The following is a 72,089-nucleotide window of genomic DNA, read 5'->3' as shown; positions in this document are numbered from 1 at the left end:
CATCATTGTATCATATTGCACTGTAATTCTTTTCAAGTAACAACGTAATCGATATGATATTTATTGTGTTTATGATCTAATGTCATGAAACATATAATAAAATATTCGTAAACTCTTGAAACATATATTGAATATGCATTTTGTAAACAAAACAATAATCTTCAAAATTTGTCTTTTTTCCGAGTGTTTAGCTTTGCATTTCATTATAATGGGTCTTTACAATAATTTATTTGTATTGTCGTTTTATAAGAATTCTGCACTTTTCTGTTACATACTAGCGGTTTATGTATAAATCGTTAAAAGAAACATGAAATCCTTTTTTTATTAAAAAATATTCATAAAAAAAGTAAATTTCTTATGGTACTTTTAATTATAGATGTCATTTGTTGGCACACCTTATATGTTTTTGTTTGATATTTTATACGGAAAAGGTCACCACTCTCAAGCACATGAAATGATAAATTAATGCATTTTAACACCAAAATGTCCCCATTCACAATTTTGTAGACAGCTGATTGGCGTCTGCGCCGAAGCGCGGCGCCACTTATGGAATGAAATCAGATTTTGCGAAAGGGCGACAGCAACTTCTCGAACTTTTAAGTCGGACATAAGCCGATATTTTATCGGTATGAGGGTGTTTGATAATTAATAAAAAATTAAATGCCGCGATATATACATTGAATAGCGAACTGGAAAATTCCGCAATGCAAACATTTTCAAATGAAATAACCTTTTCCGTCAATAAATCGCGCTCTTCGGGGCATTTTTATTTATCATTTTGTAGTGCACAGTGGTTATTTAGGTATGTTATTGTTGTACATGTATCCGAAAGCTGAATAAAATGATAAGTTGATGGCCTAATATTCCGAAAATCTATTTATATATGTACTCCTACAGGTAATTCCCGGTCTCTCCTGGTCAATTTTGATCGGGATTTACTAGTGACCGGCGAATAGTACCACATGTTTATTGTCAGGTATCTGCCGGTTGTGGAGTAGATGTTTGATATCGTGACAGAACAGAAAAAAATATTTTACAGATAAATAAGCTTTTTTTCAAAATGAATTTTTGTCACTTAGTTTGGTTACAATAATTAACAATAAACACAGATCAACTCTCAAATTTATTGATTATTATTCTACATAAACATACAATTTGAAAAAAGCATGATTGTTTTATTTAACTATATGAGATAAAAACAATAAATATGTACAATAATTGAGAAAAAGGGTACACCTTTATAGTATTTAAATGACACTATCAACTTTGAAACATTTTATTTTATTATATATTGAAATATTAACGATCATTTACTGACTTTTTGCAGGTAAGTTTTGACTTATAATCGTCGGTCAATAAGTCAACTGAATTCTTAAAATAGTAGTATTGGTGTATCTGACCTTAGTAAGGACACTGTACTTAGAGAGATCAAAGAATTGTTTCATGGGATAGGGTTATTTCCTGGAACATGTTCATTGCATGTGAAGGAAAATGCTGTACCTGTTGTTTGTCCACCTGGAAAAGTACCGTTTGGGACTCAGAGATATAGCTTAAAGAAAGAGCTCGACTCAAAGGAGTCAAAACAAATTATTTGTAAGTTCTTACAGAACCTAAAAACTGGGTAAATTTACTAGTATAAGTTGAAAAACCTTCAATCGATAACTTTAGAATCTGTTTTGACCCCAAAGCATTGAATGAAAGGTATACAAAGGCCGTATTATTCATTAGTTCTATTGACGACATAACGTCAAAATTGCATGGGGCTAAATACTTCAGTGTATTTAACGCGACCAAAGGTCGCTGGTCAATTTAATTAGACGGCCACTCATCGTCACTCGCGACATTTAACACAGTATTTGGACGGTACAAATAAGACTTCCTATGAGCATAAGAAGTTCTCAAGAAATGTTACAACATAAAATTGAGGAGACATTTGAAAGTTTACAGGGTGTGACGTAAATAATGGATGACTTATTAGTGTATGGAACATGACAGAACCCTTAAGAACGTAGTCGATCGAGCAAAAACAGTCGGTTTACGATTTTACCCTGACAAACTGAAAATAAGTCTAACAGAAGTCAAATATTTCAGTCAGTGCTGATGGACTGAAACCTGATCCTGAGAAAATTAGCGCAATTGTCGAAATGAAAACTCCGACAAATCGTGCTAATCTTGAACCCTGGTATGATTACATACTTGACAAAATTCTCAAAAAATCTATCGGAGATAACTAGCCCGATGCAAGAGTTATTACGCAATGACGTAGAGTTCAGATGGGATTCAGCCCAATCTGACGCTTTTAACAAGGTTAAACAAGTGATTACACAAGCACCTGTACTCAGTTAGTATGATTCATCGAAGCATGTTAGAAAACAATTTGATGCTTCGTCCAAAGGGCTTGGTGTTTGTTGTTCACAAAATGGTAAACCAATTTCATACGCTTCAAAAACACTGACATTGACCAAGACAGGATACGCACAAATAGAAAAAGAGATGCTGGCAATATTACTTGGATGCACTAGATTTAAGCATTATATTTACGGACGGCGCACGATTGTTGAATCTGACTGTAAACCGAAAGTATCTATTATGAGAAAACCACTTTAATGTGCCCCGCCTAGGTTACAACGGGTGTTATTACAACTTCAAGATTTTGACCTCGATGTTATTCACTGGAGAGGTAAAGATATTCTGCTTGGAGATGCTCTCAGTTGGTATTTGGTAACTGACACTTTTCCTAATCTGATTGACGGATTAGAAACACATGTCCACGCTGTACTGAAATCACTACCGGTAAGTGATTTAAAATTGCAAGATATTCAAACAGCAACGCAAAATTATGCTCAGTTACAAACGCTTATTAGTGTCAATTCTAACGGATGGCCTGACAACAGACGAAATTGCCCTGCGACGATCTGAAAACTGGAATCATAGAGACGAATTGGCTTTTGAAGAAAATATTGTGTTCAAGGGTCAAAAAATAGTTATACCAAACTTTTTAAGACAGGACATGACTAACGCAGTTCATGTGTGTCATTTTGGTGTAGAAAAAACGACAAGACGGGCTGGGGATATAATGTTTTGGCTCTCTATGTCAAAACAATTTACAAATTATATACTTAAGTGCCAGATTTGTTGTAAATATAGAGACTCAATAAAAAGGAACCATTACACCCTCATGATATACCACAAAGACCATGGCAATATTTATCATGTGATTTATTTACGTAGAATGGTCAACACTTTATGGTTCTTGTTGACGCTTACAGACGATATTTTGAGTTCGACCTATTGATAAGCACTTCCAGTATTTGTATTATAAGAAAACTTAAGGTACATCTCAGCAGATTTGGTATCTGTGAGAAGTCAAAAACTGACAATGGGACATGCTTTACTAGCGAACAATTTCAGAACATCCTTTTACAATGGAACATTAAACACGAAACTTCAAGTCCAACGCATTCAATTTCAGTTGGGCTTATATGTAAAAATTGCAGACGCATTTTTAGAAAGCTAAGGATGACAATAAAGATCCTTATTTGCCCCTTTTAGAATAAAGGATGACACCACTTAAATGTGGATGATCACCCGCTCTCCTTTTAATTGGCAGACGCTTCAAGTCGCTTCTCCCAACAACTAACAAGCAGCTTTTTCCACAAACAGTAAATCATTGTAAAGCAAGAGAGAAAATGGAAAAATTACAATTAATTAGCAAGAATCATTACGTTTAAAATGCGCACAAAATGAAATCTTTAAAAATCGGAGAATTCGAAAAGATAACTACTGGGAACCAGCCAAGGTTATAACCCAGCATAATGTACACTCATTTCACGTGCTTACCCCTGACGGTGCTGTTTATCGTAGAAATCGCTGTTTCCTAAACAAAGCTCCAGAACCATCTGACCTGTCAAAACAAACACAGCAAACATCTAAAGTCGATGAACCGCAGGAATCTATTTTAAGTGAACAAACATGTCCAAATACCCCTACAGAGTCCCTTTCTGCTGCAAATGTGCCAGGTAAATCGAAACCATTAACAATCACTAGGTCAGGTAGAGAGGTGAAAACGAACAACAAACAAGCTCTACTGTGGAAAAGATTGGACAAAGTGTAAACATTTGTTGAAATAGCCATTAATTAGTGAAACTGTAAATCAGTGACATTTAGAGAGCATTAAAATTCCTTGATTATATTAATAATACATGTATATTTCAATTTCATCATTAAAAGATTATTAATTTTATTTGATATACTAAAAAATTTATTTTACAGATTAATTTGAAATATACTAAATGTGCTTATATTTTTTAAACAAGGGGAATTTCGTGTATTGTATACATATGTTTAATCTTAAAAATATTTTATACTGTTATGCGCATGTCCATAATTTTCCCGCCACTTATATACTTGGAACATTCAGGGTTTATTAAAAAGATAAAATTTGCAACACGTTTTTTATATATTACAAGTGCACAAATCGTGTATTATATAATAAAATACCCCTAATACAACAATTTGTAAACGTTAAAAAATCGGTATTTAAAAAAGCACATAAAAAACGAAAAAGAAAAAAAACAAAATTCAAAAATCTGTGTTTTTAATTTTAAAAAAAATTTACAAAATTTTTGTACAAAAAAAACAAATTTTGCTCAAAATGATCCCAAACCCCCGGGCATATTGTTAGTCAGTGTAAAAAACGGGCCTTTTAAAAGGGGGGTTCGCTTAAAAAGCCCGGAAAATAGTAAGGGGCCCAATTTCAAAGTTTAGGTTATCAGCGTTACACATATGGGTTTTTTAAAATTTGGGGTTTTATACATGTATAACCCTTTCTTCTAATAACCCCCGGACCATAAAAAAATAACAAAGTAATATTCTTATCTCTAGCATGCCAATCAAAGTTAATAATGAACAATGTCTCTCGTCCGTTCATTCATAAGAGATATACAATTCTGGCAAAAACCAATTAACCAGTGAAAAAACTTTAGAAGAATATCTTGTCATCTTATATCTTCTAGTTCCTCTTCACTTGCTGCATTTCTTGCTTGGGCTCCTTTTGATGCTTTGCATCAATGCTTTTCTTGTTAATTATATCAATTAAAAATATCTTTCTAAAAGTGTAAAAACTGTCACGTTCATGCTGAGTATTGAAAAATAGCTGTCCGGCTGCCGGAAATATTTTAAGATCATTACATGCCCTAATTATGCAGCGTTATGTATAAAGTTATCTATCAAATCATTTATAATAATTGATAATTAAAGAATTGCATTGATGGTCAATTTAATATTCTGTGTTTTGGCTGCCCAATATAGCTTTGTATTATTTTTTTCCTGAAAACAGGTTATAATCATAAAGATGTATACGTCCATTTTTCTGTTGTCCGAAGTCTTAAAATCAAACCACTTGCAACTCAACTCATAAGGTTCGAATACCAGCAAGGACCTTGAATTCAATCATTTTTGGAAACTATCAAGCTAGCTTACGTAACGTCGGTGGTTATACTGACTGACAAAATCCTGTACATTGTAAAGGTGTCCATAAATTATATTAGTTTACTTATTCAAGATCGATTGCGTAACAAGTTCGAGTCCCTTTTTTTGAACCAACCAGTACTGGTGTCATATGAAGAAACATGGTCCTGACCCATGTCGGGCTTGAACACATGATCATAGGGTTGTGAGGCAGATACCTTATGAATAGTATGAGTCATGTATTCTGGAAAAATTGTTGATTTTGTCTTATAATTCAATCTTAAATATTTGTCATATATTTTAAAGAATATTATTACCTCAGTACATTGAAATTATGCTATCATTCGGGGCGTCCGTGACAGAGTTGTTAATGTCGATGCCTGTCACCCCTAATGGTTAGAACGCCATCATGGTCTTTCGGATGTTTCCGTTTGAGGAAGCTAACCAGCTAGCTAATGATTCAATTGAACAGTCATTACAAAAAATAACTTCATTTAATCATATTTAAATGTGCAAAAGAAAACAAATCATCCATTTCAGTCGGGTTATTTTCACAACAATCCAGCGGTCACAATACTGTTGACCTCCACATGCGTTGACTAAGAGATAATACTATCTACATATAACTTACTTTTTCATTGTGATGTCAGCTTTGTTTCGTTCAAGAATAATCAATTCCATACCATTTTGTACCAATATTTTAAAATTTGGTGGAAAAAATGATTGAGTTATTGAGTTCCTGTAAAGATGAGTGCTAAGTAATGAACGGCGAGTTGCATACCTTTCTTTTTTGGTGAAATGACCAATCAACGCGCCGAACAACTGTAATACTAACCGCAGAATACCCGCTTTGTTATGTATATCCTGTACATTTAATGAGGACATGGTCACTTCGTTTTTGCTATGCTCTGGGTTACTGAGAAGTTACAAGTATTTTTTTTTTCAAATAGCAATCATTTGTTGGTCAGCATAAGATCAACAACAGATGTTTCAAATTGAGTTACATACGTGCAACATGTTTTCATAATCTTTGTTAACTTAACGTTGCGTAAAATCGTGCTTGTATAATTAAACAGCTTAGCATACGATCTACAACAGCCGTATCATTTTGAGTTACATAAGTGCAAAATGGTTTTCATAATCTGTGTTAACTATGCGAAAAATTGTGCTTGTACAATGGAACAGCTTAAGTCCTTTATGTTATTTCTGTTGCGTGACTTATCTTGTGAGGCCCGGCCAATAGTTTTACTTGGAATCGGTTAAATCGGGTTTTTTGGGGTTTTTTTTGTTGTTGTTGTTGTTGTTGTTTTTTCTTTTGTTGTTGTTTTTTTGTTTGTTTTGTTTTTATATCTTTTTATCAAATGAAATACCGTCTCAGTGGTCGAGGGGTTAGAGTCGATAACTTCTAATCCAGTTACCTCTATGGCGTGGGTTCGATTCCCGGGAGATGCTTTGGTAGTTTAGCGCGGAGGAAGGAAGTATAGTACTGGTGTAACTCTCCAGGAGCAATGGTTAGGAAACTATCCGCCTATAAGACTGAAATACTGTTTGAAAAAGGCGTTTAATGAATCAAACAAACAAACAATCAAATAAAAAAGTCACTCTTGATACTCCAAGTCTGTTGAAATCTTCAAAAAAGACATACCTCTATCAAAGAATTTAAATTGGTCTAAGATATGATTCATGAAATCAACGGCATATTTTGGCTTTAAACACTTATCAAACCATATTGTAAAGTTCATTGTTTCCATATGGCGATTGATAGGTTCACACGTAGATCAAATATGTGATGTTGTTGACCATTTGTTAATATAATTGTTACAAAAATTTAGGGCTATTTAGCTTGACTTTACCAAAGGGAGAATTTTGTGAATAACTTAAATGCCTGTTAAGATATTCGCGGTCAATATTGAAACATCAGATTAAATTTGCAATTAATTTATCAGATTTTCCTATTTTTACCTTGTAACACGATAAGTCACTAAGTAACGATAAGTAACTCAATAACTCAATTTGTGTATTGTGTAAATGAAAGAATAATCGAACCTAAAAAAAACTTTAACGAAATTATGTCGCTTTGACACGTGCCGTCCATCAAGTGTTTTGCTATAAAACTGATCTAATAACAATAGTCATCTTCTTCAGAAAATAGGGAAAACCTTTTGAGTCATTTAAATTTTAAACCAAAAATATATTCATGATCAGAGGATAATCTTAAGGTATTAGGACCCTAATGGGCACTATCAGGAACTAAAAAATTGACATCATAAGTCAGATGTATACCTTAAAGTACACCTGTATGCAAAATTTCAAAAAAATTTACCGTACGGAAATTAAGTTATGGCCACTTTTCTGAACTCAAGCCAGGATGTTGTTAAGGCCCTTTTTAAGAAAGTAGGAACCTTAAATAATCTGCAATTACATTCTTATGAAAAATGTTTTCCCATTACTTTTTGGTAAAAAGCAAAAAGTACCATTCAGCTAACAATCCAAATAAGCAAAATTATGGTTTCTACTTAAAATGTATGAAATCTGTATAAAAATGTTACGCTACCGCACCCATTTTTACCACGTGTCTGACCATTTTCTACTTAGGGAGCCTAATTTAAAAGATTCTTAAAATTTACCCAAATGAGTGCCTGTTTTCAAAGTTTCTCTAAATTTTTTAAAAAAATTTATTGGTTGATCTTGTAAAACATAAAATACTTTTACCGTCTAGTTTTGATTATATTACACTTTGGAAATATCATGTACATTTAGCATAATTTAGCCAATAAATACCTATATAAATTAAAAAATCAAAATTAAACACTTTTTTCCTTCCAAATAATACATGAGAGATACATAAATAATGTTAAAAGAAAAAAAGAAAGAAAAGAAAATTACCCTTCTGGGGATTGAACCCATGGACCTCATTTTCAATGTAGTTAACAGTAGTTCTAACCTATTTGAATACTCTTCAAAGCGGAGGTCATGCATTAGGGTGCTAATACCTTAAATGCTCGATTAAGCATGATGAAATGCAGTAACATATTTGCGTATAAAACGGATCACATTACGATAACAGATGTGTTGTTTTCATAACGTGATCTTTTCAAACACACGTAAATGGTTAAAATGATAATAAGGACACACAACTTAAATATACGGACATCTGAAATAAGACTAACAAAATGAGTTATTAAGTATCTAATTCACTAATATTGCTTAGACTCGTTGTCTGAGTTCTGTTCATCAAGATATGAATTGAAAAATAGAGGCTTTGAAAAATCGTTGTCACGTTTTGTCTGTGACAAACTCTATGGTACGAATTAGTAACAAATGCTTGAACGTTAATAGGTATCCAAAATGTTAACTGCAAATAATATGAGTGTCACATTTAATATGGTAAAGGCTATTAAAACTTTAAGTAGGTATTTAACATTTAACGATTGCTATGTTGAAATGGCAGTGTGTGGCTAATTGTAAATCGGTAGAACGTTAGAACTTAAAGTAATATTACCATTGCAGATATCCTAAGAAAGAACAGTGTACTTATTGGTCATAAAAAAGTTATTGAAAATGTGATATTTGGTGTTTGTATAGCTTCCGGATATAGGGTTTACTGATGGGGACTGATCGTTACAATATTTAAGACATTCAAAAGCTTGTTGGTACAAACGGACTGCTGCTGCTCACTAGGCTGTCGATAAATTCTTGACCAGCTATGTCAAATTTGCTACTCAAACTGATCAGAAACAGCGAGAAAAATCGTTGTGTTGAGATTTAGGCTGACGAAACAAGTATTCGGAACTCCTCCTCACCAACCAAAAACGTTATTTAGAAAAAAATAAATGAATGTTTGGAATATTAACTGAATAATAAATACTAAATTACTTAAAAAATTAAACATAATGTAAAAGAAATATAAACTAACGACAGGACACTCGTAAAATTTGTGAACAAAATATATCTTTTAGAATGGTAGGTTTATATCATAGTCATTCATCAAAAAATATCAATTACAAAGAATGAGAATCCTATAAAAGTTGATGCATACATATACAACATTTGCATAGTCAGGGCTTCTTTCACCTCTTCGGGTACATTCTACGTCTACTAATTCTTTACAGATTGGAAATCACAGTACACCTAGACGAACACCATCCGTCGTTCTATCGCCCTTAAACTTTTCATCTGTTAATTCATTTTATATTCCACGATCCATTAACTCTAATATTTTCAATAATTCTTTACGCATTAGGCTTTCTCCTATAAAACATACCATTCTTAAGAAATATAATATCACAAATACTAATTATCCTCATAGAGCTAGAGTGTATCCTTCTATTAATAAGTGTAATTCTAAGAGGTGCGGATGTTGTAACTTTTTATCGCACAGGTCTACAATAACCTCTAATGTAAATGGGAGAACTTTTAATATTATTTTGAATACAGATATTGACTGAAAGGCAACTCATTTTGTTTATGTTTTAACTTGAAACACCCCTGGGTGTGGCATACAGTATGTTGGTCAGACAGGACGTTCTCTTAAAATTCGATTCCGTGAACATTTTTATAAAATGAGAAATCGCACAAAATTTACAACTTTTCTATATCAACATTTTCGTAAAGATGGTCATTCATTTAAAAATGTTTCAATTCAACCAGTGGAACAAATAATTTACGATTCTGATGCTTCTGCTAGTTTTAAAGTTAAAGTTAGACACTTAGCAGAATTAAAATGGATCAAGAACTTACAAACGCCTTTCCCACTTGGCCTAAATGACAATATTTTTCAACAAGGTAACATCTCTAAAGATCCAAACATTGATATATTTTCTATTCTGAATATTCGTAAACGTAAATCCCGATCTCACGGAGTACGTAGAAATGGCAACATCAAACGTAAATCTAAAATTACCCTGTCTGTCACCGACTTAAATATTATCTTAAAAAACTCTGGTAAACATGCAATGTTATCACGTCTTACTTCCCTTTCATTATCATCTCTGAAAATCTTAGACGCGGAGGCAGATAATATAGTTATTCAAACAGATCCTTTATATACAGCAGCTTATCTTATTCAAAGTTATACTCAGCACGTCTTAAGACCTCATATCGACAACACTTCTGACCACAACAGGCATTTCCTAAAAGTAACCTTTCTTAATAAAGGTATCGATTTCATCGATTTACCAAGTATTTTTCGTGATAAACGTGTCACTAATTCAGTTCCTTTATACTTCAAAAACTCCGAGATACCAATTATTTGCTATAAATATAAGAAACCTGTTAGAAATATCATATTTAATTACAACAAAGTGGTTTCTGACTTAGATATTCAGTCTAATACTCCAACAACTTGAGACTGCAATACTTCTAAATTCTGTAATTCAGATTTTGGCCATATAATCACTGGTAATTTTGATATAATTGCAGACAAAAGAATTCGTAACTTATTCTTGAAAGGACCTAAATACAGAATTCCTTCTGAGATTGATTTTAATGCTTGTCGTGGTCAGATTGCTGAATCTATAGAGAATTTTTCGGTCAAATGGTGTCGCCGTGAAAATGCAGATAGTAATGCTCTAGTTACATGGAAACGTAACATCTTTAAAATTATTGATTCACGTATTAATTTTTATCGTGGAAATGAACATCTTTTGCCACCTAAACCAAGACTTACTTTAAGACATCTGAAAAAAGATATTCTAGCTTTTCATTCAAAATTTGTTTTAGTGCCAGCGGACAAGGCGGCTAATAATATTATAATTGTTTGACGAATCCATTACATTAACGTTTTGCATAAGGAACTAAATAGCACTAATGCGTATTCTAAAACCTCTGCCTCCGAAAAAGACATTGTAAACAATCATATAACTAATATTTCCAATCTTAAAGTCCAAATTAATGAAAAAGAACTCAAACTTCCTATTATGTATTGGATTCCTAAATTACATAAAAAACCTTACAAAGCCAGATTTATTGCTAATTCTACATCTTGCACTACAAGTAAACTTTCTATTTTATTGACGTCTTGTTTGACTGCCATTAAAACACATGTAATTAGATATTGTGATAAAGTCTATGAAAACACAGGCAAACATCTCTTTTGGTCAATTAAAAATTCTGGTGAAATCTTGGATAAATTCAAAATTAATAACTTTCAAGCTTCAACTGTCAGTACATACGATTTTTCTACACTTTATACAACTTTGCCACATAAATTAATCAATGATAAACTAATTTCCTTAATTCAGAAAACTTTTGCACGGGAAAAAGTTACCTTTCTAGCATGTAATTCTAACAAAGCTTTTTTTACTAACGGTATTGTTAAACATTATACTATGTGGACTTGTGACGAAGTTTGTAGAGCACTCTCTTTTCTTTTAGACAACATTTATGTCAGGTTTGGTAATACCTTATTTAAACAGATCATAGGAATTCCTATGCGTACTAATTGTGCACCCCTGGTCGCCGATTTGTTTTTGTACTGCTATGAAAGAGACTTTATGTTGAGTCTCTCTGAAGAGAAACAACAAGATGTTATAGTCGCATTTAATAATACTTCCAGATACCTTGATGATATTTTTAATTTAGATAATCCTTATTTTGATCAAATGGTGTCTGTCATTTATCCACATGAACTACAACTTAATAAAACGAACTCTTGAAATTTTAGTACATCATTTTTGGATCTTCATATTACTATCAACAACAATTCTATTCACACGAAAATTTATGATAAAAGAGATGACTTTGACTTTTGTATAGTTAATTATCCACATTTGGATGGAGACGTACCCCATGCAACATCCTACGGGGTTTATGTTTCTCAGTTAATTAGATTCGCTAGAGCTTGTAACAACGTAAAGGATTTCAACGAGCGGAATATTTTTATTACCAGCAAGCTTCTAAAACAGGGCTACCGCTATCATAAATTACGGAAATATTTTACTAAATTTTACAATCGTAACTTTGATTTAATTTCTAAATTCAATAGTGATTTAAAAACTCTTCTGCGACAAGGGATTAGCCAGCCTGGTTTTTATGGCGATGTGGTTTACAAACTTCGTAAGATTTTGGGTCATGGTAATTTTTCTGCTGTTTTTACTAAAATCATTAAACGTTTTATTAAAAGAGGTTATGACCCTACTATTTTAAGACATACTGCATGTTTAGTGTTCAACCCTTTTACAGTTGGACACTACGCTTTCCTCTTTTGATTGCATCTGACGGACCAAGTGGGAGACTCTATGATGGATAGTTCGTAAAGCCCTTTGGGACTGAATTGTCTTAATGTTCGTCTTCTGCCTTGCTTCGTCGGGCCCTTGTAGGTGATTTTCTTGTTGCTCTGTCTTCCTTTAGGACATTGAGTACTTTTGTTATGGTCATTGGGTTTACTTTTATATGTTTCTACATGATCATTTTAGTGTTTTACTTATTTAACCTTTTGTAACCATGACAACTGTTAGAATTTCACTTGGCGGGGATTCATTTTATTTACACTGTCTCGTTTATAGGAACATGGTGGGGCTAAGAGCGAGGTTTGGTGCACCATTAACCGGTTTAAACTCCCCAGCAGTCATTATTATGCTGCTGACCGTTCCAAGGCGGCGCCCCACTGTGTTCCTCAGATGTATGTCTATGTTGTTTCATACTGTTTTGGTGACACTTTTGCTTGTGTCCCTTGTTGTTTTCTCGTCTACGGTAAGTATCTTCCCCATTGCCTCTAGTTTTTATTTCTTTGATTAAACCCCCCCCCTTCCCCCGGTCTTCTGTCCCCTTCCCCTTTGTGGGCCTATTATTATTTTCTTTGAATTCCTAATCAGTTACAAATTATTTATCATTTAATGATTAACGGGTCGTTGCCCTGTCCTTTTTATGTTTGGGGTCCGCCTGGGCTCCTTGCCGTTGGTTCTTGTTGCTGGGTCATATGGGGGTTGCGTTCATTGAACGCCGCCTTTCCTTGTTGATCTTGTTTATCATATTTCAGAGAGGTCCTTCCTATATCAAACAGCATTCGTAAATTGAAAATGTCTTTTAAGCTTACCAATGGTTAAAATTTAAATATCTTAAACACAAAAGATTGTTTGTTAACAGCAGACCATTTTTCATATTAATATTGTTTGGCCTTTCTATCACATCATCGGAACCAATGGTACACATTCCTTATATTCTACATTAATTTTGCTGGTATTCGGTAAATACCATTGCTTCTAACGATGAACATAGTGTTTTTTTCTGATTTTTCAATCATAAAGCACACAAAATAAAATACTACATTTTAAACACGAACAAATTATCTAAATTTAATATTACAGCTTCAAGTACATTTATTTACATATTCTTATATTTAAACTAACCAAGGTTTACCGAAACTTTGACAAACATCTTTTTATGTGTTTTTCAATATATATCTACATAATTATGTAGCTTTTGGATCAAATATTAACCCAATTTGAATAATGTTTAATGAAACTGTGCGGTAATATTTTGTATTAATTATGATTTATTGATATATTCTTCCAAAATTATGGAGACCCCTTGAAGACATTTTTACTGAAATCAAGAATATGCTTTTATCAATAAGAGGATAATCTTTAACGCCGAATTTGATTTAATGTAATTTTAGCGCCAGTGGATAAGTGTTTGATGCTGAAATCGGATTGCATTAATGAAAAAGCTTCAGGATTAGCAACAGTTGCGTCAGCCGGCATATTGTTTAACAACTGTATCTATATATACATAATTATGTATTTCAAACTCTTTTTTTATATTCTTTGTATCGACACATTTACATGTCATTAACTAAGCGTTTTGTTAAGCCTACAAGCACAATATGCTGTCCCTGATATAGATTATACACTGCGTGTATTTCATATGTATATATTTAAGGCAATGGTAGCAATTACTTGATCAGTTTTACAGATTTTCTCCGACGACTCATGATCATTTAAAGAATCTGCAAGACATGGTTTCTAATTGTTTAAGAATATATTTATTCGTCATATTATCATGCATTGCAATAACTGACGTCTGGTCATTAATAGTGAAGAGTTCGCCGATAGATTGTAGTGTGACACCATGGTCTACTTGGAGATCCAATGGCAGTTTCGGACAGGAGATGAGAATGAGGCGAATTATGCGTCATCCACAAAATGGCGGAAAACCATGTCCACACCTAAGTGAGACAAGAGGTACTGAAATTTTACAGTTCAAACATATTATCATGGTCATCATTATCATCTTCATGTAATCTGTATTATATTATAGTAGATTTCTATTCTTTCACATTAAGCACATGATGCTCATGTAGCTAAAAGCAAGAGCATCCGAAGAATTAAAATTACAATTCTAGATGTACTGTATGAAGGTAATGAAGCGATGTCACACATAACAAAGCTAAATGATGTAGCAATCTTTATCAATCATTGCAATCCTATCATAAACGATTTACGCAAACATATTTGGCGCTTTGAGGGTACCCGTGCATTAAAGAAATGGGTTTTTACCTATCATATAAAAATTCAAAAACAAACTGGTAGCCCGTGCTGTTTCAAAACTGAAAGTGGGGTGTTTTTTATGAATTTTACATTTTTCATCTTTGACTCATTATTGAAATTTGCTCGAAGATGATATATAAATGAACTGCTGCGTATATAATGAAATAACTAGTGCATTTAAGCCCGAAAAAAATATACCGAGGCAGTGGCGAGGCAAGACATGTAGAATTTATGACGATTACTGTGAAGTTTGAAAAATGGGCACATGACAAAACAGCACATATATAAAACATTCCAGTGTTCCGTGGTATACTTTTTTACCTCATGACATACTTCCTTTTCTCTTTACAATAAAATTGCTTTAGATTGTTACCCGGCGCAGATTTATTTTCAGTAGAGAATGTGCATGTAGAAGAGGGTAACGTTTGAATGGTATTCGCAAAGAGTGTACGGATATGGATATGCATCGTGCAATAACCCGAGTTTTGAACGACAGAAACTATAAAATCAGATATAAATACTTATCTTTTAATAATTGTTAAAAGTTACGTTACATTTTTGAAATATTTTCTTATTCAGGTACACCCGTTTGTACTTTATCACCTTGGTCGAAATGGAGCAAAAACTTTGGGTTTGGACAACAAACACGATCAAGAACTGTCTTATCAGGAATGTCTGGTGCACAATGCGGAAAACTTGATGACCTCCGCTACACTGGTAAGTGAAAACATTCACATACAACTTAGATCATTATACCATATAGGATTGAAACAGTTGAAAGCAATGATTTTTCTTGCACTTGGAACAAAGATCAGTGTTGAGCCACTTTGACAGAGCACGGGCCAAACCATAGTTTTCTCCACAGAACTCAATGTTACAAAACATCACGGCGCCGAACAAAACGTATAAGAACATATATTTTTAGTAAAAAGGTGCGAACTGATAACTGCATAAAACATGCAACGAAAAAAGAGTAATATATAAATGTAAAGAAAGAATGCTGACTGCTTGCAATGGCCTGTAACAATACCAATACTGGAATTTAAAACCGCTTAAATGTAATCCAGCCTTTTAAAACGGACCACCGGGGAGTCTCATATTTTTTTCCGAAATGAAAAAGAAAACAATCTAAAAAATGTGTCAAAACGTGATGATTTCTAGGCAGAATAGTTTGATTAAAACCCTCAGTAAGTAAATGTAACATTGGTAAATGTAACATTGGAATGACCAACAACCTAAATATATGATCATCAATCCCATCGCCACAGATAAAAACTAACGTGCAATGAACGCTTGCTAATAATTATTATTTAAGTCAGATATATTGATTAATTTTGATTTGGTATTACGATAAAACCAATTTCAAACACATCAGAAATTAATGATACATGAAACTATGTGTGAGACGTTTTCATAACGTTCGTTTATTCATTCATATGGCCACACACTTCATCACATCTAATATATTGGATATTAAATGTTACACATAGTTATTGTAACACTTAGTAAATATCTATATTTTGTTTAACAGTTTAATATTGATTTAACTATAAATCAAGCTATCATATGTTTTATTTTTATAGTATTGTTTATTGAGGTTATATGCAGATTCTAAAAGATCTAGAACTAACTGCAGATTCATTTTATTCAAAGAAATTCTTTTGAAGTAAGATTAATTTTTTACCTTAAATTTTGTCAAAACAAAGATGACATATATTAAAAAAGTATAAGGTAGATTAAAATTGCAAAGTAATTTAAAATAACTATTTTAATCATTTTTGTTTATTAATTATGTTTTTGAAGAGAGGTTTAAGACTATTCGTCTTTCAGTCTGTATCTGTTCTTTTATATTTCAATTACTTACAAATGCAACTATTCAGACTTAGCCTTTTATGTCGCTTTTGTGTGTAACAAACTTTAAAATGTAGAAACCTTGTAATGTATTCTTTTTTACATAAATAACGTCGAAACGCCTGAGGTTGAGAACGCAACTATCTTTTGAAACGATTGTTCATGTATAATTTATGTGATATAATGTTTATGATATATGTCGAGTGAGGAAAAGAAGAAAGTAAAAAAAGAGTAATACTTTATTATATCATCAGCATTGTTTTCTTTGTTATTATTTAAATCTCAGAAAGAATGAACATAAATTTCAAGAAATAATAAAAATCAACTTTTTACAGTGAATATGTATTATTGTAAAAAATTTAACCAATGTTGCCAACAAGTAAAAAGGCTATAAACCAACATGACATGCATCCCTTTAGAATACTTAACAACAATAACTGTAAGTAATGCAAAAAGTGGAAATATTGACGTATAAGAAAAAATATCCAAAACGAGCTTATACCTTTAAAAATCTACAAAACAAAGCTGCAATGTAGATCCTGTGTTCTTATATTTTCTTGTACAATAAGTCTTGATTTTTTCAGGCAGGATTCCCACTATTCAAGAAACAGCAACAAATGTCAAAGATTTTTTTCTCCGACCAACTGGTCAAACCAAAAGTACTATCAACAACAATCAAACTGAAGATTTGACAAGAGATTTGGTACTTATCTTAGACAGTTCTGGTAGTATCGGCACTGATGGTTTTATTTTAGCAAAAGAGCAACTGAGTACACTTGTCGGTCTACTTTGTCCGATCGATCCTTTTAATAGGAGAGATTTGTTTCCCTATCAATTTAACCAAGCCGCCATGGTAACGTATTCGACGCATGTGACTACAAACTTTTATTTCAATACATTCAATACCACAGTCAGTGTTCAGAATGCCATCAAAAGTGCGACTTATGAAGGTTCGTCAACAAATACCAACAAAGCGTTTGATCGCGCAAGGGTTCTCTTTCAACCTGGTACAGGTATTGTAAAAATTAATGTCGCAAATTTATCGTCACTCATATAATGATTATTCATTTCAACCAAAGTCTGTAAATCGTAACATTCCATGAATGCAAGAATTGTATATACTTATATGTTTCTATAATATTGATAGGATTTAATTGATTGGCGACATATCCATTATATTCTAAGCAACGCCTTTATATTGCTTGTTTATGATTTTACATGTAGTCTTTCAGACAATGTTAGAAACGTGAAATTAAATGCACTTCGCGTTTTTGCTTCTCTGCCAGTTTTTTATTGACTACGAATGGAATAACATTATTTTATTTACTTGAAAATGTAGCATGCATACGGACTGAAATTAGCATCATTTTAAATCAAGTCTTAAAAACTAATATATAATTTGTTTGTTGGAATCATCATGTTAAGTTTTCACTGTTATATAAATGTCAATATCACAGCATTATAATTTGTAACAAGTAATAAAACATATTTTTCTATTGGCCAAAACAGTACTTATTTTAATAGAAATATATATTTCTTAAATATCACGTTTTTCAGGTGTAAGAGATGCAGCACGCGCTAAACGAGAGGTACTTATTCTGACTGACGGACGATCCAACAATCAAACGTTAACTCTGGCTGCGGTTGCACAACTCAAACTTGTAGCTGATATATACGGTTTAATGATTGGAACCTATACACAGGCTGGAAAGGATGAACTCACAAAATATGTATCTAAACCAATAGAACAGCATTTATTTTATGCTCAGGATGTCCAACAACTAAAAGATCTATTAACAGATCTTATTAATCAGCAGAAGCTGGAAGGTCCAAATTGGTGTAAAGGTTTTACCAAAAAATTAAACAAAAAGTTAAACAAAGCTAAACGTAAAATAAGAAAAAGGTTAAATAAATTAAGACGCAAACTCAAACCGAGAAAAAAGGACAGAGGAAAGAACTTGTAATCAATTCTTGATATTTTTCAGATGATATTGAAGTCACATATGTCGTATGAACAACTAAGAATTGAAGTAATACCGTAATATGTTAACTTAGCTCAGCTAAATAAAGGTACAATATGTATTCTGTTTTTTTTCTTCTTTCTTTCCTTACATTTTCTGTAAAGATGAAAAGCTCCATATAGAGTCTTATAGACGCCTATTTACTTGAACTTAATAATAATACAATTTATGGTAATTCATGTAATTAATAGTCATTCATTTTTTAATTATAAAACATGAAAACCAGAGAGTAAGTTTACTTTCAAAATATAATTTATATGTCTTTATAAGACCAATAAAATAAATGTTTTTTTAAAATCATATAATTTTAACCCCATGTTTTTTATTTCCTATTTTTAATTCATTGCCCAAATTTTTGGACTGATAAGAAAAACAAATAATTTTTTGTTAGGAAATAGAACGTAAAATTTTGTTTTCCCATTTAAGGGAAAAATTCCAATTTTAAAAGGGGAAAAAGGGTTGATATTTAAATAAACCCATTTTTTTAAAATCTCTAAATTTTCAGAGTTTAATTGCTTTTTAAAAATAATCTTTTTCCCCAAATTTTGTTTTTTGTTTTTTTGAAATTTTTAAATTATCTTGTCTAGAAAATTAAAAAAGGTTTTTTTAAGCATGTATCTGTAAAACGAAAGGCTGTTTTCCAGATATTTTATATGTTTGTTTTGGGGCCAAAAAAAGAAAACTTTTAAAAAAAAGCAAAATTTTCCCTAAAAATGAATGGTTTTTTTTTTCCTTTAAAAAAGGACAAAAATTAGGAAAATTTAACGTTTTTTTTTCCTTCTTTTTGGGTTTTAAGAGCAGGGTTAAAACCCTCGTATTAAATGAAATAAGCCACTTTACGTGTAAAAATATTATGTCACACAAGTACTAAACAAAGTAGTATTTTTACGTCCATACAAAATATTTAATAACTATGTTATAACTTTCAAAAGCAACAGATGAAGAAAGCAGTTAAGTTTTGCCAATGTGTAACCTTTTTTTTAAATTATTATAAGTCAGAAATACGCCCCAAAAAATAAACAAAATAAAAAAGATTTATAGAAAAAAAACATTTTTGTGGCATAATGGGCATCTAACATCCTTTTATAAGTAATTTTAGGTGTCCGGTTTGGAGCCTATATTCGCTTTCCTATTTTGGTTGAGCGAGAATTTTACTTCTCGAGGACGTTTCTTATAAGTGAAGAGGGAGGGAAGGCTTATAAGTGTGTCAAAAACGTATCGAAATGATCATGAAAATAACAACAGATTTCTTTTCACTGGGGCTTTATTGTGATTTAAAAGGGTAAATAACTTTGGTTACAGCCATTTTCATATAAAAGCTTTAAAAACTTTTTCTAAACAGGCCTTTTAAAAATAAATTTGAAAGTTTTTTGCACTTAAAATTGATTTAACGTGGATACTTGTGGGTTAGAGAATTTTTTGTTTTTTGAAAAAAAATTTAAGCACCCCTTTCAAATATTACTGTAAAAAATCAAATTAAAAAAGATACATTCCCCTTCCCTATATTGAAGCGGGAATTCAAATTTCAAAATGTTATGCAGTTCCGAAGTAACCAAGGTGAGTTTAAGAAATAATTCAGGTTCATAGCCTATAGCTACCGGTATTTCAAAGCAAACTACATAAACTTCATAAATTACATCTACATAAGAACCTATTACGAACTTTACACGGACTTGATAAAAAAATTCCGTATTACTCATATATTTGATTAACAGTGCAATAAAAAAAAATAGTTCTATAAAGATTAATTCTCTTAATTTTCATTTGGACATTGATGTATTCACATAGAATTCAAATATGCGATGCTATTGGTTATCTTAATCAAATCTTTTCCGGCTGACTTTTCTTATATTTGTTATATGTTTATAAATAAATATACAGAATATTAAAAAAAATAATTTCTCGAAAACACAGTTGTTCTGACGTCTGCTTGAAAGTGAAAAGTAAGCAAGAATCGGGGTTTGCTAAAAAGCGATGCTTTTCCGGGAAAAAATTTTGGGAAACCAAAGGTTTTTTAATTCGAAAAAATTATTTTTTAAAACTTTCAGTAATTAAAAGCTTTTATTTGGTGCAGTTTATACTACTTTTGATGGCTATCAGATTTAAAATATCACCCTGTGCTGGATTAGCGGCAGCTGTGTCAGCTTTGAATAAAAACTGTATTTATGTTTGCAAAATCTGTTAGAATATCTCTTTTAATCTTCTTTGCATTTTATATCTGCAAAGATTAACCACCCGTTGTACAATTTTTTGTATTTTTATTTTGGGTTTTTACCCAAACCGTCCCCAGTCTGTATTTGTGGAAGACTTGTTCATAGTTAAAAAATGTTTTTCATTTTTGTTTTAAAAATTTTTATTTGTTTAGCAATGTTTCGTTTTTAAAACACCTGACGTTCAACAATATTTTTTAAAACATCATTGAAAGTAGATTGTGTTGTGACGCCATGGTCACAATGGAGTCCGGCTAACACTGTCGGCGGACAGCAGACGAGAATAAGGCGGATTATGCGTTATCCACAAAATGGCGGGAAGCCATGTCCGCCTGTTAAAGAGACAAGAGGTATTTTTTTAGATCAAATGTTAGTAACAATTTATCATTATCAACTTTTAGTGTAATTAATTAAAGGCTAACTAGTCTTCTAAACGTCTATATTCATCAAAAGTATTAATAGAAAATAGCCTTAGGCTAGTACATACGTGTTCTTACATGAATAATATTGTCTGAGATAATTATTTTATTGAAATTTCTAGAAGTGACGTTTTCATGCCATACAGAAATAGACAAAAATGAAATAGTAATTCTTCTAATACAATACACATATAAAAGGACTAAGAATAAAATGTTTATTACAAAATGGAATCATTTATACCCTGTCTTTAGGATATTGTTATCATGTAAGCATTTTATTGAGTAAATGTAGTTTGCTTTAGTTACGAATGGCCGTAGCAAAGTTACCAATTTATCTGTTTAACTGATAAAAGTTGGAATGTGCCAGTATTTATCTACTAAACGATAACTTATACATGTATATTGAATTTGATAAAAAGTATTAAAATAGAGATAATATCAGGTCCCCCGCTCGTAATCAAACCAGTGTGTCGATTATCGGATTGGTCACCTTGGAGCTTAAACTTTGGGTTTGGACAACAGGCGCGTGTAAGATCTGTCATATCAGCAGCAGCAGGTGCACAATGTGGAAAACTTGATGACGTCCGCTACACAGGTAAGAACATAACTTAGTCGTTGTACTACATTTGTCCAATTAATTTGTCAAAACTTAAAAACTTATGACAGTCTCGAAATTCAACTGTCCTCAATAGTGTTTACTCAACGATCGTCTACACGTCGCGTTTCATTAAACAATTTCTGCGCGCCGCTCCTTCTGTGCAATTTAAATCGTTTTATGTTTCATTATTGTTATTAGCATTTACTAAACAATTGGTAAAATAATGCCAATAGTAACGATCATTTCTTTGCACGCATGTTCAATGTGTTATTTGAATACACGCAAAAAGTGTTGTTTTTATCTGTTTCTAACTTTTCCTTTTAAACACTTAATAAGGAACACATATAAAACCAATATCAACATAATTTACGATTGCAATTACGTTTTTACTGATAAAGATATTAACTTCGACATTGACAACGCTCGTATATTTTAGTTGTAAGAACTTTCATGTACACACTTACCAAATTTTATTTATTTAACCCCGACAATTGTTACATTGAAGCACACGAAGTAAAGGACAATTTAGCATTGAATTGATTTAAAACGGAAATTTTCTATCATTTTGTTCTAAATACGAGAGTTGACTCCAAAGAGATAGTGAGCGATATCGATTGAGAAGGATTAACACATAACATTGCCAAACCTTAACATATAATAAATGCATATATCCTAAGACAAATCTACAAATAATACGAACATTTGCAAAAAGATAAGCAAAGATATATCAAGTCAAAAAAGAATGATGTTATATCTAATTAAATGATACGATGTTATTCTACAGCGCTCTCTAACGCCAAATACACAAACAATACGATTAACATAAAAGGAAATTGTCTTCTGCAACAATGTGGGATGTATGAGCTGCGTTGTTGCAAATGTTTAAAACACATCACCTTACGTCTGTAATAAATCTATGAACAGCAAACGTAACAAAAAGACTATATCAGCATGCACAATTTGTATTTCTTTTCTCTTTTCTGTTAAACACTGATGTATTCGAGATTTGTCTTTTATTCTTGAAGAGATTTGTGTAGTTCCTGTAATAACGTCCTAAACTTTTGACCTTCTTTGCCGTTTTTCGCGCGGCATACGTGTTTCCATCCGTTGCGATTTTGTCATACCACTTTTCAAAACACAAATGATTGTGACACATCTGTGTAAATTTAAGTGCTATTTAATTGCTTTGATATATCCATTGGTGTCAATCCTACCTAAGACCAAAACAGGATTGCAATACGCCTTGCTTAATTTACGTCAGACATAGCCGTATTTTTCTAACTGAAGACTTCAGACGCCACTCCGTGCTTTATTTAGACACGAATGGACACGAATAGTGTATGGAAAAGGTCTTTAAATTATTAGTTCTTAAAAAATAAATAATTCGAGTCTCGCCGTGTCAAAATGCACAGTACTTTCAGTCAAATTACCTTTTTATGATTTGCTTTTATTTTTCGGAGTTTTACTTAAGTGATACAATGGCAACCAAAGTGTAATAAGCGTGAGCAAAAGTAAAATTCAAAATAACTTTTTGTCATACACGTTTTAAAAGCAAATTGTACCAATATTCACATGTGATATTAACCCGTATAAACGGCTGAACACACATAAAATAAGGTATATGACAAATAAACGTTTTGAATACTGTGTCATCGCTTTCAATCATTCAGCTAAATTTAAAGGTTCTGTACATCATGGGTTTCTTATGAAAATAACTATTTCACATGCAATATTAATTATTTTTTATCAATGTACGGGAATGAAAATCAAACAGCTTCCCTTGCTAACAAATTGATTTTTTCTACTTCTCTTTAATTGATTAAGAACAAATCTACCATTGATGATCTCCTATATGATTAAACACATTAAACAAACTTTCTAATAGTTTGATCATTCAACTCATTTTGATTGCAAGTTAAGCTTTAGAATAACAGTTTCCATTTAATTTTACATGGAAAAATTTAATCAACTTATACATAATGATGAAAACTTTCATTCTGTTTCTTCTATTTAAAAATCGGTATTGTAGTAAGACTGAAAATCAGAATTCTTGCAGTCCCTTTGATTCATCTAATTGAACAAAATTTGAAATTTCATCATTTGTTTTCAGGCAAAGTTCCTACTGTTAGAGAAACGGCAAGAAATGTCCAACAGTTCTTTTTAAGACCAACTGGCCTATCTGCCACAATATCTAGAACTAGTACTTTGAATTTGGTAAGAGATTTGGTGCTTATCTTAGACAGTTCTGGAAGTATTGGCAGTACAAGTTTTTTAGACGCAAAGAAGCAATTAAGCAAATTTATTGGTCTACTCTGTCCAATTCTTCCATTTGACAGGATTGTCGGGTCTCCGTATCAGTATAACCAGGCCGCCATGGTGACGTACTCAACTAATGTGACTACAAACTTCTATTTTAATACATACGATACCACCGTCAGTATTCAGACTGCAATCGAAAATGCCGTATATGTAGGTAGTGGTACAAATACCAACAAAGCTTTTGATCGAGCAAAGGTCCTCTTTCAGCCTGGCACAGGTACATGTATTCGTTTTTCGTTTGTCACACAGATGTCAATAACATAATTATTAACCATCGCTGTGCGCCATAAGATTAAACAAAAGTTTGCACTCTTAAAAAAACTTGAATGAAATCGAAAGAATTGTACAGTTTTAGTTCCGATGTACAATATGTTTGAATGATTTGCAATATTTCAAAACATACAAAAATTTATACTTATCCCAGAAAGGATTTTTTACAAAATTATCATAAACCATTATCTAAAAAATTTTAGTCTATGCATTTTTAACATTAACTAAATCTTTTGGTATTGCTGTAAATGTCTGAGAAATAGAATGCAAATTTTGAATAAAAATAGCATAATTCAATGTGTAAGGTAACATATTACTAACAGTTACTATGTTATTTCCTTTGGTAAATTTGTTACCAATGTTATAGCCGGTGCATGGGAGCGTGAGAAATGTTGCACTTTTTCATTATCCATAATTTACAACCTCAATCAAACCGATTCTGTATTTTCATAAAATTTTGCTGTTTTTAATGCTTCGGTGGCATCACTTTTTCCAGATATATTTGTTTGAATTAAAAACTTAATTTAATCAAACATTTTGATTTACATTAAACATTTCATTTTCAGGTGTAAGAAATGCTGCACTTGCTAAACGCGAGGTGCTCATTCTAACTGACGGACGATCTAACAGTCAAACGTTAACTCTGGCAGCGGTTGCACAACTCAAGCAAGTAGCGGACGTATATGGTTTAATGATAGGATCCTACACACAGGCTGGAAAGGATGAACTCACAAAATACGTGTCTTCACCAATAAATGAACATTTGTTTTATTTAGAGAATTTGAATCAACTAAAGGATTTGTTAGCATACCTAGAATACCAGAAGAAGCTGGCTGGTGGCAATTGGTGTGCACCATTTCAAGTAAGTAAAAAGAAATTTCAAATGAGATTAAGGTCAAATCTAGTAAAAGAACAGAATACTACATTTACTAAGTCTGTTATAAAATTGCAGACTTAATAATGAATAAAGTGAAAATAAAAAAGAAATGATAAATAAATAAATACATACATGTTACTCATATTCATATTAATAATAATACGAAATGATCAAAGATTTTTCTATCGACATTGTTTAGCTGATTTAAAGTACAGAAGAATCTTACTGTTAATGTTAATTGGAGATTTTGATTTTAAAAAAATTATCTTCCTATAGAAAGCTATTTGAGCATGGTTATTTTTCATATTTGTATTACATTTTTTGTTTTTTGGGCTAAGTGGCATCAACTCATCAACTCTGCAAAGATATTATAGCGACGGCTTTGCAGCTTACTTGTGGATGAAGACCCCCTCATTTGTATGATATGATAATGTAGTCAATGTATATGAGGATAAAATAGTTTCTAGACAAATCTTGCTAACTTTTTAATGATATAATTATAATTGTAAAATTTGGTATAGCTTAACATCGATGGTTAACCTGTAATATGTTCAAACACAATTAAACGAAAAACCATTGAACAGGCTACATGTAATACAAAAGGATTTATTCTATTTTTATTACGCTTATAAGGTAAATCAGTAATATGTCGAAGGTTTGATTTCTGAGAAGGAAATCAACGAATTAACGTAAGATCCCCCTAATGCATTACCTCCGCATAGTAGAGTATTCAAATAGGCTAGAAGTAGATGTTAACTGCATTGAAACTGAGGGTCGTTGGTTTAAGCCCCAAAAGTGTCAACATTTTTTTTCTTCATTTTTTTCTTGTGTCTCCTTTATCGCTTTGAATGTTTTTATTTGTTTTATGACTATGATAAATGTTAAAACATTTTCCATACGGATGATATCATAATATAATGTTTAGAGTTCCTCCATTTCTGAAAAAGATCCCCTCTAATTTCATAAAAATGTCCATAACTGGAAAACAAATATGGTAAACTTTGCATACAGGTGTCCTTTAAGGCATATAAGTGACATAAAGTGATAATTTTACAGTTCCTAACAGTGCCCGTTATTAAGGGGGATCATACCTTAACGAAACGTCTGAATGGACCAAGTGAAACGACATACACCAAGGATCGAGACATCAGAATTTTGATAATTTCTTTTTCTTTTTACTTTCATATAGATTTATCCTGTATGTTCAGAAAGCTTAATCTATGAACGTGCCCGTAAGAGAATTTTAGGAAATAATATGCATTTACTTTACGTTTTCAATCACGAGTATGTTATGATCATGAATTTTTAGTCTTCCTTTAAAAAAAATATTTAGCATCACCAATTTATCATAAGTTAAATATATAGATATAGCCGTGAGGGCTTTGAAATTACATGTACTTTATTTCGAAGTGCAATCATTGTATACGGTTATGTAGCGAGTTTGTAAACAGCTGTTAGTTGCCATTGTGATATTTTAGAATGTTAGTACTATAAATTGTTTTTCTAGATTTTCTGAAACGTTCTAAAACTTTTTAAAATTGGGATAAATAGTACATGCAACCGAAAACTTATATAATTGTTAAAGGTATCCTTACAAAATTGTATTTTTCTACTACATTCATTATTAACTTATTTAAAATCGTTCTTGTTTCGGTGTCATATGACCTAAATTGTATTGATGCACCATAAACCAAACAAAAAAACTTTTTAACTTGATGCAATGTATTATTTATTTTTACATATAGTGTTAAAGAAATGCTATATTGTGCTAGTTTAGTAACAAGTAAATACATTAACTGTTTCTTAAAAGTCTGTAATATTGTATAAAGTTGCTTTACATTGGCACACATTTTATTAAAATTGTTCAGTGAAAAAGGATGTTTTTTGTCGGTTTAAACTAATATATTTTTATGGTCTTTTATAATATTAGATCCCGGTAGATTGCATTGTGTCGCCATGGTCACCATGGAGTCCAGCTGTAGGGGTTCAGACGAGAACAAGGAAGATTGTGCGTAATCCAAAAAATGGCGGGAAGCCATGTCCACCCCTTAAAGAGACAAGAGGTACCAGCCGTTTTATATCAAATGTTATTAATCATTTTATTTTTGTTAATATTAGTAGACGCATTCAAATTTGAATTGGGTCGTGAACAGACATGACAGACAAGAAATAGACAGGACAGAAAATAGTGCAGTGAAAATATGCTTTCATCTTTTAATAAAAACATTATTGCACAAATATAATTAAATGTATTCCTATTTCAAAACTTTTTTATCGTACATTCATATAATTATATACTTGAATATTTGTTCAACTTTTGGGCCAAAAGTTAAGGGAAGACTTGGAATAACTCTTATTTCATTAAACCGTCCGTACTCGTGCGCTTACTAAAGACTATGCTGAATTGATATCTTTCTCATAAATGAAAGTCAAAGAATTAAATTTGAAAATCAAACATGCGCTATTTTTTTAAAGTAATGATGGAATATGAATTTACAAATTTATTTATATATTTCACACAAGAAAGTAAGACAATTAAAACATAAAAGAATGACATTCGCGCAAAAACAGGGAATAAAACAATCACATAAAATCTGGATCCGTGCTGCAAGATCTAACCATCATTTGCTAAAATGGTCACATTTCACTTGATTGTGCACATTGGATATTTTAACGTGAAATATTGCTGTTATTCACCTTCAAGCAGAATATATGAAATTTGCCTTTAAATCTGTTGATTATAACTTACTTACAATTTCATTTTGTAACTTGAATATTCGATAAAATATGATAAAACAGATGCATAAAATAACCTTAAGTTAGAACGAAAACCATTCAGTATTGCTATATAAATATATTTGTAATATCTGCGCATTTACTTTGTAAATTAACAAGGTAAATTGAGGTTTTGCTCAACCTTTATAAAGTTAATTTGCTCTAGTTATAAAAAGTTTCAAAGTACATTGATATATTCTCATATTTAGGTTCACCGTTACCAGTGTGTATATTATCACCTTGGTCACCTTGGAGCTTAAACTTTGGATTTGGACAACAGGCGCGCGCACGATCCGTCATATCAGGAGCAGCAGGTGGAAAATGTGGAAAACTTGATGACGTCCGCTACACAGGTAAGAATAATACTTAGTCTTTGTCCTACTTTATGTCTATAAAAAATTGAAAAATAATGACAGTAACGTGTTTCAAATAAACTATCCTAAATAGCGTTCATTTAACGGTTTATTTAAACGTCGCATCGTTTGGACAAATGCAAAGCGTCGCTCCTCAAATCGTTTACTATTCCATAAATCAAATTGAAACGCTCACACCATGAAAAAAGACAATGCCATTGATAACAATGATTCGCTTTTTTCCAATCTGTTCCTCATCTGCTTTTTAACATTTTATTTTGAAATGGTCTTAAAATCAATACATGTATGAACATATTGTACGATTTTAGATTTAATAGAAAAGTTGTAAAGGCATTTTTCTACATTAATCACTTGCTTATGTGTTTTGTTCTTTGAACGGATGTATAAACATTGTATATGTTTATTTCTATTTCATTCAGTACGATCATTTATTAATTTAAAGACTTAACTTTAAGTTAAAATACCATTCTTATATATTGATTTAATACAAGAAACGTCTCCAAAGAAATATTGGGCCGTTTCGATATGGAAGCATATGTATACACATATATACATGCAAAAATTCTATATACATTTAAGGAATATAACTATCAAGATTACTGGAAAAATGATTGAAGATCAACAAAATATATCAAAGTAAATGATATATGACACTATTTTTCGGAAAACGTAAGCGTCACAAAACAACATTCAACCGTTGTTTAACGCATAAAGAAAAATGCCTTCAAAGCACTTGCTGCCATTTGCGATGTTTTTACATCGGTATTATCCCAATGTTTCAAACACAGTACTTGAACAGGTGTTAAATGGATGAAAAGCAGGCATGATGTCAGCATTTTCCTCGAACATAAAACTTCTGCGGAGGATTGACTTCAACTAGGAAAAATTACAATTCTAATAACTGACAATGGCAAACCCTGTAACTTTCCAACTATGGCATCCGTTATTTCTTCCTGATTATAGTAATGAACCCACGTTTCGCCCATGATGATAATTCTAGAGAAGAATAATGGTCCCTCTCAGCGCTACCAGTACATAGTTATTCTCGGGGCACGGTAACCCTACTCCTTTGCTCATTTCCATCCATCAAATCTGAGCTACTCACACGCTTACGCGTGTCATATTATGAATCTGTTTTTACAATGCGGTTCACCTCAGAAATAATTATTCAAATTGTTTTTTCATTTCTCGAACAGTAATGTTTGTAACTTCCTTAACATTTTTATCTTTTTTGACGGATGTCTGTACGCGCGACATACCTGTTTCAATCCTGTGCGAATCTTTTATGTCATTTTTCAAAACACAAATAATTGAAATACACGTACAAAACTTTCTGTGATATTTGATTCTCCGTCGGTGTCAATCCTAAATGAAAACAAAACAGGATCGTGGTCCACCTGACCATATTTCTGCCTCACGTTGCCGTTTTCTATTATGTCTCCATTTGTGTACTGTAACTTTAGACTCGCTCTGTTTGAATGGTAGAAGACATACAAAACTTAGATCAATTTGAATAAAATATTAACATCCTCTGGTGTTTGCCGCATGTGAATACTATGTCTTGGGACTTTAAGGAAGTAAATATAAATGGACAAAAGATTGATTGCTGAAAACTAGATGACTATGAAGAATTGATACCTTTGATGACTGTTTATTTCTTTCATAAGTCAAATTTTTTGCACACGATAAAAAGGAAATGAACTCAAAATTAAATTGAAATCAATTCTAAGTCGATTGGTGTTTATATCACATGTAAAACAGAAATTTGCTTAATTTTTCCATCTCTTGAAGCTAACGTAATCCTTTCTAACACAGAAACTGCAAGCGAGATATGATAGGAATTGGCACTTACGAATAATTTCTATATTGAAATTATATAATAATCATTAGGGGACACTTGTAACAATAGAAATCTTATTTTACTCTAATGTATGTGTTATATCAAACATTATAAGCGGTTGAAAACGCATATAATTAGAAATGGCATATAACCGTTTATGATACTGTATGATTCCTTTCTGGAATTAAAATACATTTTAAGTATTAATTTGCAAGTATACGATATTACTTTAAAGTATTTACATACAGGCAGTATTACATAATAGTATACAAGTGTATATATTAAGCATTATTAGTATTTCGACATGTTCTTATGCAAATCTATCAAAATTAAGCATTTTTGTTCGATCGACAGATTAATTAGTTTGAAAAAAAAAAGTTTTGATGTTTAAAATAACCTTAATATTCAAAATCAAAACCATATTTTTAGGCTGAAAAACAGATTGATTAAACAATCTTTTTTTATTTTGAAACGAGGACAATATGTTTCGAAACTGGTCAATTCAAAATAACAAATACTACACAAGTATTCTTGTATTGAAGTGTCTGTTCTTTATTAATTAAAACAAATGATGACTAAAATTATCGTTCAACTTTTTTGAATTGGTTTAGAAAAGCTGCCATAAATGACCTGCTATAGAGATGTATTTTTATTAAAATATTAAGATATTACAACTTTGTAACAATTTTATCATTTTTAACTAGAGAATGTCTGGGCGAATCTAAAAAAAACATGTTATTCTTATAAAGTCTTGCTCAAAAATAATTGTTTCAAATTTATTTAACAAAACCTTAACATAATAGTGGAAATAATTTTCATTCGTTTTCTTCTTTCTAAAGATCGTACTATAATAGGACTTAAAATCAAGATTATTGCAGTCCCTTTGTTTAATATAATAAAGCATCACTGCCAACCTCATTTTATTTTTCAGGAAAAATCCCTACTATTAAAGAAACGGCAAATAATGTCAAACAGTTCTTTTTAAGACCAACTGGACAACCTCACACAATAATTAGAACTAGTACTTCAAATTTGGTAAGAGATTTGGTGCTTATCTTAGACAGTTCTGGAAGTATTGGCAATACAAGTTTTATAGACGCAAAGAAGCAATTAAGCAAACTTATTGGTCTACTGTGTCCAATCCTTCCATTTGACAGGATTGTCGGGTCTCCGTATCTGTATAACCAAGCCGCCATGGTGACGTACTCAACTGATGTGACTACAAACTTCTACTTTAATACGTACGATACCACAGTCAGTATCCAGACTGCCATCGAAAATGCTGTATATGTAGGTAAGGGTACATATACCCACAAAGCGTTTGAACGAGCAGAGGTCCTCTTTCAACCTGGCACAGGTATTGGTTTTAATTAATATGTCATCACTCACATGTCAATACATAATTATACACCATTGCTGCGCGTCATTACAAACAAGAAATATTGACAGAGTAACTTTAAAAATCTTGAATGTTATCGAAAGAATTGTACAGTTTTAGTTCCGATGTGCAATATGTTTGAATGATTTACATCAATCATTAACCGTTCAATGATACATATATATACCTATTCAAAGTAGGTTTTAAAGATATACTATGCTCTTCTTTGAGTAAAATATTTTAATCACAATTTTCTAATATTTAATGTGAGCAAATTTTATCAGAATTTTAGATGATAAAAACAACAATAATAATAATAATGATGCAAACAATGTAAGAGTAGTGTAACAGTCTTCACATCGCGGCTGGCCTTCTTTTTAACATCGACTAAACTGTGAATCTTGCCGTAAATGCCAGAGGAATAAAAAATAATTATTGAAGGAAAACAGCAAATTTTAGAAATAAACTATCGTTTTTAAAGATATAATCACGGAATCAAAAATATATCTTTATATACGTCTGTAAAATATAATTGCGGAATCAAATATGAATCCATTTTTACTATAATCCGGTCATGTTATCTTAGAACAAAAGCTTAATTGCAATTATTTACCAGGCAATATCTTTAAGAAAATTATATATATTACTAAAACATAGACTACATTTATTGAAATATTCTATTAACATTTGACGAATCTAATTTTCAGGTGTAAGAAATGCAGCCCTGGCTAAACGCGAGGTACTCATTCTGACTGATGGGCGATCTAACATTGAAGCACAAACTTTGACTGCAGTTGCACAACTCAAACTTGTAGCGGACGTATACGGTTTAATGATTGGAACCTACACACAGGCTGGAATGGATGAACTCACACAATACGTGTCGTCACCGATAAATGAGCATTTATTTTATTTAGAGAATTTGAATCAACTAAAGGATTTATTAGAAGTCCTCGAAAACATGAAGCTTCTTGCTGGTGGCAATTGGTGTGCACCATTTAATCCGCTGAACAAAAAGATTAAAAATAAAAAGAAAGTGAAAACAAAGAAATCTAAGAAGAAGAAAATAAGAGTAAAATCTAATAAAAGGAAAAAGAATAAAAGAAAAAATGTGTAAGAAAAAATACAAATTAAATTCAAGTGTTCCGTACAAAAATAAAGAACTGCTTTGTTAATTATTATAAATAATAAATATTATATAAACAATAATGAAAGAATTATCATCGACATTTTCTTTGTGACTTTGTTATTTGATAATAAGTATTGGAGCATACAGTTCAGATTGTTGGGGTTTTCTTTCTAAGTATTCTTTTATTCAAAATGTAGCTTCTTATATGCTATGTATCTAAGCTTAATAAATGTTAATATCTGTATTACATATTTTATTTGAGGAGATTAACACTGTAAAGGACATACAGCGACTTTCCAGCTTTACATGTGGAGGATGACGACCTCATTTGTACTATATAATAATATGTTTAACGAATATGAGGACAAATTAGTTTCTGGACTGCCCATACTTTTTAACCCCCGACTTTTCGAAGAAAAAAGGGATATACACACTTTCGTGTCCGGTCCATAACTTTTCATTTATCAAAGGAATTTGAAATAACACATGTTTGTTATAATAAGACGATGCGTTATGCGCAACAACCAGACCCCTACCTCTAGGGTCAAGGTCACACTTGCTCATTCAAGGTCAACATTGTCTATTTGAGGGTATAACTCGTATCCCGTTCATAACTTTCTTATCTTTGAAGGGATTTTGTAAATACTTGCCACAATTGTTCACAATAATGAGACAACGTGTCATGCGTAACAACTGGTCACCTACCTCCAGGGTCAAGGTCACACTTGGAGGTCAAAGATTTACATTGTCTGTTATATTATATATTTTAGGTCCGGTCCATAACTTCTTCATAGATCAAAGGATTTTGAAAAAACTTGGCACAAATAGTCACTATGATAATACGATGTGTCATGCGCAACACCTCCAAAGTCAAGGTCACACTTAGAGGTCAAAAATTAACATAGTCTGTATAGTCTGTTATAGGGTATATTTTGTGTCCGATCTAGAAATTCATCATAGTTCCAAGGATTTTTAAATAACCTGGCACAAATAGTCACAATTATAAGAAGATATGTCAATTATAGTGACTGCATCCCTACGTCCAAGGTCACACTTAGAGGTCAAAGGTTTACATAGTCTGTTATATGGTATATGTTGTGTACATGTTCCGTCCATAACTTCTTTATATATCAAGGGATTTTGAAAATACTTGGCACAGACAGACACAATAATAAGATGATATGCCATGCGTAAGACCTGTGTCGCTGCTTTCAAGGTCAATGTCACACTTAGAGGTCAAATATTTATACAGTCTGTTATAGGATATATTTTGTCTTTTTAATAGATCAAAAAAATACTTTGCACAAATAATCACAACAATAAGATGATATGGTAGGCGCAATACATGGGTCCCTACCTCAAAGGTCACACTTAGGTCAAAGATTAACATAGTCTGTTAAAGGGTATATTCTGTGTCCATTCTATAACTTCTTCATAGTTCAATGGATTTTGAAGATACTTCGCACAAATAGTTACAAAAATAATTCTTATTCAACTTAAATTGTACCGAGTTCATGTTATTAATATTTTCCTAGTCATTTACAAATCAATGTTAAAAATGATAATTTTCAATGTAATGCAATCTTCAAAACCGCAAAACTCCTCTGCTTTACAGGTTTCCTTCTTTGATAACTTTTACCATATTGCTTGGTGAAGCTTCTCTTTAGAATTTGATTCTTAATTATAGTCCAGCAATTCACAAACGGACATATGGATTACCCAACTGTCAGTTATTTCGTGTAATGAAGAAGTTTAGAATGTGATTTTAACTGTAACTCAGCAAATCACAGAAGAACGTATGAATTACCTAAATTTGCGTTATTTCGTTTAAAAGGAGAAGTAGACTGTCCAAAATGCTTACTATGCACTTGAACTAGATTTGTTGTGTTTAACAAATTTGACCATCTTTTCCTGTAATCACAGCATGACACACCACAGACCATAACTAAAAGAAGATTGGGAAGTGTACAATAATTTAGGGCTCAACATAATTTGTTAACCTGAGCTTTATTATAATTCTTGCATTAATGTTAAAGATGGGTTTAGTCTGTAGATAAACATTACGCATTTACAATATAAACATGTTCTTAAATTGTGTCACAATATGCCCATCTGTGAGTAAACGTTTACTGTTCATGATCAAGTAAAATTCAAGATTACTTTACATTTCTTTTATTTGTTCTCAGCTTTATAATCAGCATCACTTGAATAACCAATAAGCCCTATGACCTACATAAATATCTAAAAAGATATTCTTCAGACTGTATCGGTAATAACATTCAATTTATAAAAATGTGGGGCAGTTTTTTAAAATATTTTAATCTAAATGTTAGACATTAAAAATCCTGGTGATTAACCATGACAATTGTGAGGCTTTTTAAACAATGTTCAAGTGTTTTGGCCTAAACTGACAATGACAAAAATGACGTTAACGTCGCTTTAAGACATAAACTTTCAAAAAGCAACAACAATTTATCAATCTAATACGTACTTTACTTAATATATGAAAGTGTGATTTAAATGCAACACATAGTAATGAATATATTCACATGGTTTTAAACAACGTATTTTGAAAAGGTCTTATTTAAATTAAAGCGTTAAATGATGTTAATTCGTTAAGATTTAATAAAACTGATATGTTAACTTTCTTTGTATGTTAGACGTAAAAATAAAATAGAAACAATTAAAATTACATCAATTATAATTCAAGCTCGTGGTATATATTTGATTCGTTTGTCACAACACGTATTAAAAAGCTAATGTCATACATGCATATATTTACAGCAGCATTGTTGACGTCTTATTATTTTAATGACAAATCACTAAAAATGAGTCACCTTAATCTTAAAATATAAAAAATAATCATTATTGTTCGCCAATCTGCGTCAAGCAGTATAAATTTTTGAGTATGAATTCTGTTTTGCATCTTGATTTCAGCTTAACAGTTCAACAAGCACAAGTCAAGTAACGATTTTCTCGCAAATGCATATTTTACATATTTTTAGTTTCGATTGTTTACCATGTGTATTTATTAATAGTAATTATAAAGTACTTCATTTGAGTAAAAAGGATCTGTAAAAAAGTACACAAATGAAGAATATATTCCTGTTTTAAAAAAAAAGTTAACGTACCTCGTATTATTATCCAGGTGGAGAAAGGGATGAATTATTCAAAAAAGACATAATTTATTTATTTTGTAACCAACATTCTACCAACTTTGCTTACTAAATAAGAAATAGTTTTGGCTTTTAATTGCATATGTTGACAGGATGGCAGGGAACTGAATATTGATTAAAGAATGCAATTATTTAATTTGTGCAATATTTAACTCATCAAACAAAAAAAGTAAATGACCGAAACACAAATTCAAATGGTCTAAATCTAAGTAGAAGGATTTTCTTATCTAAAGTGATAATACAATCCGGGTAACATCGTGCATTTAAACCTTACATATATTTATTTCGTTTTAGCAGAGGGAATGTTCTAACGATATTATTAATAATAGTCTTATAATCCCTCTCTCTCTCTCTCTCTCTCTCTCTCTCTCTCTCTCTCTCTCTCCAGGTTATGAATTAAACAGATAAATTGCAAATGCATATTTGTCAATAACAAATCATGTTCTACAGTTAACAGGGAAGAAAAAATTAGAACAATCTTAACAATAGGCTATTATATTTTACTGAAAGGAATAAAGATACTGATACAGAATGATCAATAAAGCGCTTCAAAATATATATCGTCTAAACTATCATTCTTGAAACTTCATAATCATGACTATTATACTGCTTATTTTGTAAGTTAAAACAAAGTGGATAAAGAGGTCGGAAGCATCAATCAAAACAAAATTAAATAAAATTTCAGACTCGGTTGCATTTAGTCTGTACATATAAAATATCTAAATATTGATTCGACTTGGTGATGATTCATTGTAGCAATTCTTTTTTTATTTCTCTGTTCCTTAAGTTCAGCATTTAATGTTCTCCCATCAAAGCTGTAAGCCTCGAGATTAACAAACAAAGTTTCATATGACTGTATTTAGAAATTAGTTTTGGAAGCTCTGTAATTTCTGTATATACCATACATAATTATTTGATAGTATTTGAATTATTCGTGGCAAAGAACCACGAAAGAATTATAGATGGGTGGTGTGTGAGATACGGAGACCCGGATTTTTTTTTTAATTTAAAGCTGATAATTGAACCAAAAATAATAATAAAGTCACATACATGGTCATAATCAAACATTTTCTTCCAAGAATTTTTTTTTAAATATCAACATAAAACTTTTCTTTTGTATCAATCAATATTTTAAATACATATTGAAAAGATGCCCATTGATGGCTGAGCGAATTTAAGCAATTTAGAATACCTACAATTTATACAACGCTTTCCTATTTGCTCCTTTATTAGTATATATCTGGGTTCCAATGATGTCAGAGTTATATTTAAATCTATGAGATACATTTAATATAATCGCTGTTGACATACTAGTTTCAATGATTTTATGTGTTCAATAAAAATAATAATGTTTAGCCAAAAAAATCATTATTTCATGAAAATAAGCAGCTGTGTTGCTTTCAGTTTTATAAAGCAATATAATTGATTTCTCTGGATAGTAATAAAATGATTGCATAAAAAAATGATAGCTTAAAATGATTACAGAATGCACAGACATAGAATTACGAAATAATTAAGTTTTATTTGAAACCTTTGAGGCATACGTTAAAGGGTAAAAAAGCTATTTCTTATGAAATATGGTTTATAGAAATTTAAAACAGTAAAATTATGTTGTAGGTTGAGTAACATATTATCTTCCTGTTATATCTAACACACATGAATATTGCACGTAAACATAATACAATGTTGCGGAACAAAATAATTGTTTTGCTATTTAAATAGGGTTTTATCCAGCAATTTTATTTGGCAAATGATTTCGTGCATCCGTCATTTGCCTTTTAAGATAATTTACAACGATTTTAATTCAAAACAAACATTTTAGAAAAAAATTCTCATATTTTAAATAAAAATGATATTTTTTGCAGCAGATATATAGCTTTATAAACTTTAAATTATCACCAAACCTACCAAAATAACATCTTATTTTGTTTATGAACAATATTCAAGTATTTTGAATTACATAGATATTAAATACTACAAATAATTCAAAAATGACCAAAAGGTTATAAATGTCATATCTTGTGTTTGATAATGTGTATGAAGTGTTCATTACATATAGCTTTATGTATCTAAAATGTGTCCCACATTTTACGGGTTAAATGGTGCACACCAATTTGCACCGTTCATCATCTTTCCGGTTTTAATGAAGTCTATTAGATATTTAAGTTCTTTGAAACTCGGAAGAGCAAACAAATGCTGATATGCTGGAGATGAAACGTATTGTGTGAGTTCATTGATCCCTTCGATTGTGAAGCTTCCTATCATAAGACCGTATACATCCGCCTCTAATGTAAGTTTTTTAACCGCAGCCAGAGTTAACGATTGACTGTTAGATCTTCCGTCAGTTAGAATAAGTACCTCGCGTTTAGCACGTGCTGAATCCCTTACACCTGAAAAGTTCATTTACTTAAAAACTGATATAATGCAAAAAACAAACAAAAAAGCATGCATTTTAGTCGGTAGAAATGTAAAAAGGTAGAAATAAACTATTTCTAATGTCATTGCAACATTGTTTATATGAGGATTGAAGACATAACCAATGTTAGAAAATGGTTACTCTCATTTAACAAGCAAATATCTGAATTCGAAATAATAACTTTCAAGTCAGTATGTATATATGATATGCAAAACATTTATTAAAGGTTTTAAAAATACGTCATAAACGTACGATTCAATGTCAGCAAACCAGATCACATTAGGTTAGCAAATGAGGATCAATATATTTCCATATGTTTCATCTCTATTAAAATATAAACTACAATATTGACTTCTGTGTTTCAAGAACTGCTATATTTGTTTTATTTCTTTACCACTTGCACTAATTCTTTATCTAACTTGATAAAAAAAAACTATCCCCAGACATCAATTTCTCGTGAAAGTACAGTATTAATTGTGGTATATTAAATGTGAAGTTGAGCCAGACCTCAGATTGGAATGATTTTTTTATTGATTCGTGCAATATCAAACGACAATGCACATCGACATCAGTTTCAAAACATGACTAAATATGGCATATCTATCGTTTCATTTCAATAATCCAAACATTTGAAGATTGTCTTATACAGTACCTTTACTCGGCTGGAGAAGGCCCCTTGCTTGATCAAACGCTTTGTTGGTGTTTGTACCCCTTCCTACATATCTGACACTGTTAATGGCATTCTGAATGCTGGCTGTGGTATTATATGTATTGAAATCAAAGTTTTCAACCACATACGTTGAGTATGTCAACATAGCGGCTTGGTTATATTGATAGGGTGACCCGGCAATCTTATTAAACGGGGCATTAGGACATAACAGAGCAATAAGTTTGGCGGTTTGCTCTTTTGCAACTTCAAAATCCACCCTGCCAATACTTCCTGAACTGTCCATAATGATCACTAAATCCCTTGGTAAGTTTGGAGTTTGGGTTGATCGTTTTCCCTTTGTTACATGTTGCCCATTAGGTCGCACAAAGAAGTCTTGGAAATTTTTTCCCGTTTCATTAACACCTAGATATCTACCTGGATATAAAAAGAAAATATACGAAATATGTCGTCCACCTTTCTTGTTTTACTTTCGTATCATAAACCTCACTGTCAGATGTACGCTTTGCCTTTAGTATATAGTATAAGAGTCTATTGGTAAGTTGTTAAATCTAAATTTTCTTTAAAGATGTGCACTTTAAATATTGTAGTATGTTTTTGTTGCATTTTATAAAATGGATATACGTCACATCAAGATAATATTTTTTTATTTATTGCATCATAATGTATATGACTTTTGAAATCATATAAAAGTGTTCAACAAAGTTTATTCATGAGCACTATAAATCGGCAGTTAATAAATCGGCAGTTAATTGTCTTCAAAAAAGTGGTATACTTGAAATAAACTATGCTATTTATTAACATGATTTGGTCATTAAACTCAAATAGAAAGAGACAACTTAAACCATAAAGAACGCCTAAAACGGCTAAACTTAAAATTTTGCAGGCTGGATTGAGTCTGTTCATTGACGGTTTTGGAATGTGCAAGCTACCGCCCATGCCCCAATCACTGGTTTGATTTTAACTCTAAATATTTTGTCAAAATATAATTCCTGTTTCCTTTTATATAACATTTATTAATGAAGATAGATATTATGAACCTCTACATAAAGTTTAATAACTGCTTAGGACCGTAAAAGGACCATATGGTCTTTTATACTTATTTCTCTGAGCCTGCAACTTTCACATAGTATGCTACATTGGTCTTGATAGATATCTCTTTTGTAATTTGTACAGCAAAGCTGTCAATTGATGTGAGACGGTCATTTCAATTTCTTCGTAAATTTAAACAATTTCTCAATTTATACTCTTTTTAAATGATTCAAACACTGACTTAGTCGCTGCATGAGGATACAATTCGTGTGCATACTAAAACTAAAGCATCTATAAATGGTGCAATAGATTTGTACTTGCTGAGATTAAAACTATTTGCTTAAAAAAGAATGGCATCTTCTCGTGATTATTATTGGCCTATATACGTATCACACTTACCAGTGTATCGGATTTCCTCAAGGGTTGGGCATTGTTTCCCTGATCCAATAGGTTGTGTTATGACGGTTCTCACTCGTGATTGTTGTCCAAACCCAAAGTTTGCGCTCCATGTTGACCAAGGTGTAACTGTACAATCCGCTGAATCTACTACACTCAAATAAACAATTATAGTCACTTGCGTTTCTTCATCTCTACTAAATGAAAAATCTTTGCCGAAATGTAGACAAAATTTAGAAAAAATATTAATTATTATGCTTTATTTGATTACCAAATCTAAAAGGTAACATATCTTCAAGACAAGATCAACCCATGCGATGTTAAAACCCGTCTGTTAGGGAAATAACTACGAATAACCAAATTTAGACACACACAAAAAAAAAACAACATAAAATAGACGACACTAACGATAGCAACGACGACGCAGCAATAATAATAGCTCGGCATTTTTTTTCTTCGAGAGAGAGAGAATTTTTTTTATAAAAAACATATTAATTCTTGAATATACTGAACCATGGATATGTGTAGTTTAAACAATTGCTGAATATACACAGTATGTGTGAATTTCTTCAAAAAATATTGTTCGTATTTCGACACAGATATGTTATGAATAATTGAAACAAAATAAAAAGATTTAAAAACTGAAACAAACTAATTAACGAATATAAAAATATGTTTCGCTGCAGGTAAAACTATACTGAATAACATGCATATTTCTCTTATTAATTTACTTGATCTTAAAACTTGTTAAACATGTATAAAAATGTTTGTAAAAAAGTAAAATATTCTCTTCTTTTCTGATTTTATCAATATCTTAAACATTAATTAAAGAACAAAAAGAAAAAAACAAACTAACCGTCCTCGGTAGAGATTTCCTCGGTATATTTTACAAAACAATAGTCTTAAAATTTACGGTAAGTTGTCAAAGTCAGATGAAGTGTTCTTGTGAATATTACTTAAATACTTCCATATAATATAAATAAAGATTTTAACGTTAATAAAGTCCAAACCTGTATTTATCTGTCAAATAGGTAGGTTTTTTTTATTTAAGTTCTCTTTTAGCCTTTATCAAAATATAGACAGGAAAAGCTGATAATCTACATTCATGAGAATTATCGTAAATAGCAAAATTTATGTTTAGAAACTATGCCACACATTTGACACAAGTAAATTGTTGAATATAGAAAAATTGAAAGAATCGGTACCTCTGGTTTCTGAAAGGGACGGACATTCCTTTCCGCCATTTTGGGGGTAACGCATTACTCGCCTTATTCTCGTCTGCTGTCCGACACTGTTAGCTGAACTCCAGGTAGACCATAGCGTCACACTACAATCTACCTTCGAAGATGTTCCCCAAAATGACGAAGCTTCAGCAATCGATAGACACAAGGAAAGAAACAGCACATTTTCAAAACAGATTGAAATCATTTTTACTTGATTTTCACAATGTTTCACAAAATTCAACTAACGGAGCTTATGAAGGTTGCTTTATATAGTACACAATTTACATGCCCTGACCAGTAATAGTGACGGAATAAAGGAAGTACTTGAAATCGTTCGTAATCACTGTGTAAACAAAAACATGAGCGAGGCATGAATTGCAAAATTGCATAAATCTTCAACGATTGCATGTACATGATTTTGGTCCGAAATGTATCACCCAAAACAAGTATACATGATCAACTTTATAGTGGTGTCATGTTCTTACTGTGTCTTTATGCAGTCTCGTACGCGTGTTCGACATAAAAATATCATGAAAGTTGAAGACTCGGTTGGATTAAGTCTGTTAATTGGGTACAAAAGAAAAGTGCATCATTCCTCTTGTTTTCTTACGCCGGCTTTAGCGGTATTCAATCTTAAACACTAAATTAGCTTGAATTAATTAAACAATTAAATACATGAAAAAATAATTGCCTAAATTGTCATTTATATGACTCTTACATGTTTCTATGACTATGGCATTAAAATGGTTGAAGGTTTTTCACGTCATCTGACCCAAATTTCATGAATATTCTTCAAATGGTTAGTAACAGAGACTAAACAGCGAATTAGCCAGGTCCAAATATATTTAAGAGGTAAGTTTTATATATTGCAATCGTCCTAAAATGGATGTAAGATTGAATAGGGTTAGTAAATGGGGATAGGTGCTCTTGTTGCTTGGTCAATACTGTGGAACACTGTTAAAAAACAGAATAAATAAAATTTTAATATATTAAACGAAAGGAGAAGTGTCAATAATTCAACGAAAACTCACTGCCCCTCGATAAAGCTAAATAGAACTAAATAATATCTTAGTTACTTGAAGTTTAGCAGACGAAGATTTGATTTTAAATGTTTCCTATATTCTATGAAAACAAACGAGAATAAAGATCAAAAAGGCAAAGGTAACGTTCACAAGACGCAAGTGTCAACCGGGAACGAGTCAAAATTTGATTCTAAGGTCGTGACTTTTAAGTTCCGTCAATTATGCTATTATACACTATATATGTATATTTGTTCTAGACTTTGCACTTATAAAGTAGAAGATTTTTAGCATGATACTTTATGTTTCTACGTAGAATAAAGTGTATTGAGGATGATGATTTGAAGAAAAATACTTTGTCGATTACCAGACGATAATGCTACACTTTGAAATATGTAAGCCAATATATACCATGTTAATCATTACTCGAACTTTGAAACGTTTCACTTTTTCTTAAAATATGAAATATAACATTATAAGCTAGATTTTTAAAAAAAAAGTATTTTGGCTCATTTGGATGCATTTTAAAGGTTTGCAAATGTATAGAAGACAATGTAAAGTCAAGTGACTCCTGGGGCGAGTTGAGGTTTTAACCAAGTTTGGTAGAGGTTTACTTTATAATGTTATATATCAAATAACTATGCTTAGTCATTGAGCGTGTTGTGAAAATGATATTTTCCTGATATCAGACTTTGTTAATCAAGCAACTAATTTTGATAACAGGGTAATGTTAAAAGAAAAAAAATGATACAGATGAACATGGAGATGAAAAAAGTAAAAGTGTAAGCTTATAATCTACGCTTTCGGAGAGGACAAAGCTTGAAGTTTTAAATATGTTACCCAGATATGGCAATGGACCATAATCAGTTGAACATATGTGGTAGAGCTCAATGCAAAGAATATGCCAAGGATGTTTTATAAAATTTTGCCGAGTGGTACAGAGGAGATGTCATTTGAAACAATGGTGAACAGACTGCTGACAAATAACGATTCTAGAAGTGTCCTCAGCTGAGGTACAAATCTTTTATCTGTGACAGAGTTAAAAAAGCGGAATGAACTAGTGATTTGTCACGAACTTGTTACGCTCATATCTAATTTGATTGGATTCTTTAACAGCCAATCGTTTCATTTTGAGACTACTTCCCCTTTCTCAAAAATATTTGAAGGTGTTTAAATACACTTTGAAAATCGAAATTTATTAAACATGTACTCGTATAACCACTTGAATGTAAACAATGATATTGTGTTTTTCAAGTGAGTTTTTTTTTAATTTTCTTAAATAACAATCTACTTGATTCTATTGAAGGTATTGAAATAAATTATCTCAGTTTTTTTTATTTATAAACAGACAATATCGGGTCGAAACGTTTTATCTTAAAGATAAAAGTTTTAATAAAATTAAAGTTTTCAATTCATTTTTACATTTGATAATGAAACCATGACGTAGATAGTCGGGCAATTTCCACGAAGGCTACGTTAGTGCAATTGAGTTGTATTTACATAAATGTATACACGTAATATTCTAAACATATGATATGTAAAAATCTATAATTTCGAATAGAAAAAATAAGTCATTTCTTTATTAGATACAAATATCACTATCAACACAATATGAACATGAAAAAATGATAAAGTACAAAGATGATTCAAGGTTAATATTTGTTATACAAGACAAAGGCTATTATTTAAAGATATATTCTATGCTCATCCTTAAGAAGAATATTTTAATCACAGAAATTTATTAAACTATGTGAAATTCCAACTGAATATGTCTAATTTGAATAAAGATACGTACCCAAGGTCATGTAAAGTAGTACTTTACCTAAAAGTCTGCCATTTTTAATGGCAATATATATTCATATTGCGACAACATATAGTGTATATAATTTTAAACATGTGTGAGGTCAATTCATGTATATTTTACATTGACAAAGAGACTGTGTAGCAATATTCAATATTTTCTTACATCAAATTTGAGCAAACTCGTAGTATACCTTAAAATATTCTTAAATGTTTTTATTATATATTGTTAAAGTCTAGTTTTGTGAGTTGAAGCGATAAATTACTACCGAACGTACATATGTATATACATGGTTAATCGTTATCGTTTAGAAACGCAGAATTATTCAAGTAACGCATAAATTGTGCTAAATGTCACGCCAAATTGCGCAAATTTATGACGGTAACGCCCACTGTACGTAAACGGAACAATATATTTTGTACCCAACCAAATTATGAGATACGACTTAAATAAACGGCTAAACTCATTTATTTACTGTTATTCCGTACAAGAATGCTATATATATTTATAGCTATTTTTTCGATTCGCATGAAGCAACGTTTAAAACTGTAGTTATAGCAACATAACTTATATATCCATTGAACTTGAAAAACAAGAAATGGAAACGGTTGTCAATTTTGACATTTTGGATAAATCATAGGAAAATGCAGAACAAGTTCGAATTTGGGCTTGGTTTGATGATTTTTGAGAGAGTTATTCCTCTTGAACTTTACAAAAAAAGATATTTTTTTTTGGATTTTTTAGTTTCCCAACAGTTGTACTTACTCATCTCAGATTTGTCATAAAGATACATCTTAGGAATAAGCAGGTCAAGTTTGAATTTGTTCATGGTTCAATTATCTTGGACAAAGTAATCTTTCTTGATCTTTGAAAAAAAAATGAAATTTCAGTTTCCGCACTCTTATTTTTGTGAAAATGTATGTATAGGTTTGGACTCGCATGTGCAGGTATTTAACCATGAAAAAACAAATCAAGTTCGAATTTTATTTTGATCCGATGTTTTTGACAGAATTATCATTTTTGAACTTAAGAAAAAGAAGAAATTTCAGTTTCTTCTCTAACTCTTGTAGGTTTGTATGTCCGAGCGTGACATTGCATCTGCTGATATTTTACCAGAAAATACAAAAAATAATAAACAAGATCAACAAGGAAGGCAGCGTTCAATGAACGCAACCCCCATACGATCCTCAAGTCAAGTTCTAATTGGTCATGGTTAGATGTTTTTGACAGTTATCCACTTTGATCTTGGAAAATAATTGAAAATTCCCAATTTCTTATCATGATCTCGGTTAGAAAATATGCAATATACAATTTGCAGAAGGTTGTTAACACTGTAACGTGTCAGGGCTTTCAACTTAGTATAAAATGGTTTGCGTTTAAACATTGAATAGTTTAAGAATGAAAAAAATGGGTGAATAATCAGTTGTAGTTTATTGTTTGAAATCTGTAGGGGTAATTTCCTTTGGCTTTTGTATTAGTTAGTCATGCGTGTAATTGTTTCCTGCCGTTTTCTGAGCTGTAATGTGTTTTTTAAGAAGGCAACTATGCATTCCAGATGTTTATAAAGAAGAAATTTAACACGGATTACATACTAACGTAGGACATCCAGGAAAAGAAAGAACCAGAAGATTCATCCAAGAAAGATTTTACTGGACTGGAATGTCAGCATATATTGATAGTTTTGTTTCAAAATCTGACAGATGCCTGAGTAGAAAGAGTCAAACCAACACAACAGCTCCACTTGTTAATGTTCATACAACCTATCCACTGGAATAAGTTTGCTTTCACTATATATATCATACAATGGAATCATCAAAAGGTGGATATGGAAACATACTTGTTATGTTAAAGTTGCATTAGCTATTCCAACTATGATTCAGACTACCAAAGCAACTGCTGGAACTTTCTACAATCACTTCATCATTCATTACGGAATTCCAACGAGGCTACATTCTGATCAAGGGTCTAACTTTGAATCTCAACTTATCAAAGAACTTTGTGAAAGCACCAACATTAAGAAATCTTATACTTCAATTAACCACCCACAAGGTAATTCGGGACCTGCGCGGCGGTTCAATAGAACGCTTTTGGATATACTAGAGACTCTCGAAATCTCACAGAAAAGCGATTGGAAGAGGTACGTCAACTCACTAGTATTCGCATACACCTGTATTCCACATGAGACAACCAAAATATTACCATATGAGCTTCCCGTTGATATAACTTTTGAACAAGCTAAATACAACTATCAAGAAAACAACTTAGGAATATATAGAAGATTTAAAAGAAAAACTAAATAGAAGTTAGGAGATTGTACAGAAACACATGGACTTGGTAAAAGCGAAACAGAAGAAATTCTATGACAGGAAAGTAAGAGGTGCAAAGATAGAGATAAGGGATTTTGTTTAAGTAAAGATTTTTGCTCATAAAGAAAGAAAACACAAGTTAGCTGACAAGTTCGAAGAAGACATTTATTAAGTCAGTGATCAACCAAGAAAAATCAATTCAGTGTATTTAGTCAAATCAAACAACGGTAAAGAACGCACACTACACAGAAATCATCTATTCCGGTTGAATAGCAAGAAGAAGCAAATGAAAACATAGAAGAAGTGAATGATACACAAAAGAAAGAATATGCAGAGGAGAAAGATAGAAATGAAGGGTATGAATCCGGAAAGAAAAGATGTGACGTCACAGACTCAAAAAATTCAGATAATGAAATTGACGATATATTTGTTTCACAAACAAAAATAGATGGGGAAGCCTTTCAGTCAAGATGTTATCATCCCGAAAGTGAGAAAGAACCTGAAGTAGCAACAGAAGTTTTTTAGTTGATACAAATGTTGAAAAAGCAGGTGTAAAAAAAGACACAGTACAAGAAATAGAGGAACTTGCAGTAATATCAGACTCAATAGAATCTAAGCAGCAGAATCAGCGGTTGAAGATGAGAAGATAGAAGAAGAAACATATGTTCAAACTGATCATTTAGAAGACCTTTACTTAATAGAAGGTCAAAAGGAATCAGATGTAACAGTCGTGTACCAGAGACACAAGATGACACCACCATTCAAGAAAGTTTAGCTGACAGTAATACAGATACTACAATCACAGAAGATACAAGTAGGGAAGATTGGACATTGCAAAAGAAAGATGGAGATAAAGTAAAGAAACAGGAGACAGAAGGAATTGGAGTGAAGGAAAGAAAGCGACAACTACCACAACAACCATCTAGAAAATGAGAGAGAACAAAGAGAATGCCTGACAGATACAAAAATTATCACATGTATAGCATTATCAATAGTAGACCATATGATCACAGATTACAGGCATTGGAATCCATGACTAACTCAGGTGTGTTGAAGAATACAGAAATGGATACTGCAAGAAAAATTGTTGATGCTATAATGAAATAAATGCTATATTGAAATGATATTGAATTGGAAATTGTATTCTACTCTAACAATAAATACAAATTTGATGTAATTAAATGTGTTTTGATATGTTTTTAATGTTGATTTATTGCGAGGACGCATCTGTTCAAAAGATGGGGCGAGAAGATAGAAGTTGCGCATATGTTGTTGTTTATTTTTTTATTTTTTTTCGCATAAAAAATATGGTTATTGGTCATAATTCGCGACATGGCACGTATGTTTTTGCAATAAGTATAATTATTTATAGTTATAAGCGACATTTTGATGCTTTGAAATCGTTTTTATTCATACCGTTACATGCTAGCACGTTGTTCGCGATATTTGCGAGAGAAATTTATGTCGTTTTGAGACACTATGCAAACATATTGATTTTATATGCCTTAAATTAAAACAATTTTTTTTTTGTACATGTATTTAAATGTATATTGTTTAAAAGGACAGCATTGTATTTTTCATGCTGTAACAACGATATAATGTAGTTATTTTGTGGAAAGACAAACATTTCGTTCTTAATTGTGGGATAACCTTTAAAACTGAATATATTAAAAGGGGAATGTTTGCTTCCATGAAGTGTTGCTAAATATATTTCAAATGACAGACTATTTGACATGACTATTTGACATGACAATGACGGAACGTTATTTTTTCAAAGCAAGGGAGTGTGTTACCAAAGAGAAAATAATCAGTTGAAGTTTATTGATTGAAATCTGTAGGGGTGATTTCCCTTGGCTGTTGTATTAGTTAGTCATGCGTGTAATTGTTCCTGCCGTTTTCTGAGTTGTCATGAGTTTTTTGTAGAAGGCAGACATGTTTTTCAGTTGTCTATAACAATAAAGTTGATTATTAATTCTTAAAAAGGATTGTGGATTTTGGATTGAGGCTAGTGAAGTTCTATATTGGTTGCTTACTTTGTTTAAGTGAGTTACAAATGAGCTGTGTGTCTGAAATTTGTTAAAATAAGATATTCATGTATATTGTACATGACTTGTTTACAATGCATCTGATAATGGCAGCATATTTAAAGTTAATATCTATTTGCAGTAATAAATATAAATCACTGTCATTCTCTATTGTGAACAAGTTTAATAACAGTATGTTGCAGTAATACCACAAGACTGAGAGTATTTTTGAATGAGTGTCATTTGAGTACAATCCACAATTGGTAAAAATTGTACATGTCATTTTATTGTTTTTACTATTTTATAAGTTTAATATATTCATTTAATAGGCCACTGGATTAAATTATTAAATATTGAATATAATGCAGAAAACTGTATTTGGAATGTTCATTCATTAATTTAGAAGTAATTAATTGATACAATGGTTAAATGACTGTTATATTGGCTATTTGATGTGAGATGTCTGTTCTAATCATGCTATGATTTAAATTGTATATATTGTGTTGTGTTGATGATCTCAGTATTTACATGTATTTAGTATTGCTATATTTGTTTGTTTCATGGCTTGATCTTCTTGATATTGATTTCATTATTGATTGGTGCTTAAACAAGTGCTTGAAGTTGTGATGTGACTTTAACCTCATGGGTTAAATCTACTTGTAGCTTATTATATACTGAGATCATGCACTGATGGACATTTCAATTAAAAGTATTGAACGAACTCAGCCTCGTTTATAATTTATACCTTTACATCTTAAAGGGCATAATTTTAACAAAGGTAGCATGAACTTAGTATTTTTATAACATTTTAAATTGTGGCTCTATGCGGGGGCATTCGCGGCGTAACGACACATTTATAGTTCTGTAAACATCCATGAGGCATAGGCAGGACATACCCTTTGATCCAATCGAATTTATGTTTTACCTGTCTGATCACTAGGAACGAACGTTAGTTGCTTTTAACGTAAAGGAAATAGCTAAAATATTAAATTATCTATTAAAGAAGTAAGTAGAAAAATAGTATTTTGACTTCCATACAAAATACTAATCCCGTACCAAACAGGAACAGGAGAAAGTATATTGTTCAGGTAATTGACCAGTGATTACCTGTTTGAAGAATTCAAGTACATAAAAATATACAACCTTAGAGAAATAAAAAATTAAAATTTTACGCATAGCTTGGGCAAAGTAAACTGATAAGTTGACAACGTGCAATTCTTTGCGGATATCAAAACTTAAAATTAAGAGTTTTATGATTTATAAAGAATACACTTAAAATATTTCTTTATATCTTTGCTTTCACGTGTTTTTTTTTGTTTTTTGTTTCTTTTTTTTCTCAATATTTTCTCCTTGTTCTCAGGCAATAAATTATAACAATCAAACTCAAAGGCATGACTGTTTGCATTTGCGAAGTCATATTTTTGCAATTGAAAAGGAAGAAAAGATAAAAACAATTTGTACAATAAAATATCAAATTTTAATAGATGTTAGTGTAATATGATACATGAAGCATTTTGAGAAACATCAATCGACTTATATACTTAATGTTTCACATTTTCTTGTTGATATGTTAGTTTGATTGAGTCATGTACTATTATTGCATATATTTCTTCAAAATTTAATATTAATGCCCAAAGATGGTGAGTAAACATTTTGCTGGTTCGCTAAAATAAACTTGAAAGTCAATCAAAGCATTACTTTTTATCAACTTGATAATATAGAAATTATTGATTTTGCAAGAGGATTGATATGTAAACCAAGTCTAATTATGGCTACTTAAGATTAAGAGCATTATTTTTAACTATTTTTTTTTTCATAATAAAATTGCAAATCATCTCATGAACGATCAAAGTTTAAAAACAAAAAGTAATTATAAATTGAGAAATATATAAATGCCTAAAAATGTAAATAAGGATCCACATAGCCTGGCGGCGTTCAAAGAACGCAGCGCCATCATAACCTAGCCACACTGGAAGGGTATCCAGCGCGGAACACACTAAAAACGAAAGAGGACACAGTGTCAAAGAAAGGTGGAAGCGGATGCTCTAATAACAGTCACAAATTAATTCAATTACTTTATGTGTTAACTTGACATTAAAAAAAAATTTTTTTACTATTCCGTGCAACTTTAACAACTCCCTTACACTATACGCGCGTCGATGCAAAAAATATATAAACAGTTTAAACAGATCTTCTAAAAGATATACATGTACGCTTGAAAGAATATAATATTCGTGTAGGTACATTGAATGATTTATATAATTTCATTTAACTTGTTCAATGAATTCTGTATTGAACCTACACTCATTGGATGACCTCAAACATTTCATGAATATTAGAATAAATCTATTAGAATAAGGCGAGATGCTATAAATGTCATCGTATTCTACTAATTAAAAGGTGCACACCAATCTACACCGGCTTTCTTCTTTGTGTCTTCAATGAGTGCTAATAAATCTTTCAGTTGTTGGAAATTCTCAATGCAAAACAAATGTTCGTTAATTGGTGAAGAGACGTATTGTGTGAGTTCATTCATTCCACTGGTTGAAAAGCTTCCTATCATTAGACCGTATACATCCGCCTCTAATTTAAGTTTTCTAACCGCAGCCAGAGTTTGTGATTGACTGTTTGATCTTCCGTCAGTCAGAATAAGTACCTCGCGTTTAGCACGTGCTGCATCTCTTACACCTGAAAAAAGAAACAAAAACAAAATTGGAATTTATCTTACCGATACTACTACTGCCTCTACTATTAATTAAATTAGGAGATAACCAAAATAAAACAATTGTAACAAGCAAATATGACGACATATGTTCTTACATTGTTAGAATCATGTTTAAGTAAAAGAGTATAAGCTATTATATAAGCTATAAGCTATTATAGGATTATATGCAATGCGTTAAGAAAGGGAAGTAGACATCGCGGCAAAAGACGCAAGATACGGCAATAACATCAAGTATAGCTACTCGTGAAGTTCAACATATTTCCATAAATTACGTTTCTATGAGTGTAAAAGACGAGAATATTTTCTTATTGCGGCACCATATGATATTACATGTTTTAGGATTAGTATAAACATGTAATTCGTTATAAAAGTTTTTGAATCTCAAAATACCATTCACACATGCCAATAATATTTTTGATTACATGTATATAACAGTTTATTTAAATTTCAAACCGTCTTAAAGTTTACACACTCCAAATTGATTTCATTGATAAACATTCAAAGTATACACCATAAAATTATGTGAGTATTGTAATAGTTAGAAAATTAAAGTACCTTTGTTCGGCTGAAAAAGGCCCCTTGCTTGATCAAACGCTTTGTTGGTACTTGTACCCCCTCCTGCATATCTGACACGTTTGATGGCATTCTGAATATTGACAGTGGTACTGTATCTATTGAAATCAAAGTTTTCAACCACATTCGTTGAATATGTCAACATGGCGGCTTGGTTATATTGATAGGGGGACCCGGCAATCTTATCAAACGGGGCGGTAGGACATAATAGACCCATAAGTTTGGCAGTTTGCTCTTTTGCCACTTGGAACCCATTGCTACCAATGCTACCAGAACTGTCCATAATGATCACTAAATCTCTTGATAAATCCTGACTCTGAATTTGAGATGATTTTATTGTTTGACTTAAAACTTTTCCGCTTGGTCGGGCAAAGAAGTTTTGAACATTTTTTGCTGTCACATTAACACTTGGTATTTTACCTGAAATAAAAATAGAATATGTTCAATCTAACATTTATCTTTCTAACATACTCTAAATAAAACTCACTATACCGACACACTATGACTAAACTGACAGTATTGAGTAAAGCCAACCTCCTCATTTGTACAAAGCCATTGGATTGGTTAGCAATCAATTTCAAATCTTTTTTAAAGCAGTGCAAGATAGCATTTTTTTATTTTGCCGAAATCTCGACTTCTTCTTTTAAGATCATCATGTATTCTGTTAAAAATGCTAAATAAAGACGATCATAATTAATGAAGTGAAAGTTTTGGACATATAGGAATATTTTTTTTATTACATGAAATGTTTACTCACATGCAGATGTACTATAGTTTGTTTATAAGAAACCAAATTCTCATTTCGATTGTCTTTTTTGATATTTGTTTCTTTTGTTACCAAAAGGATCTGTCTTCAAGCATTTATAATGTGGTACAATGCTACAATGTGACACACTTCTAAAGGATCTGTCTTTAAGCATTTATAATGTGGTACAATGCTACAATGTGACACACTACTAAAGGATCTGTCTTTAAGCATCTATAATGTGGTACAATGCTACTATGTGACACACTACTAAAGGATCTGTCTTTAAGCATTTATAATGTGGTACAATGCTACAATGTGACACACTACTAAACATGCTATTCATTTAAACTTACCAGTGTATCTGATTTCTTCAAGAACTGGGCACTGCTTTCCGGTTCCAGTAGGTTGTGTTATAACAGTTCTGACACGTGATTGTTGTCCAAACCCAAAGACTGCACTCCACGTCGACCAAGATGAAACTGTACAATCCGAATTTGGATCTGAATTCGAGAATATTGTCATGAACTTAGTCAGCTTTTACATATCATTACCATATTAAAAAAGATATCCTGATATTTCGACAAAGAAAATGGTTAGATAATAACAATCTACATATTTTAAGGACGTGTGACATTTTCATTGCAATAAGAAAAGGTAAGTTACAGATATCAAACTAGACCAAGATTTGCTTTAATTGATTTTTTCATAAATAACGTTTCTTTTTCTGACAGGACTTTTTTCTCTTTTGTGTGTGTGTTTGTGGGAGGTATTCTTTTAAAAAAAAAGACTATGAAATGATGAAGGTGGCTCATGGGTTTATCTCTGACATTCATTTTACCAAATTCGTTACAGATACTGCTCGAAGAGTACATAGTTATATACCCTTATGTATTCAAGAACAGTTTTACATGTCGAAAGATTTCTTATTATTTGCCGGTCACTGGCATGCAACTGTTGCATAGAGTCCATATCCTGATCAAAGAGAATGAACAAAAATATGTTAATTAATTCTAATGGGAATTTTTATATATGTATCAATATCATAATTGTAATATCGCAACCATGTATCAGAAAGTATGAATTTGCGACATATCTATAGCTGTAAATTTTTTTTTTAAGTACAACAAAGGTGTTTTGTTGTTGATTTTTTTTTGTGAAATTACCAAATATATTTTCATCTATTTATAATTAATAAAAAATATGTGATAGCAGTATATCAAAATTAAAAAATGGCGAAATTGATTTTGATTTTTTAATCATAATATACAACATGTATGCAAAAAAAATTTCAATAAGAATTAAAATGTGATATCTATTATAATTTACGACGTGAGACTTATTTGTAACGTAAGAGCAGTGTTTTCACGGTTAAGTATACTATCGTGACTATATATTCAAAAGAATAGTACAATCTTTTTATACATACTAAGATCGTTTACTAAACACTGAAGTTAATACAATTATATCGATGCAACTTTGGGCAATAGTTAAGTAAATCGTTTAAGTGAAAATGTTAACAAAATAAATTATTTAAACGTCACTAACATCAGAACATAAAACTAAAACTAGTATTTGTTCTTCTTGATTAAAATAATGTTTCTATCAAATAAAAAGAGCAACATAACAATAAGCTGCATTTAAAATCTTGTACTCGTAGATTTTTTAAGCTAGACAACATACATCTAACAGAATAAAATAAACAACATATCTGATCTGAGAATATGGTACCTTTTGTCTCCGAAACTGACGGACATGGCTCTCCGCCATTTTGAGAATGACGCATTATTCGCCTCATTCTCGTCTGCTGTCCGTTCACTGAACTCCACGGAGACCATGGCGTCACACTACAATCTACTTTTGATGAGGTATTCCAAAATGACCAAGTCTCAGTAATCATAAGACATAAGAAAAACAAAATCACTTTATAACAACATGAAATCATGATTGTGTGATTTTTTTAAAATATCTCGAATAGCTCGAACGTACAGAGTTCTTTAAATAATATCTGCATAAAGACTGCCTTATATATTTCATTTGACAAACCCTTGAAGTCGTAAACCATGAAGTTTTTAAGTTATTTCGTACTAATTACGCAAACGCACAACGCGAGAAGACGATATTTGTCACGTAATCAAATGATATCAAATAATTCTGCAACGTCGTTCAATTAATTAAATTCCGTTTTTTATATTATTGTTTATTTTCACGTCCTAGTATATTCACATTGAGGTTTTTGTTTACTGTTAAATGATTTACATAATGACGTTAGGTATGCCCCTACGTTTGATTGGTCGTCCGCGGTAAGAATTCCGTTTTTAAATCAATCCTTATTTATTTTCCAATTATCATTTATAATAAAAAGTTTTAGTTAAATTGTACTCAAATTGTCAACACTTTGAGGCATATTCAATACAAATATAACTATAATTACTATGAGGCACATTAAATACATATTATATAACTATTTTCATATGTGTAAAAATAGATTCATGTCAAGAAGGATTCAGAATGCTAAGAGAGGTTTCTAGTTTCTAACATAGCGCTATATATGCGGGACAATATACACCCGAAAATAAATTCGTTTATAGAAACTAAAATGACACTTTAAAAAAGCGTTCCAAAATGTGGGTTGTGCTCGCTCTCCTAATTATAGTATCATAAATTTACTTCAAGCGGTTTCAGAAACTACTATAGATATGCAACTGTGAATGTTGGTTTTGCACGTTGTCATAAGAAATGGGAGAAATACATATTGAGCGTTGAGACAAATTCAAGCTTTATTTATGCACAGGTTCGTCTGTACAGATATGGTGAAGTAAGTAAACAATGTTTCAAATACTCAGTACAATATCATTTCATTCAATCCTTATATGTAGGCAAACAAACCAAAAGACCCACAAAAATTATTTTTTTGTTCTTTCCGTTTTTTGTTGTTTGTTTGTTTGTGTTTTAGTTTTCGTGTTATATTTTTCTGGTCCTTCGGGATCATAGATGCCAGCACCATTAAGTGTTGTGAATTGAGTAGCGCTCAAGCCGGTGCTAGGGGGCGTGACGTGAGAGATGTTGCACTCATTATCACTCAGTCAAACCGAGTCTGCAATTTTCATGTAATTTTGTTGTGATTTATGCTTCCGAGGGGCAACTTTGTTTTCAGATTTTTACAATCAATTGACATGGTTTTTAATACACAATAAGATGAAGATGTACCTACCATACGTTGTATATGTATCTCAGCTTTTTATATTTGCTAGAGCTTGTTGCCATGTAAACAATTTTAATGAACGGAATATTTTCATTAGAATAGAGCCACCGCTATCATAAATTACGGAAATATTTCATTAATTTCATAATCGTAATTTCGTTAAAATTTCAAAATTCAATACTGATTTGAACATTCCTCTTCGACTAGGGAGTAGCTAGTCTGATTTTCTATAGAAATCTTTGGTCATTGTAATAATTTTATGCTGCTTTTTACGCTTCACAAAAAAGTTATGTTCCTACGTTTTTAAGACAAACATATGCTTAGTGTTCAACCATTTCACAGTTGGACACTACTCTTTCCTCTTTTTATTACATCTGACTGACCAAGTGGAAGACTCAGTGACGCATAGTTCTTAAACCCAATTAGACTGAGTTGTCTTAATTTTCGTCTTCTGCTTCTAGGTGATCTTGCTGCTCTGCCTACCTTTCAGACAACAAGTACTTTTGTAATGGTCATCTGGTTAGGTTTCTGATTGCCCCAGATATTGGACATAAACAAGTTGTTTACTTTGTGCTTTAGAACCTTCCGGAAAAGTTGCAAACATTTTGGTTATTTTAAGAATGGAGAGAAATATAATTCCCAAAGAAAGCCCAACACGGCAAAATTGAAAATGTTGCAGGCTCGGTTTGATTGAACCTGTTCATGGACGGTACTGTCAAGTGCAAAATGATATCATAGTTGATTACTTTCTGGAAAAGTCTTATATCTTGGTTATTAATGAACATTCCTAGATAGAATATATATAGCTGAAATTTGTAAAGGGCATCTTTGGAAAACTCTCACCATTTATTAAATAAAAACTTTTATGCTGGAATTTAAGCTGCGATATTTATTCTTGGATGGATTTCGACTAAGTGCTCATAAATTAATTTTATTTTCTGGGATCAGAATATTATTCTTTAATTCTGAGGGACAATTTCGACTTTTAATGTGAATTGTACTGTTGACTTAATATCTTTTAATTGTTTCATGTAAATAAATTTTGTTACGTTTAAAAGAGCTTGTTGCTGGTTTTGGTTTCCTATCCATCTAGTTACACTTGGCACGTAACACAGTCCGTCCGTACTTTGTCCATGTGCCCCTCTCCTGTTGTTTGGTGTCTTGTTGGGCACCTTGCCGATGTCCTTTGTTGCTAAGACGTGATTAGAGATGCGTTCATTGAAAGCCACCCTTTCTTGTTAACCTTGTTTTTTTATATTTTAGTAGTGTCCAAAAAAAAACTGTCGATATTCCAAAACTTGAAGTTTTCACCTGCATTGTTTTCCTTAATTCAGATAAATTATTTTAATAGTAATGTTTAGAACTATTATCTACATTAAGATCAAAACTACTGGTGCCCTTGTTTTCTTCCGTTCTTATACATTGTACAATGGAACAATTAAAAAAAGTCTGGATGAACGTCCAAAGATGCAAAACTGAAATTTCCCGATAAGGGTTTGATTGGTCCGTCCATGTGCAAGCTACTGTCAATCAACCTCTCATGCACCGGCTAAGGTTACATACAATATTTAACATGAAAGGGATAGAATTGTGCTTTTAAAAACATTCACAGATGAGTAGAACCCATAGAAGGGTCACACTGAAAAACGGGGTACAGTCCCCAAGTTAAAATGAAGTCTGTAAATCAAAGACACCTGACAAAAACAATACATTTAATGAACCAAATTTTATCATTCTTCTATATTTTTATTGTCTTCTTCTGATATTATATTCGTCGGGGTTATTCTTAACACCAAGAAGAAAAAAGAATAATCTTCATCGGTTTTGCTGACGGTTTTATTGCTGATGTTTTAATTTTGTGTCTTTCTTGATAATAATATTTAGACAAACAATATCAACATGAACATAAATCTAACATGATCAACAACATCAATGCATTTCGTAGGCACGTTGTATAAACACTCATAAACCACATCATTATTGTGTGTAAAAGTGTATCCGGCAAGGAGTGTTATGGTAATTCAAAATGCATAACATGATGTTTTACAGTGGCGTAAAATCAACCGCTCATAAATTAAGAACATCCGTATGCAGTGTTTGCACTACTATGTAATGCGCCCTTAAATATAATTATCATAAATTCTAACTGTGTAAAAAATAGTATAGAGTCAGGTGTTTTAACTTACAGTTACAAATATCGACGAGTACTACATACTATTGTTTAACAAATGATCTTCATACGATATTAATAAATACTTGGGTGACTAATCCTGATCTTCAAATTCGATTATGATACTTCAATTAGTACATGCATCTATTTTAAATAATCAGTGGTATGACAAATGATTTTAGCAAATAAACACCTTTTCTTCATATTTTCCCTTTCTGAAATATCTAACAGTAGTTAATAGTTTAAAACATATAGAATATTTTTGCTTAATGCATATTTTAAGGTCATACGTCTTACAAATTATTCGAATTTTCACATTTCAATAAACTTGGAAAAGTAAGAACATTGCATACTTAAATCCAAGACGTCAAGCAAAAAATACAAAATCATCAATACTCATCATTTATTATATGATCAAATAAAATCTAGCTCATTTTTAACCGGTAATTATCGTCATTTATATTTTATTATATTTTATTCATTGCATCTGCTTAAGTGGTCTATCAAATTTATAAAGAATTTATGACAATGTATGTAACATGTCGACTATAGCACAGTCAGTCCTGTTTATTAACCTGGCTATAAATATATGTCAGTAACTAAAGCTGATAATGCACAAAATCATTAGTTATGTTGATCGTATAATAATAATAATTATTATAATGAAATATCATAACAAGTTAAATATTTATACGCCGGCAATAGAATTTTTGTTAAAGTCAGTAATTGAAGGTACAAAACTTGTGAAATATGTATACAGTATAAAAAGTAAGGAAGGGCCATATCTAATGTCACGCCTGGTAAATGATAGAGGAGGCATACGGTAAATCGCTCTATCGCTTCTTCCGAGCTAGTGCAAGTTGCTAAAATCAAGTGTCAAGTGTTTTCATTTTTATATATTTTGTAAACTACTCTAAATATCAAAATTCAGAGAATGCTTTACGATGTAGATTTGATTAAAGTTTTCAGTCAAAGTAAGATAGATATCTCAACAAATGTATAAACATTATGCAAATAAATGAAGATTAAATCATCTTAACGATTAAAAAAAAAAAACCAAAACAAATTTAGTTTTCAAAATATACGTCTTCAAACTGCAAATTCAATTTAAACGCCAAATTTTATATTTTTGCATGAACTTTCATTTCCTCTCGCTCACAGTCGTCCGAATAAGTCACTTTCGTATTGTTCTATGTGAGCGAAAGGAAAATCTCTGAACTTGTATACAGTATAGAAATTATGCACATAATTTGATATCGAATCATCATAATCATTATTTTGGGAAAAATTTATCAATCATTTATGAAAAATACGTCAACAATCTGCAAAATTATTATAAATTTCAATTAAAATACTATATTTAATATTTTCGTATTTTTCAGTGTGAGCGAAAGGTAGTTCGCTGAACTTAAATATAAAAATCATGCAAATAAGTGGGGTATAAATCATCATAATGATATTTTTGACAATAGATATTATTAATTTTTGATAATATACGTCTACAAACTGAAATATGAGCATAAATTCCAATTTAAAAGCTTTTTTTGAATATCTTATAAGTCACTTTCGTATTTTTCAATGTTAGCGAAAAGAAGATCAGAGAAATTATGCAAATGAATGGCGATTAAATCAATATTATGATTATTTTTGATAATAAATATAATAACTTTGTAATATTATTCGTCTTCAAAGTGCAATTTTGTTGTAAAATTCTATTAAAACGCTATAATTTATATTTTTAAAGTCTCTTTCGTCAAAAAAGTCACTTTCGTATTTTAGGATAACCCGATGCTGTGTAAACCGCGTGGTGTAAATAACGCATTTTCATTGGCTGTTGTTTTTCAAATAATTATTATAACTTAATTATATAACTGATACTCGTTCATGTTTAAAAACCAAAAAAAAAATAAAATAAAATAAAATGACAATTCCCACAAGCCTCATTCACGCGAGATTAGGCCAAAACAAAATGATCTTGTGGTTCCAGTAACCTGACCGACCCTGTATTTCCGCACCTAACGTAGAACATTTTATTTCAGAAATGGAGTATCCTATAGTGTATATATCGCACATACAGTAAGTTAATATTTAATAAAATACTTATTAAAAAAATAAAATGTTTTCCGACCTACCTACCCTTTTATTTTTCAGCATGTTACCAGAACCTCAAGATCATTTTGTTTTGTCCTTATGACGTAAAACACACCAATGGAATTTTTATCTTATGTATACCATATCACACGTGTAATTATAATACTTTGAGGGCACAAATAAAGGGAAATTACCGTAACAAATTTAATTCAACAAACTTATATAAGGATAACCTCCCTTGTTTCGATCGAAATAGAATATTATTGCTTTAACCTCTAAAAGCTATCGTCGATGAAACAAAACCTTATCATGTCAAAATATTCACTATCAATTCACTAGTACTCTTCCTAAAAGCATCTATCAATTTACTAGTACTCTACCTAAAAGCTTCAAACACCAGCACTGATGGTTTAAAAAAGCTAAAATCAAAATACAAAGACAATAATCGATCTTGCTACCCTGCTTAACACCTCTTTTATTTGTAATATTCAGTTATCATATCAATCTTCGGTTCCATAATCAGCCTACTAAGCACGATAAAGTGAATGTTTGTTATTTCTGTATTTGATGATATAAAGTCAGATCTTTTATTAAAATTTTCATTTCCAAATATAAACAAGTATAGGTAGTATTCCGCATTGTCAACGCAACGCCCGGATCTCTTACACGGTCATGAACTACCTAAATATGTCGCCACTGTCTAAACATCTTTGTTGAACAATGCGTAATATGTACATGGATTTTTAAAAAAAGAAAGGAAGTGAATCTGCCTATAACATCATTCTATAGAAAAACAGTTAATTTCGGTGAATTATTTGTATGTTTACACTGGAAGCAAGCTTGTGTTTCTATTGTGGATATTCAGGGGATTGCGAAATCTGCACGATAAATTAAACAAATATGATTATTCAGTAATTTTTTTTCTTGATATGTTCGTCAAATATAAGTTGAATTACATTCGAAGTAGCGTTACTATAAGGGTATTTTGAAATAAAAGAAAATTGTTGGTGTGGGAACTGTTACTCCTTTTTCATCTTAAAACAGCAAGGTTATGTATAACTCGCGAAAGGAAATCTGGAAAAAAATCTTTGATATCTTGAAAGACAGGAAATCTGTCGGTGTCTGCTTCGTGTTATAACTATAAAAATTATTGAAAATAAATATATTGTATCTTATTTTGTAAGGTAAATGTGTGCATATAATTTATAGTTCATATGAATTGCAAATGTGATCCATACTTAAGCTTTTCAAGGGGTCTAAGTTTAACATAACTACAATAAACTAAACATGTTTAAATAATTGAAAAGCAACTGAAACAACTGAAGGGCACCTGAACTTGTTTATACCAAGGCAAGTAGTATATGTAACAATATATCACTGAGACAAAGTTTAAGTCCCAAACAATATAAACAATATTAGAAAAAAACTGCATTCTGCACTTGCTTGTGAAAGTACATTGGATTAATGGAAATACTTTCAAAACATATATGTGTGGAGAAATTAGCTATAGCTTTTCACTTTTACAAAAAGAACATTTTTAATCAGTCATAATATTAATATTTTCAACAAGTATTTGTAAAAGTAAGTCTTTTTAATTAAAAGGAGTAGTCCTAAATTAAAATACATGATAAGATTTTCATTTTCATTTCATTATTCAAAAAACAAAAGTGCAACCTTTAAGAAGGTCTTGTCCAAAAGGTTGTTTTGTCCAAATATGAAGATAATTCATTGATTAATTACCAAGTTACAACTAATTATTGCTAAAATCACAATAATCGGAAAACATTCAATAATTTGACATTCAAGGTCAGTACAAGGGAAAGACCAGTTTGTGTTTGATATACATAAAGGTTAGGAACTGAAATATGAGGTTAATCAATTTTTAAAATAACGTTATAGTCAGTTACAGGAAAAACCAAGATAATTTCATAAATATGACACTGACGGTCAATGACAATTAAAAGACAAAGACACATCTAAATTTTTCAGTATGTTTGTTTGGAAGCAAGTCCTAGTTTGTTTAAGTAAGAATGAAATCAGTACATAAATAACTACATAAGGACAACTTAACAAAAAGACAGTTAAATTTGATTTTGAAAATCCAGGTCATTGAAAGGTCAATTTTATAAAATATATTTCCAAAAGGCTGTTATATCCAAGCATGAAGATAATCCAATTATTAATTACCAAGTGGCACTTAATTATAATAAGTCAGTGAAATTTCAAAGATTTAACATTCAAGGCCAAAGTCATAAATGAGCCAATGTCAATTTGGGTTTTATATATGTAAAGGTCTTGTCCTCAAGAATGTTTTGTCTTAATATAAGTCCATCCATTTATTTAGCCAGCTTCAGAAAAAAAGAGAAAATTTCAATCATTTGACCCTCAAGGTCATTAAGAGTGAATAATCAAAATTTTTCTGGTTAACCTAAAGGTATATCCTTTAATTATGACGTGTTCAAGGTTTGACAATAATCCATTCAAAAATAACAAAGTCATGCCCACTTCTGTTCAAAATCAGCAAATAAATAGCAAACTTTAGGCATTTGACTTTGAAAGTCATGTTCATAAATGAACTAACGTCAATTTTAGCCTGGTCTACTTGAAGATCTAGTTCCGTGGATTTGTTGTGGCCACCTTTGTAGAAAGTAAACCAAGATCTTAAAATCTATGATAAACGTTAAAATTGTTTCATAACAATTCAATGTAACAACATCGCGACATTAACATTGTAAACGACATATACCCTCCAACAAACAATGTTGACCTTTAATTTTAAGTTTGACCTTGTAGGTATGAGTATGGATGTCACATATGAAACATCTTTTAATTAAAATAAAATGTGTGTCAAGTAAAATCAAGCTCCTTTGATGAAGGGTTTAATTATGAAACGGCAGACCCCCTTTTTTCTTCGAAATGACGGTGGATAATGAAATACAAGAACCGGTTGAACCGGTTGATACTTTCTGAATGGGTTTAGAACGAGTGAAGTACTTTCTAGTTGGTGACTTTTGTTATTTTTGTTGAATTATGCCCGGACCAAGTACAGTGTAAATAATTTTATGTAAAAAGGGCAATAACTCCAAATTTGGTAACGTAGATTTACAGTTTTTATCAAATACACTTCTACTCAATGAGATCTATCAATCTAAAACGTTTCTTGTTGATCAGAGTTATGTCCCAGAGATTGCTCAAAGACATAACTATCCAGAAGGGAAAAAAGAAAAACAATGTGTACAGTGAAATTTTATATTTTAATTTGATCAGAAAAGACAATGATACAATATGATACAGCACTGTGACAGAGATCTATATACGTATTGTTTAAGCTTATTTCATAAAATGCCATTTTTCTGTTGACATATATATTTGATTGAGACATGTATTGTTACTACATGTTTCAAATACTATTAATCTTAATGCCCAAAAGTAACGTTTCGCCTGTCGATTTGCTAAAAATGAATTTGAAAAGTTGTCAATCTAACCGATACATATTCATTTACCGGTAATATGTTAACAACTTAATGATATAAGTTATTGATTCTACAAGATGACAAATATGTAAACCATAAAAAAAGAGATTACCGAATCACTAAAGAAAATGCAACTCGTCAAAATTGAAATGTTGCAGGCACAGTTCGATTAAACCTGTTTATAGACAGTAGTGGTAGTTGCAAGCCACCGTCCACTCCCCCCTAGCACCGGTTTAAGTAGAACTCAACATAATACATGGTAACTCTTTCAATAAGAAACCTCCACATGTGTGTAATTTGCCGGTTATAATGGATTCTTCAATGTGAAACGTTGAGGCAACTCCATGAAAAATGGCATATTGTCACCCAAGTAAAAAATATGTGTGCCCTAAATGAGAAAAAAAACTGGGCAAAACTAAAAAAATGAATTTTGAGAGGGAATCATGAATGAATCATTATGAAGCCTGCATATCACCGATATGCTGTCAAAAGATAAAATTTAAAACACAGGCGACATATCTCCTACGGGTGATAAAAAAGTATTCAAGTGAGGAAAACTGAAACCACCCAGACAAACTAAATTAGACAGAACCAAAATTACCAAAATCATGCTCTCATTATAATAGTGTCGTGCTGAACGGTCTTCAAGGATCGAAAATATGTAAACTTTATCTTTAATTTAAACAATTTTTATTATGATTACTTAAGATAAGTATTATCATAAACTGATTTTTTTTTCATTATAAAATCACACACCACCAGATCATGGATAAAAAAAATGGAACGCTAGAAAAACTTTAAAATTAAGAAGTATGAAAATACATAAAAAAACGAAAACAATGATGAACAAGGCAAAACGATGCTATTAGCTAACAGAACTCAGTGCCTTCAAAACCATGTTATATTGGCAGGGTATGTTGAGAAGCACAAACATAACACTCCAGTGACAGTTACAAACTAATTTAATTACTTACTTTATGTCTTCACTCGTCGTTAATAAAAAAATAATTATTTCAAACCCGTGCAACCATCATCTATGTACCTCGACCTCCATTTAAATAGTCTGACGTGACGTCAAAATACGAACATATTGAGGTTATGTCAAAATACAGCAAAGCGTAAAAGTTTGCTCTATGTTACCAATACAATTTACGCGCGCAAATGCAATTTCTTTTAAATTCACTGTAAACAGAACTCTTTTAGGTATGTGCTAAAACATTTATATATTATCGTGCAGGTTCATAACAATATGTATTAAAATCGTTCAATAAAATATCATCATGCTCGCTAGACTTCACATAATGTAATTTCCTTTAACTAGTTCAATTTATCCTGCATTGAACCTATACCCATTGAAAATACTTAATACTTAACAAATATTAGAATAAGTCTAGGGGCGTGCAATTATAAATGTCAACGATATTCTACTAATTAAAAGGTGCACACCAATCTTCCTTAGCGTTTGTCTTTGTGGCTTCAATTAGTTCTAATAAATCTCTCAGTTGTTGGAAATTCTCAATACAGAACAAATGCTCGCTAATTGGTGAAGACACATATTGTGTGACTTCATTCATCCCTGCTTTTGAAAAGCCTCCTATCATTAGACCGTATACATCCGCCACTAATTTAAGTTTTTTAACCGCAGCCAGAGTTTGTGATGGATTGTTTGACCGTCCGTCAGTCAAAATCAGTACCTCGCGTTTAACTCGTGTTGCATCTCTTACACCTAAAAAATGAAATTAACAAAAATGAAATTGTAATCAAAATACACTTGTGTTTGTTCCTGTGTTTAGTAGTCAAGGATTGCAGGAAGAAAGTAACTATATCTTTCTGACTGCACTTCTTTTTTTAGTTAATGTAAAGATATAGTATGCTCATCATTCAGTTAATATTTTAATCACAGTAATTTATTGAAATCTATGAAATTCTTACTGAATATGTCTTATTTGAATAAAATTAAATAATCTATGTATGGGAAGCTGCGTTCTCCAATACAAGTAAAGTTGTCTTTTCTTAAAAAGAACTGCCACTATTAATTCATATTGTGACCGTCTATAGTGTGTACTATTCTGAACATAACATATCAACTCTGTGTGAAGTCAAAGCATGGTTATTTAATATTTACAAAGAGACTATGTAGCAATTATCAGTATTTCTAATATCAATATTTGAGCATAGTATATATAAAAGTATGCAGATGAACAACTGTGACAAATCTTACGTCTAAAATCAAAATGGTAAGCATTGATCATGATTATAATGTTCAAATTATTTCTGAATTAAAAGGAATAATCTATTGAAGTGTTCAAAATACATGGAGTGCAAAGTGTTAAGAAAGGGACGTAGAGGATTCAAAGAGATACTACGTTGTCAACAAACCAATAAACATAAAGTTAACCTACAGAGTGTAGTTCAACATATTATCATTAATTATATCGGAATGACATTATTCCTCTTGAATCACCATGTTTTATTGCACGCTATAATCTGCTATTAAATCTGGAATTCGACATTCAATTACAAAGGCTTATGATATGTGTAATGTTGTTTTTTTTTTCAATTTGAACTGTGCAATATTATTCGACAACTTGATCAAATTCAACAAAGTTGAACTAAATGTGATTGTACACTACCCAATTAAAATATGAAAACATGTAAACTTTGTACGATATTTCGAAAATTGCAGTACCTTTGCTCGGAAGGAAAAGGCCCCTTGCTTGATCAAACGCTTGTTTGGTATCTGTAGTCCCATCCAAGTATATGACACTGTTGATGGCATTTTGAATTCTGGCGGTCGTATTGTACGTATTGAAATCGAAGTTTTCAACCACTTCTGATGAGAATGTCAACATAGCGGCTTGGTTATATTGATAGGGAAATCCTGGAATCTTATCAAACGGGTTATTAGGACATAATAAACCTATAAGTTTGGCAGTTTGCTCTTTTGCCACTTTGAACCTATGACTTAAAATACTTCCTGAACTGTCCATAATGATTACTAAATCCCTTGACAAATGCAGATTCTGACTTTGAGTTGATTCTTTTGCATCTCTAAAGTAGTTCCCATTTGGCCGGGCAAAAAAGTTTTGAACATTTTTTGCCGTTACATTAACGCTAGGAAATCTACCTGAAAGAATAAAAAACAAGAAAAATATATACAACCTTCCTGTTATGGATCTTACATTACTCAATACGAGATTAAAACAATAGTTTCATGTTTCGCTTACATTGCCAGTATAGTGAACCCAATCCTTTGTATAAATGTTTGGTTGTTAAATCGTAAAAGTGGTTTTGTGTTCAATTATACATTGCTCAAAGCTCTTCAAATTAAACGAATAAAAGTCATATCACTGTCTTTTATTACACGACACTTAATTTCCAATTTGCCGAATTTACTAATCGTTCAATTATGATCATCATAATCTTTATTAAAATGCTTAGTGTTTAACAAAGTGAATTATTTTATCTTTGGCAATAAATGTTGTATTTGAATGTACATAAACGCCAAACAGTATATTTGCGCCGATAAACGTTTGATAAAATGATCATAATAATTTTTAACCTAAAAAACTCTTATATATATAGAGAGAGAGAAGTACGATAAAAATTATCAATGTCTATAACAGAGTTTAGTCTAAAATGCATTGCTACGCTAGACTTTATGAAGCCAAACCGACTATTTGTTTTCGTTGTAATGAATGTATCTGCTTACAGCATTTAAGATGTAACATATGCTTTAAAAAACGCTTTTTCAGTATACATCGGTATATATTATACATACCAGTGTTTCGGATTTCCTCCAGAACAGGACATTGCTTCCCTGTTCCAAATGGTTGTGTTACAACAGTTCTGATACGCGACTGTTGTCCGAAGCCAAATTCTGCGCTCCATGTCGACCACGGTGTCACTGTACAATCTGCTGAATCTAAATAGAAAATATGTTCGTGAGTTTTTATAAATATTTACTATAAGAGAAACGCTCCCCTTGTGGCTGAGGGATTGCCCCTACCGGTTGAGGCATCAAAATAGCCACCGTTTAACACTGTGTTATCGTAAGAAACTACTAATGAATTCTAATTACTGAAGTCTATTAATCTCTAAATTAAGACGTGTAGAGTGATTTTGCTTGAATTCTTTACACCCGAGGTAAGCCAAAATCATTTTTCCTGTTTCGGCGTTGTATGACCTAAACCGTGTTGGCAGAAGAAAATTACAATTTCTCTTCTTTCAGAAAATAGAACAAATAAACTTAAAACAAAAATAAAACGCAACTTCATTCATATAGGATTTCCATTTCTCAAAAATTATATAAATATCAAACAGAGCCAAAACTTATTGCTTATTTGTTCAGAAACCTCAGAAACAAGAATTACTGAAAATTTCTGAAACGATTTCCCTGTAACTGTTCGAAACAACTAAAATTTCAAGATAACTTTTAAGATAAATTTTGTTTCAATAACTGTTAGAAACAAAAAATATTGTCAGATGTATATGTATTTAAAACAAGAAGGCCATGGTGGCCTTTTTATCGCTCACCTGATTATAATATTTCAATTTGATAAAAAAAACTACCTTTTGTCTCTGTAAGTGAAGGACATGGCTGGCCGCCATTTTGAGGATAGCGCATTATTCGCCTCATTCTCGTCTGATGTCCGGCACTGTTCACTAAACTCCATGGAGACCATGGCGTCACGCTACAATCTACTTTTGATGATTTTTTCCAAAATGACCAAGTCTCAGTAATCATAAGACATATGAAAAGTAGGTTAACTTTATAATAGCACGAAATCATGAGTGTGTGTTTTTTCACAATATTTCGAATAATTCAAACTTCGAGTTTTTTTATAATAACTGCATAAAGACTGCCTTATATAATGCAATTGACAAACCCTAGAAGACGTAAAACCATGAAGTACTTAAGTTATTTTGTAGTATTTACGCCAATGCACAACTCGAGAAGACGATAGTTGTCACGTAATTAAATAATACGAAATAATTATTCTGCAATGTCGTTCAGTTAAGGTCAACCATAGCCTCTTAACGTATCTAAAGTATAATAAATTGTTTTTATATATAGTTTACATTATTATTTGCCCTTCCGTGTAAATTCACATGTTTGTCTTTTCATCCAAAAATGTTTACGTTTGTGAATGTCCCTACGTTTGATTTGTTGTCCGCGTTAAGTATCTCTCTTCAAAAGTTCAATTTACTTTTATAATAGATAGTAAGATTTAAAAGGTAAGTAAATTGTCAATACTACGAGATATTCTGTACATGACAATAGTTATAGTTTATATTTATGAATGAATATATCACTTTGCACTAGCAACTGTTGCGTCCGATTTATATTAAGGATGACAGTTTTTTTACATGCTGGACAACATACGCTCAATTACGATTTCGTTTGAAGAAACTAAAATGACATTTTATAAAATAAAAAAAAATCAAGACTAATCTAAATGTGTGTGCTTAAAAAATTAGACCGGGTTTTTTACATTTAACTGGAAAATTTATAATCCTAGATGAAAATAATTAAACCGTAGCGTGCCAGAAAAGTGGGTTGTGCTCGCTTTCCTGATTAAAATATCATTAATATACTTAAAGCAAATTCAAAATCGACAATATACATGTAATTGTGGATATATACAAAAAGAGCGGTAAAACACATTCAAACCTAATGCACACGTTCGTCTGAGTATATATGGTAAAGTCTTTAGGTTAATATAACTGCGTGAGATCAAGTGTAAAATCTCGATTCAATTTCAAAATTCACGCAAGTTGAAAATCTTCTGTGACTAAAGATTAGCCAGTCTGATTCCAATGGAAATGTGATTTACAAACTTACTCAACTTATTTAAAAAAAAATCTATTATTTTAAGACATACATGCTTAATACTCAACCCTTTTACTGTTGGACAATTCGCATACATACGACGTCCCAAGAGGAATTCTCAAAGATGGACTATTCTTGAAACCCGTTCGGACTGAGTTGTCTTTAATTTCTACTTCGCCGGACCCTTGTAGGTAATTTTGCTGTTCTGTCTTTCGTTTAGACATCAAGTTCTTTTTGTTAAGGTCATTTTGTTTACTTTTCATATGTATTTACAAGAGTGTTTGACTTATTTGACCTTTTATAATCATAGCTGTTAGAACTTCGTTAGGCGAGGATTAAGTTCATTGCACTGTATCGTTTTAAAGGAAAATGTCATGTCTAAGAGTAAGGTTTGTTTCACCATTAACCGGTTTACACTCCCCAGTAGTGCTTATGCTGCCGTTCCGAGTTCAAAGGTGGCGCAACAATAAGGTCCTCAGATGTATGTCTTGTTTATCACTATATACTTTTGTGATGACACCTTTGAGCCCTTCTTGCTTTTTCTCGTCCACGGTATCTTCCCTTCCCCCCTAGTTTTTTTTTAATTTTGCCCACTCCACCACTCTCTGGCCGTCATTCCCCTATACCCTCATACATCTGTTCAACACCTCGACCGTACATTGCTCTTGTGCCTCTCCTGTTTTTGTTTGATGTCCTGTTGGGCTCCTTGTCGAGCGTCCTGTGTTGCTGGATGCGTTCATTGAATGCGACCCTCTCTTGTTGATCTTGAATGTTTGCCTTTATTCAGATGAATGAATTTATACAGTTATGTTTAGAACTATTATCTACCTTTAAGGTAGACCATGGGTAATGCATTACCTTCACTCTGAAGAGTATTCAAATAGGCTAAAATCACTTGTCAACTACATTGAAACTGATGGGTGTGGTTTCAAAGCCCAGAACGGGCAACATTTTTTTTTCTTTTTAACATTATTTTTGTATGTCTCAGATCCCTTATAGAATAAAAAGTGTTTGATTTTAATCAAATAATTATTGTAAGTATTTATTTGCTACATTATGCCAAATTTAATAACAAATATGACACCAGATATTTTCAAAGTTTAATAAAATAAAAAAACTACACGGTAAAGGTATTTTATATTTCAACCAATATACCCTTAAGAAATTTAAGGCAAACTTTGAAAGCAGCCCCTCATTGGGGTAAATTTTAGAGATATTGTTAATATGGCTTTTTAAATAGCGAAACGGTCAAATTAGTGTTTAAAGTGGGTGGGGTAGGGTAACATTTTTATACATATGAAAAACATTATGTTTAGAAACAATCATTTTGCTCGTGTCATTTATTACCTGAATGTTATTATTTGTTTCATAACAATGAGCAATAGGAAATCATTTTTCATAATGATGAGATTTTAGATTATTTAGAGTTTCCTCATTTCTGAATAAAGCAAAGGTTTAGTTCAGAAATATATCCATAACTCATAAACTACACGGTAAATTTTATTTAAATTTTGCATACAGGTGACCTTTAAGATATATAACTGTCTTATGTTGTCAATTTTACAGTTCCTTATAGTGCCCATTACCCATATCTACCTTATATTGAAACTACTGGGATCATTTTTTCTTTTGTTCTTATATATAGTACAATGAAATAGTTAAAAGAAGCATAGATAAACGCCCAAAGCTGAAAATGTTGCAAGGATGGTCTTTTTGGGCCTTTCTTGTGCAAACTACTGTTAAGCTCTCTGGCACCGGCTTATGTTATGTAAAATATTCAAACATGAAAATGTGAAATTTCGAATTTTGAATCATCCAAAGATGTATTGAACAGAAAACATTGTTGAATACTGCTAGCCGGTGCTAGAGGTCGTGGACGGTAATTGTATAATACTCTATGTTTTTACATTGAAATCGGCGTATAGTCACCACGAAAATACTCGGTCTCTCCTAAAAATAAAGAAAAATGAGCTTAATCTAATGTACTTTTGCGAAGGGACAGTGATAATAAAGTCTGTAGGTCATAGACAACTGACACATTAAAAAACAAACAAAAATGTTCAATATATTCCGAGTGTGACTTTACAGTATTCTAGATGGATACTGAAGCCACTCAACAGGAATTAGTATATTCTACTTTCATTTTGATTGTCTTCCCCTGGTGTTATATTAATCGACGAGAAACCATAAGAAACC

General features: G+C 31.5%; 4 protein-coding genes across 7 annotated transcripts; 2 read left to right on the top strand and 2 right to left on the bottom strand.

Moving 5' to 3' along the window:
• Nucleotides 1-14,388: 14,388 nt before the first annotated feature.
• LOC132722078 (collagen alpha-5(VI) chain-like) lies at nt 14,389-18,772 on the top strand. The gene is made up of 4 exons (XM_060706512.1): nt 14,389-14,651; nt 15,537-15,674; nt 17,393-17,821; nt 18,366-18,772. Exons 1-4 carry the CDS (start codon nt 14,426-14,428, stop codon nt 18,770-18,772), a joined length of 1,200 nt encoding a protein of 399 aa, XP_060562495.1. The 5' UTR covers nt 14,389-14,425.
• Nucleotides 18,773-21,228: 2,456 nt separating this feature from the next.
• Nucleotides 21,229-34,062, top strand: LOC132722026 (uncharacterized). The gene is made up of 8 exons (XM_060706425.1): nt 21,229-21,389; nt 21,901-22,053; nt 24,167-24,592; nt 25,212-25,507; nt 27,453-27,585; nt 28,507-28,650; nt 31,443-31,868; nt 32,597-34,062. Exons 1-8 carry the CDS (start codon nt 21,335-21,337, stop codon nt 33,004-33,006), a joined length of 2,043 nt encoding a protein of 680 aa, XP_060562408.1. The 5' UTR covers nt 21,229-21,334; the 3' UTR covers nt 33,007-34,062.
• A 2,369-nt stretch (nt 34,063-36,431) lies between these two features.
• Nucleotides 36,432-69,028, bottom strand: LOC132722054 (uncharacterized). Of its 4 annotated transcripts, none has more exons than XM_060706461.1 (4): nt 41,911-42,179; nt 40,709-40,855; nt 39,263-39,694; nt 36,432-38,584 (listed from the first exon to the last, which is right to left on the bottom strand). In XM_060706461.1, the coding sequence occupies exons 1-4, from the start codon at nt 42,131-42,133 to the stop codon at nt 38,283-38,285; spliced, it is 1,104 nt and encodes a 367-aa protein (XP_060562444.1). In that variant the 5' UTR covers nt 42,134-42,179; the 3' UTR covers nt 36,432-38,282. The 4 variants fall into 4 exon arrangements, with proteins under 4 accessions (XP_060562444.1, XP_060562470.1, XP_060562462.1 ...); XM_060706487.1 differs by lacking the exon at nt 41,911-42,179 and adding an exon at nt 68,633-69,028 and having other exon boundaries at nt 38,183-38,584; nt 40,709-40,852; XM_060706479.1 differs by lacking the exons at nt 36,432-38,584; nt 39,263-39,694; nt 40,709-40,855; nt 41,911-42,179 and adding exons at nt 63,828-65,786; nt 66,750-67,183; nt 67,838-67,985; nt 68,633-68,903.
• LOC132722071 (vitrin-like) lies at nt 50,874-55,125 on the bottom strand. Its single transcript, XM_060706500.1, has 4 exons — nt 54,853-55,125; nt 53,478-53,624; nt 52,359-52,796; nt 50,874-51,766 (listed from the first exon to the last, which is right to left on the bottom strand). Exons 1-4 carry the CDS (start codon nt 55,064-55,066, stop codon nt 51,468-51,470), a joined length of 1,098 nt encoding a protein of 365 aa, XP_060562483.1. The 5' UTR covers nt 55,067-55,125; the 3' UTR covers nt 50,874-51,467.
• Nucleotides 69,029-72,089: the final 3,061 nt, after the last annotated feature.

This window comes from Ruditapes philippinarum, unplaced genomic scaffold, assembly GCF_026571515.1.
Source record: "Ruditapes philippinarum isolate M1 unplaced genomic scaffold, ASM2657151v2 ctg4838_1_1_1_1, whole genome shotgun sequence".
Lineage (NCBI taxonomy): Eukaryota > Metazoa > Mollusca > Bivalvia > Venerida > Veneridae > Ruditapes > Ruditapes philippinarum.
This window is presented reverse-complemented; position numbering and strand designations above follow the sequence as displayed.

What these genes read in the sequence shown, in the direction of transcription:
- LOC132722078 (XM_060706512.1), top strand. Translation starts at nt 14,426, where the DNA reads ATGGTTTCTAATTGTTTAAGAATATATTTATTCGTCATATTATCATGC. An exon ending in ACACCTAAGTGAGACAAGAG is followed by an intron (nt 14,652 to 15,536) that starts GTACTGAAATTT and finishes TTTCTTATTCAG; the next exon opens with GTACACCCGTTTGTACTTTA. An exon ending in TCTCTTTCAACCTGGTACAG is followed by an intron (nt 17,822 to 18,365) that starts GTATTGTAAAAA and finishes CACGTTTTTCAG; the next exon opens with GTGTAAGAGATGCAGCACGC.
- LOC132722026 (XM_060706425.1), top strand. Translation starts at nt 21,335, where the DNA reads ATGCGTTATCCACAAAATGGCGGGAAGCCATGTCCGCCTGTTAAAGAG. An exon ending in ATTGGTGTGCACCATTTCAA is followed by an intron (nt 25,508 to 27,452) that starts GTAAGTAAAAAG and finishes TTATAATATTAG; the next exon opens with ATCCCGGTAGATTGCATTGT. An exon ending in ACCCCTTAAAGAGACAAGAG is followed by an intron (nt 27,586 to 28,506) that starts GTACCAGCCGTT and finishes TCTCATATTTAG; the next exon opens with GTTCACCGTTACCAGTGTGT.
- LOC132722054 (XM_060706461.1), bottom strand. Translation starts at nt 42,133, where the DNA reads ATGATTTCAATCTGTTTTGAAAATGTGCTGTTTCTTTCCTTGTGTCTA. An exon ending in TGAGGAAATCCGATACACTG is followed by an intron (nt 39,695 to 40,708) that starts GTAAGTGTGATA and finishes TTTTATATCCAG; the next exon opens with GTAGATATCTAGGTGTTAAT. An exon ending in CCTTCTCCAGCCGAGTAAAG is followed by an intron (nt 38,585 to 39,262) that starts GTACTGTATAAG and finishes TGAACTTTTCAG; the next exon opens with GTGTAAGGGATTCAGCACGT.
- LOC132722071 (XM_060706500.1), bottom strand. Translation starts at nt 55,066, where the DNA reads ATGATTTCATGTTGTTATAAAGTGATTTTGTTTTTCTTATGTCTTATG. An exon ending in GTCAGTTTCGGAGACAAAAG is followed by an intron (nt 53,625 to 54,852) that starts GTACCATATTCT and finishes TCTCGAATTCAG; the next exon opens with ATCCAAATTCGGATTGTACA. An exon ending in TGAAGAAATCAGATACACTG is followed by an intron (nt 52,797 to 53,477) that starts GTAAGTTTAAAT and finishes TTTTTATTTCAG; the next exon opens with GTAAAATACCAAGTGTTAAT.